Here is a 66158-nt window from a genome sequence, read left to right as displayed (position 1 = left end):
GGGGGGGGGGGGGGGGGGTTCATTGCTGCTAAGGTAGTAGATTATATTGGATTATTGGGTTGTTCCGTCTTGTGGAGACATAAGCGACGAGTATGCGGGAAACCTTGAGTTGGCTTAAGGAGTTGGAGCTGGACAATATGGATGTGGAAATGGATGCGTTCCAAGTTTGCAATGCTATTCGGTTGGTTGATATTTTTCTTCGTTATGTTTAATTATTTATTAAAGAAGATAGTTTGTCGTTTTTTGATTTACGCTTCATATCTGTTAATAGATCCGTGAATCAGACTGTCCATACCTCAGCTAAGAAAACCGTTTTTGTGTCGGATCCCGAGTTTTGGCTTGCCGAGCCCCTTTTGTTTGTGATTCCCTATATTGCTTCTGATTTAATGAATTGATTTTCTATTCTAAAAAAAAAACTCGTGGAATTAACTAAAGTTGGAAGACATTTTTAAGTTTACTGCAACATTTCATTGTCTAGGGTAAATATAGATGCTCATTTCATTGGTGTATAATTTAACTTTTTAACCCATATATGGTCATATACAAAATATCTAATCATGGAAATCAATCCCCAGTCAATCGCCACCATTCGTACCATCAAATCTACACCGTTACCTCTTTCACTGTTCTTTTTCTCTTCCCAAACCTCCCCAAGTCGGCGTTCTTCGCCTCCTCTCCTCTCTCTCTCTCTCTCTCTCTGTCTTCAGACAGACCCGAACCAGCATCGACATATATATTCGGTTAACGCCTATACTTACACCCATAGATTCGTAGGGAGAGAATAGAGGGTGCAGAGAGAAGAAGGAGAATGGACTCAGATCAAGGCAAGCTTTTCATCGGCGGGATTTCTTGGGAGACAAATGAAGATAAACTGAGGGAGTATTTCCAGAGCTACGGTGAGGTTATGCAGACTGTTGTTATGAGAGACAAAATCTCCGGGAAGCCCAGAGGCTTTGGCTTCGTTGTGTTTGCAGATCCGAGTGTTCTTGATACCGTTCTCCAGGATAGGCACACCATTGATGGCCGTACGGTGAGGATGGTTTCGCATTCGGATATATGTTTTTCCTTGATTTTAATTTGGATTTTCGATGTGGATTTTCCTGAATTTGGATTCTAGGGTATTTGAATGTTTGTTTGTTTGTTTGGTAAAATTTGGCCATTGACTTGCTGGTTTTTTAGAATTTTTGTCCTGGTATTTGATGTTCTGGTGGCGTTTCTTAGTTCTCAGTGGGCAATTTTGTGGGTCATGAACTTTTTTTTTGCAGTTAAAGTTTGCCAGTGCATTGAAAAAGAGTTATAGGTATCCAATTCATGGATTTTTGGTGCTCTTGTTACAGGGGTTTAATTGGTTTTGGGGAGTGTGTAGTTGGTAAAGTAAGATTATTGGACCTCTTTGAGTGCAATGCTATTTGTTATCCTTCGAGTTGAATTTATGGTTTTCCTTTGTTTATGTGGTTCTAATTTAGGATGTGTTGTTGGCTTTATGTGCTTGCGTCATTGGGATACTTTGCTAATTGATGTATCTCTAATTTTCTGTTTTTGGACAAGCTATTCATTGTTAGACTATAAGCTTGTTTCTAATTGATAGTGTTGTTTAAGTGCTTCTGCAATTTTAAGCTAATAAAAATTGATTTAGACACTTATTAATTGGTCAAAACTAGTATTGGTGAAAATTACATTAGTACTTTATGGAGGCTAATTCATAAATATTAAAGCTTCCCCCATCTACTGAAAAGAGGGGGGAGTTTATTACACTGTCATATCTGGTGTTTCTTTCATTCATTTGTTCTTTCTGTTGTTTAATTTCTAAGTTTGCTGCATCTTTGAGTTCAATCACTTACATTCCAAGCACTATTACAGATACTAAGAATTATTAAATCATATTGTAAAAGTTGGTTACTGCATTTATTCTTTATTTGGTGGCACTGACACGGGGCAATATAGTGAAAATTGTGGTGGCATTGAGCCATAAAAGTTCATGCATGTAACAGCTAGGTTTGTGTTTTGCATAGTTTGCAAGTGGACGGGCAACTTTCATATATCCGATATGTTTCTTTAGTGTCTGGCCTTGCCTTCTATATTCTGGTCTGGATATTGCTACTTATTTAAAATTAGTATAAGCATATCTACTGAAATACATATTTGCTCCTTGTGTTGCATCTCTGTTTCTTCAGTTGCATTAACTATCTGTTCCTATCATATAGGTTGAGGCCAAAAGGGCCTTATCTAGAGAGGAACAACAGGTCTCAAAAACTGGGAATCCCAATAGTGGCAGAAGTCTTGGAGGTGGTGGTAGTACCAGGACCAAGAAAATATTTGTTGGGGGATTGCCTCCTACTCTGAATGAGGATGGCTTCCGCATTTATTTCGAAACTTATGGTAATGTAACTGATGTTGTAATTATGTATGATCAACAGACCAACCGACCACGTGGGTTTGGTTTTATTTCATTTGATTCTGAGGATGCAGTAGATAGGGTTTTGCATAAGACCTTCCATGATTTGAATGGTAAGCAAGTAGAAGTAAAACGTGCTCTTCCTAAAGATTTTAACCCTGGTTCTGGTGGCCGTTCCGGAGGCGGTGGTGGAAATTATCAGGGGTATGGAGCATCTGGAAACAATCCTAATTCTTATGACAGTCGGATGGATTCCAAGTACATGCCGCCACAAAACACTGGAGGGGGTTATCCCCCCTATGCTTCCTCTGGATATGGTTCGGCTGGTTATGGATATGGACCTTCCAACAATGGGATGGGTTATGGTGGTTATGGAAATTATGCTGGAGCTAATCCTTGTTATGGTGGTGGTAATCCTGGCTATGGTGGTGCTGCTGGTTCTGCATATGGAAATCCAAACCTTCCTGGTAGTGGCTATGGAAGTGGTCCAGCTGATGGACCAAGAAGCTCATGGAGTTCCCAGGGTCCTGCTTATGGAAATATGGGCTATGGAACTTCCCACTGGGGTAATCCTAATGTTGGAGGTGGAGGACCTACAGGTCAGTCTCCAACTGAAGCGGCAGGTTATGGGAACCAAGGTTATGGTTATGGTGGCTATGGTGGAAATGATGGATCTTATGGAAATCCAGCTGCTTATGGGGCTGTAGGACGCTCTGCTGGTGGTCCAAGTAGCAATTCCCCTGCTGCTGGTGGTGGTACAGGAGAGCTGCAAGCTGGTGCTGGTGGTTATGGGGCTTATGGTGATGCCAGTGGAAATTCTGGATATGGAAATGCAGGATGGAGGTCTGATGCATCACAACCTTCTGGGAATTATGGATCAAATGGCAGCCAAGTCAGCTATGGAGGTGGATATGGTGGTGCACCAGGTCGGCAAACTCAACAACAGTGATCACAAACACAATCTCATGCAAGTCATTTATTTTCTGGAAGTCTACTCATCATCGATCTTGTGTTTCATGAGCTGAGAGGGAGGCTGTTTCAATACATCATACCTGCGTAATGGGACTGGTTGGATTGCTTGAATCCCAGTAGTTTGTTATTCTACAATAAGTAGCATTATACAGTAGACGTAACTTATTATTTGCTGTTAAGTGTAGTTTTTATTTTTGCAATTTGGCGTGCTTATTATCTCTTCCTTAGCTAATTTGGTGCATGGCTTCTCTCAGTCTGCACTGATATAGTTTGTGCTGAACTTATGTCTGCTTGATTTCTGCAAGTCCTTTGGTAATGAACTTAGTATTGACAGTACTTGTCGTTTTGCTTTCTTAACAGAATATATGGTGATAGTTCTCTTGTTTACCTCATCTGGTGATAATATGTTAACTTCTCCTTTAAACCTGATTAAATTTGAAAAGAAATGAAAGTCTTTCTACCTGGTACGAGATTGGTGATGCCTAGTTCTTGCTGGTAGAGCCGTAGAAGTGCAGCTATAGCCATCTTTGGATAGATGAGTTCATAATGGGTAGCCCGTAGCCAAATAATTGTAGCGGTAGTTGATTTTTGAGAATGGCATAATCATTTCCTCCTGTATTTGGCCTTGTGTTGTACAGGAGAAGAAGCTCGAGTAAGGAGTGGGATGAGAACTGTGCACTTAAAGCTAAACACTACAAGGCTTGTGCTGGAGAGTGTTTGGTCCCGAGAGTAAACCTACCTTAAAGTGGAGTTGGCTGGGTTGACCCTGCACATTCTTGAAACTGGAACTGGTGATTCAGACCAAGCACAGCTGTTGTTGAGCTCATTCTTCATTGTGGTTTTTGGAATGAAGACTCACAGCCAACAACGGTATGTTTGGGGTATGTGGACTACTTGGCATGAATTATGGGGATTAAGTCCTAAATGTCTCATTAATCCCATTAGGTATTGGAGAACTTCTGCTAAGTTGATGAATTCCCTCTAGGATACCCAAAAAAAAATGCTTGATGATCTATGTATAATGTATTAGTCATGGAGATTAGAAAAATGACATCAACTTAGTGCTAGCACAGCTTAGTTAATTGCAGTTGGAATGTTAATGTTCTTAGTTGGACGAGAACTCTATTGGATCAATTTCCTTTAGGATCAATATATCCAATTTAGCGCAAACACTGATGCTGCCTGGTTGGTTGCATGCTTTGCAATTTCCCTTAGCTTTCTCCTGGAAGGATATGCATTCGTTCAGGGTTTTCAAATGCAGAGAAGTTATAGAATGCTATAACTTCAATTTTTCAGTTTACATTTTTCCATTTTTTTGTTTCATTGGTTTTATTTTGGAAGGGAATGCTGATGTTTGCGGATGCACTTTCTGCCATGACATTGAACATCCTTATTGTGTTTATTCTGTTTTTTGCGTGAAACATAACACAGGTTAGCTGGATGTTTGCAGCATAGTTTTAACTCTCCATTACCTTATTGGGAAAACATTGTTTCATCATTGATAGCAAAATGGTCATGGCAATTTCAGCTAATGTCATGCCCAAGACATCTGTTTTCAACCTACTTAGAATGGTTTTAACTAAAACTTGTTTGTAGGGAATAACCAGCAAGATTCTTATCTTGGGTTGTTGCACAAGTAGGGATGGTGTCCAACTTTTTGAGCTCAAATGGGATACTTTTATATTCATATTATTATATGGTGCTGATTAGCACTGGTGCAGGTTCACTGACTACAACTATGTATACTAGGTGGGTGTTTGGTAAGTAGCTAATAGCTTATTGGATTAGTAGATTTGACTAGTTGATAGCATTAGCTGATTGTAAAAAAGTGTTTAGTAAATTAGTTGTTAGTTGGTAGCCTGATTACATGCAAGATGACTTTTTCAAAAAGTTGATCGAAAAAGTTGCTTTGAGCAACTTTTAAAGCAACTCTTTTAACATTTTGGAGCAATAAACTATTACAAGAAGTTAATTAATCAAACACTTATATTGATTATTTAATTAAGTCAAATAAGTCAAAATTGGTTGATAAGCTAACTATGTAACCAAACATGACCATGTATTGTTGTATTGTGTTTTTTTGTTATAGTGTTAATAATAACTTCTACAATCAGGGTCCAAGGCGATTGGTACTTTAGAGAAATCTTACACGGAGTATTAAAATTATAAATAATGCAAAATTGAAATGCCAGTAAAGTATATCATAACATTGATTACAGAGTATTTTCAATAGAGGTCTACTAGTATATGACATTTGTACCATATTCGACCATTTAATCAGTGCTTTTCATACTTAACAAACAATTGTAAAACAAATGGGGCAAATAATGTATTTATTCTCATCAAGAAATACAAACATGAGAGAATTCTCTCACCAACCAAAAACCAAACTTGGATTTCTTTATTTCTTGCTACCTCACCTCGGAGCATTATCCCTGGGAACAGGGCCCAGGGATAGGGATAATACCATCAACTCGTTGAACAATGAATGTGCTCACTAAGCTGAAGCCAGTCGCTTATAAGGATCACCAAATGCAGTCACATTCCCAGGCCGCGAGAATACTATCTGCAAAATGAAACATAACTTGAGTATGTGTACTTCTCGGAGGGATGTGAATTTGGAACTCGAAAGAAAACAATTTGTTTGTCTTTAGGCTGATGTTCAGAGAAAGGTTGTTAGTTTATCTTTGTTGGGCAGAGGCCGGTGAGCCAAGTCCAGCAATTGATGGCTAAGGGATTGTTGAACGGAGGCCTGTAAATGGCCAAGTTCAGCACAATGTCTTTTGAAAATGTGGCGGTGTATAAGAAAATAAACGTTTGATCCTAACAATTTTGTACTGAATGCTGATACATGATACCTGATAGTTTCCCAGTGTGCAGGTTTGGAATCCAGCTGCGCAATAATCGAAGTAATATTCCCATGTCCGGATGAACTTGTTGTCAAATCCCAGATCAAGTATTTGGCTGAATCACACATCAAAATCTACCTTAGCTTTCTTCCCTTTTTTCTCAACAAAGATGAAAATTTTCATCTGTTCTTACCTCTGTCTTTCCAGGAAGTTTGTTCTCCAGCATCTCAGTGTCTGGTAATAATGAATTCCAATGTCTTCCAAGTGCTCCACACTGATTCAGACAATCCATTAGACTACAAGGTTGTCTCTTAAGAAAAACATTTTTCCAGGTACAAAGTTTGTGTCTGTGTTTCGTTTACCAGAGTCTAGAGGAAGCTGCCATGGCCGATGTTACTCTGCTTAGAGAGGGTAGGCATCCACCTGGGAATATATACTCTTTTATGAAATCTGAGCTCTGCCTATACTCATCATACCTCTCATCTGGTATAGATATAAACTACAGAATAACAGACACTTTACATCATTTGACCACCAAAAAAAAGGTAAAAATGGCAGGAACATAAGTACTGATTGAAACTTTTTAATGTTTTTTTTTTTTTTTTTTTAAATGTTGTTTCAGTACCTGCAGAACAAGAATACCATTTTCTGCTAATACTGATTCACAGCGGCCAAAAAACTCGTTCATAAACTCGTGACCAACCGCTTCCAACATCTCACTGAAAATGGTCAGTATGCTGGTTGGTTATCAGGCATGAAATGATCAAACATGGAAGCGAAAATGAGAGAGTGAAGGGGAAAATGTACCAAGAAATGATTCTGTCATATCTGGAATTGTCGGGCAATTGGCGATAATCACAGAGGAGAAATCTTATGTTGTCTTGAAGGCCAGCTTCTCTAACTTCCGCTTCTGCATATTTCAGTTGCTCTTCTGAGAGGGTAATGCCGGTATATTTACATCCTGTTCTTTTCACAGCTTCTATAGCTAAACTTCCCCACCCGCATCCAATCTCGAGAATGTGATGCTCCTTACTAATTTTTGCCTAAATTCATAGAAACAAAATCAAATTTTGGCACAATAATTTTGTGTTATAATGTTATATACCATGTAGAGGCTTCTTTCCTCACCTTGTCAATCAGAAGGGAGATTTTTCTCATCTGTGCTGTTTTCAAGTCTTCGTCTTCGCTCTAGGAGAACTCATGTTAGTATAAAGACAGAAACTATACATTGCAAGTTGCAACCTCGAAAAACATTTTGACCAGAAGCACAGAATGCTAACCTTAAATACTGCACACGAGTATGTCATTGTTTCATCGAGAAAGAGAGAAAATAGTTCGTTACTCTGCAAAAAACAAACAATTTTCAGATTCTCAATCACTAACCTAAACTGTTGTGGAGAATTTTGTTCAGGGAAAAGATCATTACAAGATCATAGTGGCGAGAGATGTTGCGTCTGGCCTGAGTAAGAGTGTTTTGCCTCGAAACGTGGCGGATGAAATATTTGGCAGATGCAATTGCAGATGTGAAGAGCAGTGGTGTCCACCAGCCCCTAGAGGAAATGAAACAAGAAAGATTTGAAAGTTAAGAAATTTGTTAGGATCAAGACCTGGCTCTGATACCTAACAAACGCTCACCATAACTCTAAAAGCTATAGCAATTAGCGAAAAACGCAACTTTGTTTCCTTATACAGCCACATTCTCGAGAGGCAAGGTACTGGACTTGGCCTTTCACAGGCTTCAGGCCTCCGCCCAACAATCCCCTAGCCACCTGGTGCTGGACTTGGCCCTTCACGGGCCTTCGCCCAACAAAATTCCCGAAGTTGAATGTGAGTAGTGAGGATTTACCTTTTGCTATTAGATCTTGATACAGAAGCATTTAGATCTCTGTTGGCAACAAAAATCTGCAGAATAAATTCATAGTTCCTATAAGTAGCAGAAATATGTTTATTTGTGGAACTTGGGTGCATTTCATACCTTGAAAAGATTCAAAAGACCTTCTTTTTTATCTACAAAAGAGATATCTCCATGAATGTATGCATCTGCTAGGCCAAGATCAGCCTGAGTTGCAACCTGTCGAATAATTTCTAACGAAATTACTAAATTTACTAACTTGACCAAGAAAATCGAAACGTGATACAAATCAAAATTTTACCTTCCAGTAAAACTGAGGACTATGAACTCTAACCAAAACTTTGAGCAAGTTTTTCTTGTCTGTTCCTTCAAAGGTGAAAATCGTGCCTCCTTCTTCCAATAAACTGCTCAACACAGTACCACACAGAAACCCTTAGACTTAGCGGACAAAATGATATGTAGAAAATGGAATGGGAATCAAACATAAACCCGAAGAAAAAGAAGTTACTTTCACTGTCAACTCACATTATATTGCCAGTAACTATAAAACTTCTGAGAAATCTCGTCACCAGAAGACGCGCTCCTGTTTCTGGCCAGGAAGGTACCATGTGGTTCGGGTTGTTCAGAGGACTGCAACGCTTCTTTAACAACCCGTGTGCAGCGATCATACCAGCCTAACGAATCCATTCTTTCACTTAGTAATGAAATAATTAAGAACAGGAAATAATACGAGTCTAAACTATACCTTTAGTCCATCCTCATGGAATCCATATCCTGAAAAATTAGATTATTTAATGTGTTAAATGAGCTGTATATACGAGTTTAAACTTGAAATTTGGTTCCTCGTTACAATGTTTTACCTTGATATGCACCACAGAACCATATTCTGCGCTTCCCTTGAATGTGTTCGAGCTCAGACGAAGCTTTTGATGCAGCAACTGATGGAACTGGATGGCCAGTTGTCCACTTCAGCAAACATTGCTCGGGTGTACGAGGTGGATTAAGCGTGACAAGATAAGGCTGCCCCGTCTCGCCTAGATTCTGTACATATGTTCACAGCTGTGTTTATATAACTGCAGCCTGCAAGGGAGAAAGAATACCAAGGAAATCGAGGCCTCGAGGGTACTAACCTGGAGTGTGTTTAGCCAATATGTAAGACAGACTCGACTATTCACTGTCCCGAGAAAATTCCAGGCGCTCCATGCTGCTGGATTTCGAGGCATAAAACTTTGTTCGCGATGAAGGTAAATATCGCTGCCATAAAGGATTAAACAATGATGTTTTGCATTCTTTTCTTAGGAAACACTGGACAGAAGTTTTCAACTGAATTACCTACCTGTACACATATTGAAAAGCACCTAGTATTCTTAGTTCATCAAATGTTGCCTGTTTTCCCAACATTTTCAGAGTGTCCGGGGCATGTGCTGCCATTATGCATCCATCATATGTTTCTTGAGACATATTCTTTCCACTGATTATCACAACTCCACCTGCAGATCAGACAAAAATTTTCGATGTTTTTTCTACTAGAATCTTGAAATATTACAGCTAGGTAAGTGTTTTACCTTGTTCATCTGTTGAAACAGAATGCACTTCACTACCACACCTTATTTCACACCCTCTCTTCTCCAGCTCTTCCCTAACCTGTTTCCCATTTCCATCAAAATTAGGGATGTCAATCAGGCCAGCCCGTTCGGTTTCAAGCTAGCCCTATCAGGCTTAAAACCTCGGGTTGTCAGGCTTATCTGGCGAGCTCAACTAAAACTTTTGACATTTTAAAATTAACACTCTAAACTTTCAATTTTAATAAACTAGCGCATCTACACTAATAATTATAGCAGATGATACCTTGTTTACATAGCGATGTGACCGCTGCTTTACAGTGAGCCATTGCGGGCGACCAAAGAGCTGGAGAGAAATTCTGTGCACTGGTTAATGAAAAATGGAAATAAAGAAGAATCCATGGTGAGTTAGGAAATGGAGAAGTGATGATTTACCTGCAGAAGATGATGGTTGCGACAGAATGAAAGAATGGAGTAAGCAGAGAAGGCCATTACCCCTTCTGATGAACATGACCATATGGAAGCACACATTGGAACCTGTTTGTTGGACAGGAATTGAAATCATTAAAACCTTAACATCATCAAACAAAAAAAACAACAGTGTTTTAATTAGCAGCAGTCTCACAATGTAAGCCTTCTGAAATAGCTCTGAGTATCCCCGGGATTTAATGAATTCTCCCAGTGTATCATTGCGTTCCATATCAGGATTGTTATCAAACTCCTCAAGGTAACTGCAAATCAAAATTTCGTATCAAAGCCAACCCCATGCAAAAAGTCATGAAATCTCCAATAAAAAGAAACTATATATATGGTCCAAGTGTTACTTGAAAGTCAGACATGTTAAACATATAATATATAAACGTAAATGAGCAGCTCGATCACCTGAGGACATCATTCTTGAACTTTAGTATTTCTCGAATCATTTGCCAAAAGTATGGATTGAGTAGATTCTTCTTCTGAGCAAACAAACCAGAGAAACCGTTTCGGCTGCCCCACTCACAGCCATTGCCATTGTCTAAGCTCACAGAAAACGACATGTCAGAGATCTCCATGTCAACTCCAAGAGATTCAAAGAACTCCATCATGTTTGGGTATGTAACCTGTGCAATACAATGTTTTTGTTTGGGCGTTAAAACAACATATATAAATACGAGGAAAAAGAAACACAACGATACTCAGTTGAAATGTGGAAAGTAATTAATAATATAGGATGATCATCATTCAATCCGCTAGATTTATAGTGCAGTGTGTCATTTTTTTTTTTATTTAATAGAAATTCTAATATAGTTTTAAAAAATATGAATTTTATTAAGCAATGTTAAATTAAATATTACAAAAAAATAGATTGTAAATAATTTGAAAATTGCATACTCTGCGATAAATGCTAACACGGTTATATTCATCCTAGGTAGCACCCAAAAAAAAAATTTATTCTCTTTTTTTGCCAAGTTCACCGGGTCTTTCTCGATCCGTTTAATGGTCCGAGAGGTGAGAAAAAATTCACTTGCCACTTGAGCTACCTCATTAGGTAATATATGAAATGCTGAGGAAATGTGTAAGCACGAAAAATATAATGGTATATTTAAAAATAAATTTTCCTGAACAATGATCTACCTTGCAATGCAGACATTGATTCAAAAATTTTATCTTAATTTTTTACAAATAAAACTAATGTATAAACAAATATTGGTTCCACAAGGAGGTAACTAACTTAGGTTAGCTTCAACAAGGAGGTAACTAACTTAGGTTATCTAAAGCTAACCCGCTCAAACCAAGAAGACTAATATGTCGTTCTTATTGGGAGTCGAACTTGCAACTTTGTAGTTACAAAGCTAACAACATGAACAATTTGGTTGGGGTTGACCTCCACAAAAGCATTACTTTAGTCTTTAGGTACATAAATTTGGTTCATAAAAGTCGGTAAGTACATAAATCCACGTACTATTATATGTACATAAATTAACTACGGCATGTATTGTGTACATAAATTCACAAGTGAAGTAAATAGATTTAGCTAGTGTCATTTTTGTGTACATGCAATATTATTTTTATGTACATGAGTCCACCATGCAAAGTGAACATCGATCATCAATAAAAGTTGCCTTAACATTGTCTCCACACACATTAACATTAATAAGTGTAATGCACAAAAATAAGTACCCAACATTGATGCTTAATGTTTTAAAAATTATTATTATATTAAAATAATTAAAAAAACAAATATATAACTAACAAAAACCACATCATCTATATTAAATTAAATGATGAATTATTAACTTTAATTAGTTTTATGTTTATATTTAGAAGATTTAATTATTATTTTTTTCTTACGTATATATTTTATCTATATGTATTTCTAATAAAATTATTTTTGTCTAGGTAAATATATAAATGACACCACCCCACAACCACCACCGCCACTAACACACCAACACCACCACACCAACACCATTTCCACATATTATTATTATTATTATTGTTGTTGTTGTTGTTGTTGTTATATTACATAATATGTTCATATTAAGGAAAATGAACCAAACAGAAAAAATGCAGTTTCTTAATTTTCAGCAAAATAGAGCTGTCAAAACGGGTCAATCTGGTCCATACGGGCTAGCCCGTCTCAAGTTCAGCGGGTCAGCCCTTTTTTTTTTTTTTTAAATTATATTATCAAAATTAAAATTTTTAAATTTTTGTATAGGTTAGGAATCGAACCCATACACACACACATATATAATTAGATTTTAATTTTTAATATATAATTATAATTTATTTAATTTATATTTAATACTAATATAGTTTACATGTAATATTTTTATTTTGTAATTATAATATTATTAAGTTATAAAGTTTATAAAATATATAGTTTATAACTTTATATAATTTATATACTAAATAAACTTTATATTAATATTTATATAAAGATACAATTAAATGTATTAATTAATACTTTTAATAAATGTAATATAAATAAATTATATATATAATGCTTGTGAATGATCTAAATAAATATATAATTATATAAAGATGTTCAATAAGTGTCATTAGCATAAATGGTTTTACAAGTGATAAGATAAGTGAAATGTCAAGCGATTTGAAGGTAGAGATATGGATTATACGGCAAATTACTGCATGGACCATGGTCCACACAGCTGTGTGGACCAAAAATAAAAAGTACATTATTTTTGTACTGAAGGTACATTGTTTTAGGGTACATTATTTTTGTACTGAAGGTACATTATTTGATATATACTATTAAATAATGTACCTACAGTACAAAAATAATGTACCTTCAATACAAAAATAATGTACTTTTTATTTTTGGTCCACACAGCTGTGTGGACCATGGTCCATGCAATAATGATTGGGATTATACAAGCTGGGTTGGAAATAAATTTTCCAACCCAGTCCGTTTAAAATACGGGTTAAACGAGGCCCTTTTTGACAACTCTACAACAAAACTAAAAAATATAATTTTTAGACATCCAACCAAACGCTAGAATTAAAATATTTTTCAAAAAACGAGTCATTTTCTAGAAATCATTTTTCAAAAAACATTTTCTAAGTTTCCAAACGGATCCTTAGTATTTAATCCTCAACTACCAAAATATTATTTGATAAAATTACCCTTACATTATTAAAATTCTGTTAATATATATTAAATTCTGGCACTTGAGAGTACTTCGGGGAGCTCTTCTGTGATAGGCTCCGAGTTCCTGACTCTACTAGGCAACTACTTAGCTATTCATATAGTTCTTGTTGAAGCCGTTGTGCATGAGTATAAGTCTAAAGACGCGAAGCGGATTCCTTAGTTTAATTTTTAGCCATTTACTATATTTAAAAATTTTACTTTCACAATCATTAATTATACCATAATTACTATCCAAATAATCATCTATACTTTTTAATATAATATAAATTTTACAACTATAAATTTTATGACCTAAAATAATAATAATAATATAATATTTTTAAAATTATTTTAATTTAAACATATTTTAAATATTAAATATTAATATTAGATATTTAACATAGAAAAGATTAATCATAAGATCAATAAAAGCTAATCACAACTGGAATAGAGTATAAAAGGAAGTCTAAACGAGTTTAGATCACTGATTCAGTTGATAATATTTAAAAAAGAGAATAAGGAGGAAATCAAGAAGACATAAGAAAACATCCATAGAAAATGACAAAAGCATCCCATTACTCATGTCTGGAAGGTAGAGTCAGTGGGACTGTGGGACTGCAAAGTGCCATTATTCATTTGGAAATGTCATTTTGTATGTTACGCAGCATTATTATTATTATTATTATTATTATTATTATTTTGCAACAATTATATTATTATTTATTTATATAAATTCTTACCAACAGATCTGTCTCATTAGTCCTGTCTTTATCTCTAAAGTAGGCTGAAACATACATTAACACTAAACTAAGAAAATGGTACTATTTTTTTTTTTTTTGTTTTGTTTTTTGTTTTCTGTTTTTTTTTTTTTTTTTTTTTTTTTTTTTTTTTTTAAAAGGGTTTTTTTTTTTTTANNTTTTTTTTTTTTTTTTTTTTTTTTTTTTTTTTTTTTTTTTTTTTTTTTTTTTTTTGTTTTGTTTTGAAAATGGTACTATTCTTAAAAAGTACAATGCTTTCCCTACTTTTTCTTTTTGCCCATCTCTGGAGGGTTTTGTCTTCTAAATGAGAGGTGGTTTTATTAGGTTAATATGTTTTATTTGAACTATATATATAAATATATATTACAAGATCTTGTATCTTTATTATTGTAATACAAATTTGAATTGAGTCTGGTCGCGTTTGTAAAGTTTGATTCTTACTTAGGGAATGTCTAACGTAACCTATAACTATTTAACATGATAAGAGTCAAGTCTTTAATTTGTAGTTGTAATAAGAGATTGCTTATGAACATTTCCGCGTTATTGGTATAATTTTATAAATCCTTCAATATTATATTTCCTTACAAAAATTCTATATAATATTTACTACATGACATATTATATTGTGTTGGATTTTTATTTTTGTATTTAATTATTAGAGTTAATTTCATTTTTAATCCTAAATTTATAGGTGACACCGCATTTAGTCATTTTTCAGAACATCCATTTTTGTCATAGTAGTATTATGGCATGACCATTTTTTGTCATCCGTCAACAAAATTGTTGAAATATCGTTAAATACAAGAAGCCCATTTTTATCATTTTTATATAAAGTGAGTTAACCCGCTATATTTTTATTTTTAATTTTTTGAAAAAGTTTCATAATTGAAGACCTAAATGTCCTTGTATTTTACAAAATTTAAACGATTTTATTAATGGAGGACCGAAAATGGTCATTCCATATATAATAATAGTAGGACCAAAGAAGAATGGTTTGAAAAAAAAGAACTAAAAGTGAAATGTCAATTATAAATATAGGACTAAAAATGGAATTAAGTCTTAATTATTACATAGGCTCTTTATTAAGTTGGGGTGGGATTGGAAAGTTTACTGGTAGTTTATGAAAATAAACAGTGATTTTTAAAATTTTGTTTATCAATTTCATGTAGATAATGAATATTATGCAATGATTTTAATAAAAAAAATTTTAAAGTTAAACTGAGTTGGAAAGTTAAACTGATTTTAATAAAAATTTTTATTAAGGGAAAATGACACTTTTTCCCCTATGTTATAAGCTTATAGCACTTTTTCCCCCTGTGTTATTAAAGTGGCTGTTTCCCCCCTCAGTTATTTTAAAAGTGATAGTTTTCTCCCTTGTAATGTTAAATTGACATTTTTGCCTTTAAAAATAATTATTTCATTTATTTTTATTCTCCAATCAATTTTTACTAATATATATATGGAAGATCACGGTTCGATACGAACCTAATCGAACACTATAGAAATTGAACTTAAATAGTATAGACGGTTACGGTTACGATTCAGAATCGAAAAAATAAAATAAAATAATTGTTAAATTTTAGACTATTTTTAAATAAGAAATAAAATTATAAAAATAAATAAATAAATACATAAGTTTTGATTGGCGGTTCAAAATCGAAATTGGAACCGAACCGTACCGATTTATCAAAATAAGTGTTTGATCATTTTCACTATATATGACTGTGACTAAGTTCCGGTTCACTGTTCAACAATTATTTAATTTTAAATTTTTCGGTTCTGAATCATAACCAGAACCGTCCATACTATTTCGGTATGATTGTTACAGTGTTTGGTTAGGTTCGAACCGAATCGTGATCATCCATACATATAAATAATAATTTGTTGGAGAAGAAAAATAAATGAAATAATTATTTTTAAGGGTAATAATGTCAATTTAACATTTCAGGGGGAAAAATTGCCACTTTAATAACACAGGGGGGAAAAGTGCTAAATGCACATAATATAGGGGGAAAAAGTGACATTTTCCCTTTTATTAATAATAATTATGGAAAGACTTATGCTTGGTAACAATCATTATGGTCCACATAGCTGTGTGGATCATACTATCCGGGGTTGTTATGCCGTGGACCTGGGTCTACATTCACATACACTATACTCTACATTCACACATACTATACTCTACATTCACAATTTGTAAACTCCACATTCACACATTACAGGATTATATGTTTAGTAACTATATTCTACATTCACATACACTATATTCTACATTCACAATTTGTAAACTCCACATTCACACATTCAAAACTCTATATTCACAGGTCCTATACTCCACATTAACTCCACATTCACACATTACATGGCTACAAGTTGCTAGAACTTCTTAACTCTATTACAGATTCACACATGCATAACTCTACATTCACGATTTCTATACTCCATATTCACAATTTGAAACCTCCACATTCACACATTTCTGGGCAACTCTACATTCACACAATCATAAATCTACATTCACACTTTGAAACCTCTACATTCACACTTTTTGGACAACTCTATATTCAGCAATATGTTTACTAAAAAAAAAAAAGAAAAAAAAAGAAGACAAAAACGACGTAGTTTTAGACCCAGGTCCACCTTGCAATGTGGACCTGGGTCCACAGCATAATTTGCCTACTATCCGATCATACTATCAAATAATGTTACACAAGTAATCTACTTTTAATATAAAAATGTATATTATATTTTTAAAAAATGCTTTAAATTATTTTATATAATCTACATTCAGTACACAAATAATATACTTTTATATTTAAAATATACGAGTACTTTTTGTTTTTGAATACTACTAACTCTATTACAATGCAGTATCTGTTCATAACTACTTTCTCAACCACTGAGACTTGAACCCACCACCTCCCATATAAAGGAAAGGGTTTGATGCCATTAGACCAGAACGTCCTTGGCAACGAGTACTTTGCATAACGACTACTTTTTGTTATGTTTCACACCATAATTTCCCTCTATGGTAAGACAGTGAGTCAGTGATGCATGTGTTTTGGTTGTGATTTGTAATGGCACGTGGTATTTATTGAAATTTACGTTTCTTCTAATCATTTTTTAAAATTAATCCTTCCAATATGTTCAATAAAATATTTCTTAAAAAAAAGATCGTAATCTAGTAATTACTCCATTAGTAAAGTGGAATAACGTAACGTACGTACCCGATTAAAAACCATGAAACCCAGATCCAAATCCACGCCATCCAGCGTCACGGTCTTGGCATGGCCGCCGACATAATCCTCCTTCTCGTAAACCACCACGCCGGCGCCGCCTTTCGCCAATACGTAGGCGGAAACCAGTCCACTAATGCCGGCACCCACCACCGCCACTCTCATTTTTAATAATTCCTTTTTACTGCTCGTATAGACAGTTCAACTGATGATAACAGAACTCAAATTCAATTCAAAAGATCAAAAATCTAATTTCACCAGCAACAGTGTGATTCCTCTAGAATCCTGTTGGACTGAAATGATTCCACTTTTTGTCAAAATAATTCCTTTTTACCTCAAAATCTTCTCCTGCAATATTCACATATATTAAAACAAAAAAATCCCACTTAAATTACTATAAAGAACCATAAAAGGTAATTAAGAAGAAAAAAAAAAACCAGTACAGTACACACAAAATGGCATAAGATTTGTGCTTGTTTTTTGGCAGCCGAAAGAGTCCATGGAGCTAGAGAAAACAGAGAGTTACATATATACCTTACTAGCTTGTTGCAGGAAGAAGAGTTGAAATGGAGCATTAATAATATAATGGTCCCTCATCCTCAATATAAATGCTAATTAATTAAGTTGTGTTGAACACAGTGGAGTGGCCTTTGGGATGGAGGGAGCAGCCATGAAAAGAGGAGTTTGGTACAAACAAAAGAATGGGAATGGCTTTCATCTTCAAACAGTGATTTCTGTAGATAAGGTATTGGATAATAGATGCTGTGAGGTCTGACCAGTAAAAGGAAGAAAAGTTTACTTAAAAAAATTCTGACCGGAACTTAATTTTTTTAAAGTTAAATATTTAATCTTGAGTTGCCAAAATCTTTGTGGTCTAGTGCATCAAACAGGTCGATTTATTTAAGTAACAAACACGTGTCAATATTATTTATAAGGGAAAATATAATAATACTTTTGATGAAAGATGTAATATTTTTACATCAAAATGTAAAATTATTACATTTGTCCTAAAAAAAGTAATGCATTTTCCCTAAGTAACAAATATTTTATTTATAACTCCGTCCCATTTTGTTTGTCTGATTCGGTTAACGAGGCTTGACTGAAGTTATTTTATTTAATTCAATTTTTCATAATATTAAATTTAGTATTAGTATATAAAATTTATATATTTAGAAACTACATTAAAAGTACTATTAAACACAAAAAATCAAATTTAAAAATAATTGAAAATTATTAAAGAAAATAAGTAATGAAGAAAGAGTTGGTTTGACTAATGACTAGTAAACAAGACAGGTAAAATGAGACATAGGAAGTATATGTTTATATTGACCCTATTCGATCTGACCTGTCCCACGGATAAGAATTTGTGAGACGGTCTCACACAAGTGTAACTCTATATTTGAAAGTATAAACTCTATTTTGTCAAAATGTGGACAGAAAATTAATTTTAACAATAAAACTTAAATGGCAGGTGTAGGTAACTACGGGTCAATTTAGGATCAAACTAGCCCTAAATCGATCCCAAAAAAGTAGGGTCCTGGCAATTCCTAAGGCCTTCTCCAATTGTTAAGTTTTTTGCACAAATATTTAAGCTCTACCTAGGAGAGAAGGGGAAGCAAAAAAAAAAAAAAAAGAAGGTCTTATTAACGCGCCCAGACGCGCCCTCTGGGCGCGCAACAGTGCGAGCACATGCAGCAAGCCTACTGCTCATTTTCTGTGCGAGACCCACAATAGTCGACCAAAATTCGATCCTCCTGCAAGATACTCGATCACATTTTCTCTCTCTCCCTCCTCTCACTTTTTTTTTTTTGAATACTACTAACTCTATTACAATGCAGTATCTGTTCATAACTACTTTCTCAACCTATTGAAGCACAAGAATCAGTATTACCTCCACTGAGGCTCGATTACATTTTCTCCCTCCTCTCACTTCCACATCACCATCTTTTTCTTAAAAAAATGTGAAAGAACCCCATAATGGGGATGGCCTAAGCTTGACTTAGGTTTGAACTAAGATAGCCCTATAACAAGGTTGGTTTTAATTTGTCCATTTAAAAGCTCGAGTCTAGGCCGGGGTGATTGACAAGGTAGACCACTAATATAAATGTTCATTTTTAGTATACTAAATGTTCATTTTTAATATATTACAAGTTCATTTTTTGAAAGTTCAATTTTAGTTTATTGTAGGTTCATTTGTAAAAATAACTTCCGGTATAGTAAAAATGAACCTTTAGTATACAAAAAAATGAATATTTATTACTCCGTAGAATTTAGTCAATTTACATTACTATGTGCATAATAGTCCATGTATAGTATAATTTGCCCCTGTCACCACCCTCCCCCGACAATTTATATCATGAACCAAGATCTACATATAGAGCATTATGGACCCTGGATCAAAACGACGAGGTACGAAATTCATACTCGTAAGGTACATGATTTCATAATACAAGACACAAAAAATCATATCACAAACAAAAGACATATACACATGTTATATATTTATTTTTTTTATTTTTTTTTCCTTCAAAATGGTCCCTACAATTGCTCGTTCTCAATTTTGCATTTCGACATTTTAATTGCACCAAATGTAATCCCTCGAGTCAAGACACATAGGTCGAAATGCAAAATTGAGAACGAGCAATTAAATATGTGTTTGACTCTATCTTATATGCTATAAGAAGATGAGAAAAAAAAATGAGAGATGGGGGAAAGATGGCAAAATAAACATTACAACAACTCTATTAATAATAAAATAGTGATTTTCTAGCAGATTATTGTGTCTTTCTTTGTTTTTTTCTTTTCATTGTTTATCTATCACGGATTCAATCAGTTGTGTTGGTCTGCCAATTGACTATCCCGGAGTCACGAAACCATCAGCAGCGTTGCGGACAACCTTACATTTGTGTTCCTCTCAAGTTTCATATTACTATGTGGTTTCTTCCCTTGTTAAAGGATGATGTGTGTCTATAGTTCAAAAAGGGTGACCGAGCGGGTAGAATATGATTTCGTATGTGAAGGTTATTAGTTCAATTTTGTCAACATTCTCTCAGTTGGACATGTCACACAAGATCTTACAAAGTTACAAGTGTAGTTTACTTGTAATTCATGAGTTTTTCATAAAAACAATAGTTATCTTAATGCGCACTTTCAAATAGTGATTGTAGATTTCTCTATTAGATCACCAAACAACAAAATACATACTATCTACACAAATAATTCGAAATTAATGTAACTCAAACTCAAACCTTGACTTATATATATTGTCAAAAGTGTCGAGTCTCTCCTGTACCCCCAAGTTTTGTGTGGCATATATGAATTTACTATTCTGGCAACGTGGTCTAATGCAAACCCATGGCTATACTTGGTTGCTATGCATTTTTGTAAAGGATACATATGCCCATCATATATATATATATATATATTAGACTGAATTAAAATAATCTCACAAGTCAAGACTATTAAGATATTTATATATATATATTTAGTCTTTAAATATTATTTTATCACATTTGATATATGATTTTTGATTTTTTGCTATATTTAATTCTTTTAATCACATTATTAGTAGAAAACTACAATTGAAATGTGTCACTTTCAATTTAAAATTATACAAACTTGAACGCCTCAACACTTTTTGAGAGTAACAAAAAACAACTGAAATATGCCATATTTTTATTTCAAAGTCATACCAATTACCAACTTGAACACTAAAACACTTTTGGAGAGAAATTAAAACTGATGGTTCCAAACTAGAAACATGATGCATTTTGAATGTTTTTCTATTAAAAATTTGATTATAAGCTAGGATTAAATGTGGCAAAAATTAAAAGTTGGATATTAAATATGATGAAAATATTACTTGATGATTAAATATAAAAATAATATAATAATTATAAAATTAATAGTGGAATTGATTCTATCAGTTTTTTAATCTAAATAAAAAAAATCCTTTCTGCAGGGAAGGGACATAGGGAGTAGGGACCAGTGGTCAGTGGACCGCTGTTTGCCGGCTTTGGAAATTATTAATTATATACTCCATACAGTTTGGACATGCTCAAGCTAAGGGAATTGATCATTTCAATTGGATCCTTATTAGATTGTTATTATAGATGGTTATATCTTTATTATAATAATAAATAATGATTATTTACTCATCAAAAAACTATACATGATGCTATAGCATACAAAAAGGGTCACACTTGTGCAAATGTAATACTTATATGTGCAAATGTAATACTTATATGCTCAAATATAACACTAATCAAGAATACAATTTTTGTTACTTATTAGAGAAAAAGTAATACATTTTTCATAATAAGTAATATTGACAAGTGCCCTCACTTATAATAGAAATATAATACTTTTGTGGAAAAATGTAATACTTTTAAATCAAAATGTAAAAGTATTGTATTTTCCCATAAAAGTATTACATTTACCCTTATAAGTAATAAAAATTTTATTCCTGATTAGTATTACATTTGAGCATATGAGCATGGCATTCGTGCATATAAGTGTTACATTTGCATCTGGACCCGACCCGACCCGACACGTCTCATGGTGAGGCGGTCTCACACAAGTTTTTGCCTAAAAAAATGAGTTTATTTCACTTTTAATTTTTTGAGTTTGATTTGTTCTACTTTTAGTTAGTTATTAATTTAAAAAAATATTTGTTTAATAAGTGGAAAATTGGAGCAATTTTTTGAAAAAATACTGTATATATATAGATAAATAGAAAAAACGAAAAATAAAAAACTTTTTTAGTAAACTTAATTTCTATATTTTTTTAAAAAAAAAGTTATCTCCGTTCTTCTCTTTTTCGTTGATTTCGGAGAATCCAAAATTATAATTCTTCAAATACATACAGAAGTGGGAAATTACAAGTGTGGTCAAGTAGCATCCAGTGTCCTGATTAACACTTCCATATGGATGATGTGAGTGGGTTCGAGCTAGAGTCATTAGTATTAAAAAAAAAAAATTACAGGTGAATAGTGTTTGGCCAAGGTCAACGGTCATTTTTGAATTTTTCCCCCTTTGTATTATTTTTCTCACTTTGCATATTTCCCCCCTCTCCCTTTTTTCCCCCAAATCTCTACACTTCGTGAAAATGTGAAACATAATAAAAATTCATCCCATTACTTGTAAATGAATTGTAAATTTAGTGATGTGAAAGTAAGATCTACTTCTGAAAGTAAGAGTGTAACATACTAACATGTATGATTTAGACACATTTTCAGACATGCAATGTATTGTCCAAACAAACACGTTTTGCAAACAAACCCATTTGTGGACCTTGGTCCAAAAGTTTGAATTTTTTTATTTATTAAGGAAGGGGAAATCCAAATACAACTGAGACGGTTAACCAGTATCATACATTTATACATGAATCGTCATGATTGGCAACTAATTTTATCATAATCTAGAAGGCGTAGCACATCTACTGGCAGTTGAAAAAGCATGCAATGTAGAGTCTTTTAATTTATTTATAAGTACATAATCATTTAACTACTAACACAATATGTTAACGGTAAATATACAATCTGAAAGTTATTTTGGACCAAAGTTTATGATGCAAGATGGATTCGTGGACCCTAATCCATGGTATAATTTGCCAACAAACCCATACCAAGAAATTTAAGCAAATTATACCATTGAGCATGGTTTACCTTGTATTGTAGATCATAACCCAAAATGACATTTAAATTATGTATCTGCCGTAAAGAGATTATGTGCTTCTATATAAATTGAGGACACATAATATGTTAATTACAAATGTATAATATGTCAACTGCAGTATGTGTCTGTAATTAACATATTATCATTATTATGTGTTTTCAATTTATTTACAAATATATAATTTATTAATTGAAGATGAATAATATGTTAACTTTAGACATATAATTTTTAGAACATATATAATCTATAATATAAGGTAGATGAATGTTTACAATTTGCATACTGAATGTTCACAATTTAAACATTTGCATACTGAATGTTCACAATTTAAATTGTAAACATTCAATATATAAATTGCGTATTTTAATCTAAATTTACCTTATAAGGTGATCCCGATTCATGACATGCATAACTGTCGTGATCATGAATAGCCTTTGAGCAGCCTGTCGCTACCTCTTTTAATTGATTTTCATATGATGCTTCGTTTTGAAACATCTACCAATATAATTTAAATATTTATAGATTATTGAGTTAGGTAACTTAACAACACGTCTAGTTTACGGATAATGTAGTATTTGACCGTTTGGTTGATGTAAGAAATAGAAATGAAATAAACATTCAATTCTATTATGGTGTATATGTGTACACACATATATATATATATAAAGATCCAATTGCAGTCGTCCACGTGTCCATATTTAACGGATCATATGCAATTTTGAAAAAAGACACGGTGACATTTTCATAAATAATTCGAACTTCGTTGAAAATAACATGGGTTAATATTGATGCGTGCGTGCATATATATTAAACATATATGTGTTGTGTGCAACATAGGAACATGCTTAATATGCACACTTCATAATACCTAATATGTATACGTGCATTTTTAATCAACCCCAATTAATCTCATCCATAGATCTATTTTTTTAGTGGGTGAGATTGATTTTCATATGATATATATTTACATAGAATTAGGTTCAAATGTGAACATGTGTACCATTGTACACCGTTGATCTTGCTTGATTTTGTGGTTTATAATTAATTTTTTTGACTGGGTAAATAATATTCATCATTGCACTACTACACCCCTCCAAACATCTCGACCGTCTGCTCATTCATCAATAGCAGATAGGAGTTCACAATTCCACACCCAAGTAGTGGTTAACACGGTAGTCTATATATATATATATATCTAAAAACTTAATAAGTCTCAATCAAGGTTAAATCATTGATTTATGTCCCTCCTTTTGTATGCTAATAAATGCATACATTGTACTTTAAATGTTGTACACTTCAATGTTATTAGACAAAATTATCCCTACTACATTCTTATTATACAAAACTACCCTTACACCGTTATAACACCGTTACTTTTAACTACATCATTATTATCATACACCTATATCTACCATATCTTTTTCCTATTCTTTAATTATCATTTTATTAAAATCATTACATAATTCATTTAATGGTTGATTATATTTTAATTAAATTTCTATGAATGGTAAATCATATGTGTGTATAATATATATATATATATATATATATATATATATATATTATTGTGTATATATAATTCGAATTATAAATTTTATTCATTTGTATTTATTGGGCATGAATTTTCGCGCATCGCGCGTACAAAATACTAGTATATATATATATATATATATATATATATATATATGGGAAGGGTTTATGTGCGGGGTTGCTACTAAGTAAAAAATGGGTTTTGATATGAGCCATTGATCAAATCTAGATCAATGGCTCAAATCAATGAAAATTTAAAAGAAAAAAAAAAAAAGCTCTTCCATTAATGCTCTCATCTGAGCACCTGGGATGACAGACAAGCTAAAGGAATTCATGAAATTGTTTATAAAATTAATAAAAATTCATTTATTTTATTTTGCTTAAGAAGAAAAAAAAACACCTTAAGAAGGAAAACAAACCACGCACCTTTATTATCAAAATGGCGCACCTTAAGTAGTACACAAAATATACATTTTAAGCACATAAACAAAGCACCTTAAGAACACAAACCACACCTAAAGTTTTTAATCGATGCACCTTATATACACAAACCAAGCACCTTAAGCACACAAACCACGCACCTAAAGATTTAAAGTGGTGCACCATAAGTACACAAACCACGCACCTAAACATATACATCGCACACCTTAAGTAGGAAACTAATGTACCTTACCTTAAGAAGGAAAATCGCGCACCTTAAGAAGGCAATTCACGCCGCACCTTAAGAAGGGAATTCATGCACCTTAAATCTCAACAATTGACTCACCTTAAGCATAAAAACCACGTACCTTAAGAATGAAAATCATGCACATTAAGAAGAAAATTCACGCACATTAAATTTGACCTAAATGCAAAAAGATCAAATTACCATCGTGTGTTCTTTTATTCTCTGTTAATCCTGAACGTTGATTTAGGCAAGATCAATGACTCAAATTTAACTGCATAATCGCACCTGAGACCATCAACTGATATATATATATATATGTGTGTGTGTGTGTGTGTGTGTGTATTGGACCAAATGAGAAGTCTTTAAAAGAAAATAAAGAACTAATCTGAGACTTACATCTAGAAAAATTGAATGGATCGTATCAAATAAAAAACACAATGACATTTTTATAATTATCACTGATTTTACTATGCAATATAATCTAAAACATTATACTCTGTACTCCTAAGAATTTTCTATGAATGCACAATTAATTATTACAAAGTGCACCTGCATTTAGTATTAAAAAATTGCACTTGCGAAATTGCACTTAGAGTTAGATTTTAAAATTTGTGACTAAGCTTTTTTGTTTTATTTGGTTTATGAGTTAACTTATTATTGTTTAGGTTTAGAATTTATGATTTAGATTTAAAATTTAGTGCTTCATTACCTAGTTGTACTCCCATATGGAAGGGGGTGGGTTTGAGTCTCAGTCGATGTGATATTGACTTTCTGTACTTCAGTATGCTTAAGTATGATTTTTTATTTTTACAAATGAATATATATTCTCCCAAGTGAAAATTGTGGTAAGATATGAGTCGTTGATCTAATCTAGATCAATGGCTCAAACTGAAGGAAAATTTTTTATATTAAAAAAAACGCGCTTCCTGGTAATATGGATGCAAATGATCAAGTATCTTGAACTGACGCATCTTAAGCTTCGAACTTAATTATGCACCCTAAGGTATAAAATAATGCACCTTAAGCTTTAAACATACGCATCTTAAATTTTAAACTTAAAAACCTTAAGCTTTAAATTTATACACCTAAAGCTATAAAGTTACCCACCTGGCCTTAAGTTGTAAAATATAATGTACCTTAATCTTTAAACGCATGCGCACATTAAGAGTTAAAACTAATGCACCTTAAACTAGAATGAGACACACTTTAAACTATAAACTTACACAACTTAAGTTTTAGACTTAAGCACATTAAATTTAAACTTAGACATCTAACACTATAAACCTACGCGCCTTAAGTTTTAAACTTACGTACGCATCTTAAACTTTAAACTTATACACCTTAAGTTGTGATCTTACGCAAAATGACCATAATGCCTCTGTGTTTTATTTTTTATTTTTCATTTATTTGTATTGTTCTTCATTCTGGACGATTGATTTTGACAAGGTCGCGACTCTTGATTAATCCGCACATTTCACTTGGGAGAAGTTTCGCACATGATCCCTTGTCTATATATATATATATATATATATATATATATATACTATTTGCAAAGGATTTATATTTAAATATGATAAATAAATCATATTGAATGGGGGAAAAGTGAAAAATGTAAAATGTAAAACAGAAATAATGGAAACTGGACAGAGTGTCGCTATATTTATGTATATACGCCTTAGTAATTAGCTAAGACCGTAACTTCGTATTCTCTTCTCGCTTTCTTCGGAAAACGACGGCCTTTCTTTGCCTTTGAACCATTTTTCTCTACATTCAATTCCATTCTCTCTTTCTCTGAATAATTTCCACCAAAATATAATATGCTCACCGGTTTCTCTCTCCCGCCTCTGCTGCCGGATATCTAACCACGATATCTATCTCACCAACCACCACCACCACCACCGCGTTCTCATCCACCATGTCACCGTCAACCGCCGCCGCGGCACAGCACATGCGCCCCATCAACAACAGCCGCCACCCCAACCAGGGCGCGGAAGAAGACGCCCTCCTGTGGCCGTTCGGGGTGGTGGAAGGGCTGGACAATGGCGATTTCAAGGAGGCGGCGTACGAGATTTTCTTCTCGGCGTGCCGGTCGTCTCCGGGGTTCGCGCGGGGTTACAGCCAGCCGGAGGCGCTAGACGGTGGCGGGGCGGCGCCCGGGTCGCCCATGAAGAGTCCCGGGGCCGGGGTGGGGATGGCGGTGACGAGCAGGGTGAAGAGGTTGTTAGGGTTGAAAATGCTGAAAAAGTCGTCGTCGCGGAGGGCGAGCTCGGGTGGGCCCATCGTCGTCGCCGCCTCCAACACTTCGCCGGCGGCTTCCGGTGGGTCCCCCAAGTCGGCTACGGCTATGCAGGCGCGGGGGAGGAGGCCGATGACGTCCGCCGAGATCATGCGGCGCCAGATGAGGGTGACGGAACAAAGCGATAATAGGCTACGCAAAACTCTCTTGAGGACTCTTGTTGGTCAAGTACGTAACTTTTCATGCATGCATGCATATCATATACGTATAATACAATCAACAGCGTAACCCTACCTTTTTTATTATTTATTATATCTGATTTACTAAGTCTAAGTTGTTAAAGATTTGGGCATTCATAGTATATATTATTAGGCTGTCAATGGCTCATCATATCATCTAGTTGTCAAAGATTTAGGAATTTAATTTGTATTATTAGGCTGTCAATGGTTCATCATATCATATCATCGTTGATGACTATATTTGCAAATTAACAATTTAAGGTTGATGTTCATGGCCGGCACCACCAGAATAGACTAGTTCCAATAAACCGAAATCAAAATCCTAGGACAATCCCAATTCCAGTTTATTAAAATCTAGAACTGAAACAGAACTGGGGTCATATAAAGTTCAACTTGAAATTTTGTGATTACAGATATTTTCCAGTGTTTTTTTGTTATTATAATGTTTTGTGGATTGATGTTACCAGAAAGAAAAGAACAAAAAACTGCTTTGTAAACTTGGGGATATGATATGATGCAGATGAATAGGCGAGCAGAGACAATCATCCTTCCATTAGAGTTACTGCGCCACCTCAAATCATCAGAATTCAACGATCCACAGGAGTACCACGCGTGGCAGAAGCGTCAGCTCAAGATCCTGGAGGCCGGCCTGCTCCGACACCCATCGGTCCCCCTCGAGAAATCCAACCCCCACGCCGCCCGCTTCCGGGAAATCTTCAAGGCGGCGCAGGCCAAGGCGATCGACACCGGCAAGAATTCCGAGCTGATGAAAGGCCTCATCAACTCTGTCGTCTCCTTGGCCTGGAGGAGCCCCGACGGGTCCCCCGTCGACGTTTCCCACTGGGCCGACGGCTACCCCTTCAACGTCCACATCTACATCGCCCTCCTGGGCTGCATTTTCGACTTGAAGGACGAGACCCGCGTCCTGGACGAGGTGGACGAGCTTCTTGAGCTGATGAAGAAGACCTGGTCCACGCTTGGGATAAACAAGGCCGTTCACAATCTCTGCTTCACCTGGGTGCTCTTCGAACAATATTTCATCACGAGTAATGCTACACACCCCTCCACTTTCTACTGCATTTGAGGGACACTTTATTGACTGCTGAATTTGGTCCTCATGGTGGCATTTTTTTATATTGGACCCCTAACCTGGTTCAGAGCTAAAAACTTTATTGACTGCTGAATTTGGTTACAGGCCAGGTGGAGCCTGATCTTCTGGGAGCGTCGCTGGCGATGCTTGGGGAGGTGGCGAATGACGCAAAGAAAGCCGACAAGGATCCTCTGTACGTTAAGATGCTGGCGAATGTTATGACCTCCATGAAACAGTGGTCGGAGAAGAAGTTGCTGGCTTACCATGACAACTTCGACAGGGGATCTATGGGGTTGATGGAAGCCGTTCTCCCTCTAGTTTTCTCAGCCACCAAAATCTTGGAAGAAGACGTCCCCGGATACGCCACCACTGAAAAAATTAGGGCATTTGCAGAGAACTACGCAGGAAATCGGGTGGATAAGTACATCAGATCATCCATCAGAGATGCATTCACAAAGGTCTCTAATTCTCTCTCCTCATCTGGTCAAATCAGACAAAATTGGCTGATAAGCTAATTATATTACTTGTTATATCAATAATTTATTAATTTGGTGTTCCACAGATGTTGGAAGAAAGGAACATAAATGCGAAGACGCTACAGATGCATGAAGCGAGCCAAACGCTGATACAATTAGCTGATGGGACGGAGGAATTGGCGGTGAAGGAGAGGGTGATGTTCAGTCCGGTGCTGAAGAAATGGCACCCGGTGGCGGCGGGAGTAGCTGCGGTGGCGCTGCACGAGTGTTACGGGACGCTGCTAAAGCAGTACTTGGCCGGCGTGACATCGCTCACCAATGAAACAGTTCTGCTACTGCAGAAAGCTGGGAAACTGGAGAAGGTGCTGTTTAAGATGGTGGCTGAGGACACTGAGGAATGCGAGGATGGAGGGAAAGCCATGATCAGAGAGATGGCTTCTTATGAAGTTGATTCCGTAGTCATAACCCTGTTAAGGCAATGGATTCAGGAGAAATTGAAGAAGTCCAGGGAGATTATCCAAAGAGCAAAAGACACTGAGGCAAGTTTATCATATTGTTGACTTCATAATTGCAAAATTACAAGTTCAAATTTCAACTAAAATAACCTATTAATCTTTTTAGTTTGAGACGATCAGATATGAACAACCTTGACTAATTTACCTTCTTTGGATTCTTTGCTAGCTAGAGTTACAAGGCAGGATTTATCCATATGTTCTTGTAGTGGTTGCTGGTTTCCCTCGTTATCTTAAAAAAAAGTTTTATTTTTTTTAGTTTTGCCAAGTCTTTTTAAGGTTCTATGTTTTTGTTTACCTGTTGCAGACATGGAATCCAAAGTCCAAGAACGAACCATATGCGCAGTCTGCAGTGGAGCTAATGAGGCAGGCCAAGGAAGTTGTGGACAGTTTCTTTGAAATCCCTGTTAGCATCTCCGAGGATTTTGTCAGAAACCTTGCAGATGGTTTTGAGCAGATTGTCCGAGAGTACATTACTTTCATCGTATCATGCGGTAAAGATCTCAATCCAATCCAACATATATAATATAATATATAAACATAAATGTGCAATCCAACTATCAGCTTAAAGGCCATTCCAATGTTTTCCAGGATCGAAACAGAGTTACATCCCTGCATTGCCTCCCCTGACAAGGTGCAGCCAAGACTCGAGGTTTTTCAAGATGTGGAAGAGAGCAGCGAGCAGAGTGGGGATAGACAGTGAGAATCAGAAGCTGATAAACGAAGGGAACCATCCACGCCCCTCGACGAGCCGGGGGACGCAACGCCTCTACATCAGGCTTAACACTCTGCACTACATTCTCTCCCACCTAAATTCCCTGGAAAAGTCCCTGGCTCTGAACCCCAGAGTAGTCCCTTCGCCCCGAAGGCTGAGCTGTTCCTACTTTGATCAGGCCCGCTCGACTGTCCAAGTAGCCTGCCAAATCGTGTCAGAAATCGCAGCCTACCGCCTCATCTTCCTCGACTCCAACTCCGTCTTCTATGGCAGCCTGTACCTCCGGGACGTAGAGAACTCGCGCATTCGCCCCGCTCTGAGAATCCTAAAGCAAAACCTCACCCTCTTATGTGCAATTGTGACAGAAAGGGCAACCCCAATGGCCATCAAGGAAGTGATGAAGGCCTGCTTTGAGGCCTTCCTCATGGTCCTCCTAGCTGGGGGGAGCTCGAGGGTGTTCACTAAGGCGGATCACGAGCTCATCGAGGAGGACTTCGACAACCTAAAGCGGCTGTTCTACACGTGCGGGGAAGGATTGATGCCCGAAGATGTGGTGGACAAAGAGGCTCAAGCAGTCGAAGGAGTCGTGGCACTAATGGGGCAATCAACTCAACAATTAGTAGAAAACTTCAGCCTTTTGGCCTGTGAAGCCAGTGGGATAGGGCTAATGGGGCCTGGCCAGAAACTCCCAATGCCCCCAACCACAGGAAGATGGCACAGATCAGACCCCAACACAATCTTGAGAGTATTATGTTATAGGAATGATAAAGTTGCTAACCACTTTCTTAAGAAGAGTTTCCAGTTGGCCAAGAGGAGGGGCTGAGATGAAATCATGGCTAGCTGCAAAAAATTTCAGCAACCCATAAAACCCTTCAGTTCACTGTACAGCATAACACAACAAATAAAGATTCATTGCTTTTTAAGCAAATCTGCAGATTCAGTTTTGTCATCTAATCTTAGGTAACACAACAACATTTCCAAAACTAATGTCTAAGGATACACTTTTTCATTTTTCTTTTTCTTTTTCTGTAAGATTCCAAGTTAATATTTCTCTCAATATCATCATAAATGGTTTAGTTTGAGACAAGTGTACTGATTTTCATCATATTTACTACTAGTAAATCTTGGGTCGTCGTCCAGCCCGCCTTTCCAGTCAATTCCAAAAAAATTACTATTGCCTAATAAGATTAATTAGGAACTATATATATTTATATGAAAGAGTGAAAAAGGATGTGTTTGTACTGAAACAAGAATTATGTATACCAGAATTGAAATATAATATAATGTTCTTAGTTAATTAGTCTATTTCCTGGATGTTTCTTGGCTATTCACTTTGTGTTTTGACCCAACCTCCAATTCTTGTCTCAAGACAACCATGGAGTCAGAGACCTCAACCTTGTACACATAAAACCTAGACACAACTAGGAAGAAAATGAAGTTGAGGGCATTGAGTATTGCGAAGAAGGCGTAGTAGTAGTCGAGGTGGGAGGCGTTGAGGTTGTTGAGGATCCATCCTCGGTGCCCGTTCCTTTTGGTGATGCGCGAGACGTTTGAGAGCAACACACTGCTGAGGAAGTTCCCAACTCCTAAGGTTGTCATGGAATAGGATGTCCCCAAGCTTTTCATGCTCTCTGGTGCCTGGTCATAGAAAAACTCAATCTTGGAGACTTCCATGAATGCATCAGCAGTTCCCATCAGGATAAACTGAGGGAGCAAGATGAAGATGGATAAGGGAACTTGGCCTCCATTTTCGACGACGCCATGGTCTCTAGCCACACTGAGCCTATACTTCTCTGTTAGTGAAGCCACAACCATGATGATGATGTGCAGGGCTGTGCCTATTCCCATTCTTTGGAGAAGGTTTATGCCTCTAGGGTTTTTAGTCCATTTCCTGACGAGGGGGACGAAGAGCCTGTCGTATATAGCAACCGAGACGAGGAGCGATATGGTGACAAAACCGGCTAGACTGGCTGGAGGGATGTTGAAGTTGCCTACTTTTCTGTTCAGAGTGGTGCCTTGCTTCACAAAGAGTGTGTTGATTTGGGCAATCATTGTGCTTGGAATGAATGTGGCTACCAAGATTGGTAGCATTTTTAGCATTTGTTTGGTTTCTTCTATTTCTGTCACTGTGCACAGCATCCATGGACTTGTGGAACCTGTTTTCACCCCAGCCTTGTCCATAAACCTACACATATATATAGTTCATTCATGTATTAGTTAGAGTTTGCCACCAAGTTTAAAATCAAATTATCTCTAACAATGGTGATCACGAGTTGATTCAGCATCGAATCAATCCTGAATTGACCCGGCCTTTGATCCTAAATCAATCGGGCTCGGAAAATCCCAAGCTAGCTTGGCCTAAGACTATCCTATATAGAGGGACATGCACTATGTAGGACAAACTCTAATTGGCCCTTGATTCTAAATCAACCGGGCTAGAGAAATCTCGAGCTGGGCCTAAGACTATCGTAGCACGGTCAAAGCAGGACGGCCTGCCCCACCCCAGGCAGGTATGTACTCATGAATATATGTTGTATATATTAATGTGTACACTACTATGTCCACAATGTATGTATATATATATATATATATATATTTTCAATAGTGATGGGCCCGTGAGTTAACCCCCGGGCTGCCGGCCTTAGTAGGCTAGGCCCGCTTCTCCGCGGGCCATCTTTTTTGTAGCCCTAACCCGCCGCATTGCAAGGTGGATGCGGGTTAGCCTGTGAACTTTGGCCCACTTTGACAGTATTAACTGAGAGGCGGTAGGTTCAAAACCGAACTAGCCCTTGGTCCTGAATGAGCCAGGGTTTGAAAATTTCATACTTGACATACAATTCTCTTGTAAATTCTAATACAAACCTCAAAGATGGTGTAGAATCAATTCTGTATTTCCCATTCTTGGCATACTCATCCAAGTCAAGTTCATACAATTCCTTGGGGTCAGCAGGGACTGGTACACTCCACTTCCTAAGGACAGCAACTATGACCCTAGCCATTCTTGTAAATGGGCTTCCACTGGGTTTCTTGTGCCTATAGTAAGGCGTGCCTGCCAAAAATATGAGTATGGATATCGCCAGGCCAGCGGTTGGGAGTCCATACCCAAGGGCCCAGCCCACATTGTCTTGAATGTACACCAAAACAGTGTTGGCAAAGAGTGTGCCAAGAAATATGCTGAACATCCACCAGTTGAAGAATGAGAGCTTGTGGCCTTTCTCCTTGGGGTCATGCTCGTCGAATTGGTCGGCGCCGATCGTCGATATGTTGGGCTTTGTGCCCCCGGTGCCGACGGCTAAGGTGTAGAGCGCCCCGAAAAACACGGCCAGTTGCAATGTGGTTGCCTTTGGACAGTCGGCCGCGTTCGGGTCAACACAATTTGGAGGCTTTAGGCCATGGACGGATACCGCTAGTGTCAATAGACCCATTCCCTATGATCAATCAGAGCATATCTCGTCAGTAAAGAGTAAAAAATAAATAAATAATTGTGAGTTTTAATTTTCTGGTCACGAAAAAAAGTTAGAGTATGGTGTGTATAGTACTATTTTCCAAAGGTATTCATTAAAGTTCGCTTTTGAATATGGAATATTTGACAAAGTCATCTAAAATTGAACAAAATCAATGTCAATCACTGCACATGAAAATAACACTATGGTCCAGGTATAAACAAAAAGAAAAAAAAAACATTGTGACAACTAAAGAAATAACTTTTAACATAGTTGCCAAATTGATCTCGACATTTGAACTTATTGACACAAAATTTTATTGAGGGACCAATATTGCAACGACTAAGAACCAATATGACAATAAAGTGTAACAGTTAAAAGATAATATTTCCATACACATGATAGCGAACATTGAAATCAACTCGTCACCAATAATTGAGAAATCAATTTTTTTCCCAATAGAAAACAAAATAAACTCCTACTATATATTATGTGATAGGAAAAATCGTACAATATTAAAAAATAAATCGTGTTTATTATCTACGGAGTACTATTTAAATATAAAAGAGATAGTAACATTTGTATAATTAAAAAAATTGTGTTTTTATTTATAACAATATCAGTATGCATGTATCGCAAAGTGTTCGGTAATGCAACATTAGGTCTGGTGTATTTTTTTGTGTGTGGTGTGTTTTATAATGTATTTCACTGTGGTGCGTTTTCAAACACTATGTGGTGCGTTTTCAAACACTATGTGGTGTGTTTATACATATTTAATGGTACAATCTGCACTGGTTACACGGAAACTCTGACCTCATTTAAACCAGTATCTATACACCATATATATAATTTTTAATATATAGCTTTATTTTAAATCAAAATCATGCATGATTTAGGACTAAAAATAATCCACTTGTCCGTTGGCAGTTTCAGTAGAAACAAAATGCCCATAGAAAAAGAAGAAGAAGAGCTTTCTATAGTCAGATCCTAGCTAGCTGCTAGCTGTACAGAAAACATAGTTAAACTACTGGTACTGAATTCTTAAAGATGGGCACATGGTTGGCACTAAACTATTCCTATGATTGCATGTTTTGTTGTGATTAAGATAATGATTAAATTTGTTAATTACGTATGTACTGAATCTCTGCAAATCATAGTGTATACAATATGTCAATATGTATATGTTAATTGCTTATCCGACAACACGACAAGTCAACAACTTTGCTATTGTGTTCAAACTAAGTAACCTGAATTAAAAATTCATTGTTTTATAGAACAAAGCTATGTACTAAAAAAAGAAATCATTAGATACTCAAATAAGGACAAATTTTAATTAATGTCTTAATTTTCAATAATTGATTGTCAAATCAAGAAAAATTTATCATTTTTTAATTTTCTTCCTAAAAGGTTGAATCCTCAACTCAAATGGTTCCTACGCTTCGATCCGACAGAACACCTGGAATGATGTAAATCATGATAATTCAGCGTGAAAAATTTAAGAGACTTACCGAAAGATAAATTGCACAGGCGATTAAGAAAGTCCAATAACGACCGAGAAAGGCGTCGGCCACGTAGGCACCCAAGATTGGGGTCATCCAAATGGTGCCAACCCAATTTGTAACATTGTTGGCTGATTTCACAGTACCTTGATGCAGCTTCTTGGTTAAGTATAGAACCAAGTTTGATGAGATCCCATAATATGCCATACGTTCAAATACTTCGTATACTGTAAAAAAAAAAAAAAAAAAAAAATCATCTCGATTACTCCCGTAACATGTTTGATCACTAAATGTCACATTAAAAAGGAATAAAAAGTACTGTAAATAAAATAAATGTAGCAAGACTCATCATATAATGGTAACATGTACATTTTTATTTGACCACATATTTTCTCAGCTAGTACATTAGAACTTCACACCAAAACTAATCATATTCGTTTTGTGTAAAACTTCAAGAGTAACAAAACACTCCATAAAATTTATGATATATATTTGCGAGATATTCTCAAGATTCAACTCAAGAAGAACTTTGATTTTAAGGTAGCAAAACTCATGTAATGATATCATGCACGTACAATTGGTACCACATTATTGCAAGTTGGTTGGGAAATAATTATGACATAAAGAAGCAGAGAGATATCCAAGATTTGAAATAGAAAAAGGAGGCCCCTACTGGCTACTTCAACCTCTATTTGCTTCTATTCATTAATATATTATATTGATATTTCAATAATAACAAAGGAAAAGATTAAAAAAAATGTGATACCTCGCGATAGAATATAATAATGGGTTCACAACCAACTAATAATTAATATATAAATAGGAAAATTTTGGGCAACCTAACCAGTAGGAGCGATTTACTAGTTTCTTGATTTGATGCAGTCAACTATAAATAACCTAAAATTTAGGGTCATAATGTGGGATTTACCTAATATACACTCAGGTATATATTAGTTATGAGTTTCCCACATCACTCACAAAAAAAGAAATATTATACCAATTAAGTAGTGTGCAAATGTGTCCGTACAGTCCAAACTATATACCTTTCCAAAGTTGTAAGACTTTGCACCGAGTACAAATAACGTGTTAATTTCGGCACCGTAGTGTTTATGATCTCTATATAAATCATATCCAAAATAAGTATAAATTTACAAATGAAAGATATGGACGAAGTACATATTTTGATACGATATCTCTAGTATATCTTATATTTTGTTTGCATTAGGCCAGCATATGAAACTAGGGAGTATTTTCCTTTTATTGTATGATTTAAGATTTTTTGTTTAAAAATAAATAAATATGAGGAGTTAGGGCACATGTAGTTTAGATAGGGGAGAATCTATTCTATCTACTATGTTAGGTCAAAAGTGTGTGAAGAGGATGACCAAACTCAAAGAATGCGCCCGGCAAGGTTGGTGTTGTGGGGGAGGAGATTTATTTGACTGATTTTGACTTGGATTTTGCATAATTGGAGAGAGATATGTGTTAGGGGAGGAACCAAAATATTTTCTTGGGAATTAATAAATTTAAGGAAAAAATTCTCTCTCTCTCTCTATATATATATTCCAAATATCTCTTTAGTATTTTTTTTTCGATTTTGAAAATATTATCCTTCGAACAAATTTGGAAAACTATATTTAATATATTGATTAAATGATATATGAAAATATTTTCATTTTGAGAAAATTATATTTAATATATTGATTAAGTGATATATGAAAATATTTTCATTTTGGAAAGATATCACTTTTTGTCACTGAGTTATAGAGAAATAACACTTTTTATCTTTCGATTGTATGTTGACTATTTTCATCATTCAATTGTCTACAAATTAACTTTTTATCCCTAAATTTTATTTGGGTTATGTTAAATAAATTACTTCACAAATAATTGAATCACGAAAATTGATTATTTTATAATTAAGAAACAAAACAGTACTATTTATTTATAATTTATAGATTAAAAGTATTACTTTGCTAACAGTAAATTGTGTTGTTACATTGGCAGGTATGGGAACAAAACGACAGTGGAGATACGGCCCATGATAGTTGTGTTTGTTTCTTTAGTTGACTTCACCGTAAATGGTATTTATAGTAAACTATATGAATAGTAAATAAGTAGCCAGTCAACAATATTGGCTCATAGTAATATATATATATATATATGCCAAAGACCCTGTGGTCTAGTGGCACCCGGTGTCCTGAAAAACACTCTCACATGAGTGATGGGAGTGGATTTGAGCCTCAGAGAAGGCAACGGATTTGAGCCTCAGAGAAGGCAACTGTATATATATATATATATATATATATATATATATATATATATATATATATATATATATATATACACACACACATATCTGATGTAATTAATCTATGTGCTACTGTTGACTTTTTGTGCTTCAGTAAGATATATATATATATATATATATGAATATCATGCAAGATAGACCTGGTAGTAAGAAAGTAGGGTCTGAGTGCTTGCTTTTTCTCAGCTAAGATCCTCATCCACTGAGGACTCGAACTCAGATAATTGTTGGACACGTACTACACCCACACTCAGACTTTTGACCACCGAACTATGTTGAAAAATATAATGTAAATTTTGATGGAGTGTGTAACTTTAGGAGATAGAGAGAGAGAGAGAGTACCAACAACAAAGGAACAGGCAGTCCAGCCACCTCTCTTGGATCGAAGAACAGGGTTGCCTCTGAGGTCAACTGTTCCATCTTTTGTGTAACCATCATCAACCCCTTTCTCTTCAACACTTGCCATATATATAGATATATATATGACCCAGTAGTCCCCTTTATTGTATATATTTGGGTTTCTTTATGGCAGTATACACAGCCAGTTTCTCACTTTTAAAGTGTTTGCTAATTGCTATGGCACTATGGCAGTAAAGAGTGCACCTTTTTATAGAATCTCAGCTCCCATCTCTCAGCGACTTCAACACAACTTTCTGAGGTTTCATCATTGAATAATATTCCAAAGAGGCATAGTGGGAACATTTTTGTCCAAAAGGTCCCTAGCCTATATCTCAATTCACACTTTTACCCCTTTCAATTGGGATAATTCCAATACACTAATAAATGGCAAATTATATCCTAGTGGACCTGGTCCAAAACGAAGTAGTCTTATATATGATATGAAGCGGCAAATAACACATCATGTTTAATAACATTATCCGATATTATGTTCACACTATTTGTTCGATATGTTCATAAATTTAAATCTTAATCCACATAAATATCAAGATTAGGATTAATATTTGATGCATTGTCAATGTATAGATGCTATACGCGGACGGTGAATGAGTGTCATTAAAAAAAAAGTCAATATTAATCGGGTCCTTTTTTACAAAATATCTAAGACTTGTAGTTTATTAGGAAACTCTTTTATTTCAAATTAACAAGATATATCTACTTTCCTAAACATATTGATTACTTAATTATTATATATATAATTTCCTACACATTTTTAATTATTAGATACATTATTAATTGTTCCCGATTACATACATTATTATTATTTATTTATTAATAATATAATTAAATATTTTACTAAATATAAATTGGATTATATATAATTATATTATAAATTATAATCACATATTATAATCAACTATGTTTAGCAAAATATTTTATTATATTATTAATAAATACATAATTATAATTAAAATCAACTAATAATTAATAAATGACAACTTGTAGTAAAATCTTTAATTATATTATTAATAAATCAACAATCATAACTAAAATTAATTGATAAATGTTACCTTAAAACTTTGTTTAGTAAAATATTTAATTATATTATTATATAATCAACTATGTTTAGTAAAATATTTAATTATATTATATTATTAATAAATACATAAATACTATAGGTTGAAAAAGTAGCTATGAATAGATACTGCATTATAATAGGGTCAGTAGTATTAAAAAAAGATACATAATCACAATTAAAATCAACTGATAATTAATAAATGACGACTTTGTTTAGTAAAATATTTAATTATATTATTAATAAATCAACAATCATAATTAAAATTAATTGATAAATGTTACGTGACAACTTTAGTGAGTAAAATATTTAATTATATTATGAATAAATCAATGATCATTATTAAAATCTATTGATAATTCTATTTAGTAAAATATTTAATTATATTATTAATAAATCAACGATTATAATTAAAATCAATTGATAACTATAAACGACGAGTCTGTTTAGTGAAATATTTAATCATATTATTATATAATCAACTATGTTTAGTAAAATATTTAATTATATTATTAATAAATACATTATCACAATTAAAATCAATTGATAATTAATAAATGTGTTTAGTAAAATCTATAATTATATTATTAATAAATCAACAATCATAATTAAAATTAATTGATAAATGTTACGTGACAACTTTGTTTAGCAAAATATTTAATTATATTATGAATAAATCAATGACCTTTATTAAAATTGATTAGTAATTCTATTTAGTAAAATATTTAATTATATTATTAATAAATCAATGATTATAATTAAAATCAATTGATAACTATAAATGACGAGTCTATTTAGTGAAATATTTAATCATATTATTAATAAATTCACAATTTAAGATCATAATGACTTTACGTGATTAATATATATTAATTGTTTGGTAACAAATAATAATGTATCTAATCGGGAACAATTAATAATGTATCTACCAATTAAAAAAAGTGTAGGAAATTAGATATATAATAATTAAGTAATAAATATGTTTAGGAAAGTAGATATATTTTGTTAATTAAAAATCAAAGAGTTTCCTAATAAAATATAAGTCTTAGATATTTTGCAAAAAAAGACCACTACATGCCATTTGAGAATAAGGCTAATGGCAAAGTAAAAGATAATTAATTAACACTAATTTGTTAATTTTTGGTAAGAAAAGTGGAAAACAAAGCAAAATCAATAGCCAACAATTTTGGCTATTGACCCGGTACATAGCTTGATTCAATGTGCGTGGATTTATGACTTTCCAATTGGGTGTACCCAACAGTCCAACGGTACAGATCGAAGTAAATAAAACGGAAGTGTAAATGTGTAATGCTATTCCCCCACCTACATTTTTTCTCCAAATTTCACGTCCTTGACTTTATAGTATTTGATTGAGTGACTATTTATTTTTAGGACGAAACCCCAATTAGTTGTAAGAAGTAATTTATTCTTGACGTTGATTCATGTAATAAAGGTGTCACGCTTATATGAATCAAGTGAAAGATTGTTAGAAATTATTTATTCCTAACATTAATTTATATAATAAATGTTTTAATTTCATAAGGTACTAACGGTGATGATTATTAGTGATGTATAAAGGTGAAATTACTGTGTGAAATTTCCTCTCTCTCATTCTGTTAAAATACTAGTTTTTCATGCGCATTGCGCGAATAAGATAATGTCAAATGTTTATTTTTAAATAAGTACTTCAAACTATATTAATGCAAGATTATATAGGAGATATTCATGCATATATATGTAATTGAATGTTGAATTTGTTTATTTAAAACGGTAATTCAAAGTATATGAATGCAAGATAATATATGAGATGTTGATTGCAATTGTCACAAAAATAAATGTTTAAAATTTTGTAAAAATTCAAGTTCAAATACTTAGTCTAAAAATGAATGTATAAATAAATACTTCTTTTTGTAATAAAAATTTCCAATTTGGTCCCGATTTAACGGATGTTTAACGACAAAATAAACGGAGGACCAAATTGGTTAAAATTTTCAAAGTCGAGGGACTTAATTGGGCACGAAATTTGCAATAGTCGATGGACCATTTCAGTAATAATTTAATACAAATATAGAGAGATTTAATAGAGAAATTTACGATAGTGAAGAGAGAGATAGAGGCAAACGAAGGTGGGAGGAGACGGTGACGGCGAGGAGGTTGGGAGGAGACGATGAATTGAAGGCAAAGAGGCTGGGAGACGATGTCAAAGGCGAGGAGGCTAGGACGGTGGGACGACGACGAGAGAGAGAGAAAGGCAGAATTGCAGAGGCAGAGGAAGCTGCAGGGCTGGATTTTGGGCTCTACAAGCTGCCCAACAACACATGACATTTTAGAGAGCCAAATATTTAAATTTTCAATCGTTATATCGTGCACCACGATGCACATAGCAATGTGCACCCTGATCCAAAACGACGTCGTTTCGAAGTTAGTGGACGCGGACACGAATGACTCCAGGGAATTCATTATCTATAATACGCATAATCATTATCTAGAGTACACAGAACGTTTGCCTAGAATACACAGAATGTTTGCCCAGAATACACAGAATATTGACACAAAATACACAGAACTCATCCTCCTAACATTCGAATGCACAAACACATCACAACCTGTGTTAATAACATGAATACACAGAATATTGACACAAAATATACAGAACTCATCCTCCTAAACATTCGAATGCACAAACACATCACAACATATGTTACTAACATGAATACACAGAACGGTTGCCTAGAATACACAGAATGATTGGCTGGAATACACAGAACGATTACCTAGAATACACTGAATATTAACATAAATACACAGACCGGCCGAAACAGAAAACGTGATTTCCAAAAAAAAGGGACGATTAATTTACAATGCTCAAAACGACGTCGTTTACGTACGTAGTGCACATTGCTGTGTGCACCGTGGTGCACGGTATAATTTGCCTTAATTTTTACCTAGCTAGTTAAGAAATTAATAAATAAAAAAAGTTTGCAATTAATCTTAAAAGACTCCGCCTTTCAAAAAATAATCTTAAAAGACTCCAATGGAGAAATCTTAGAAAATGTATCCATAGTGTTTCATATTGGAGATCAAGGGTTCAAGGGTTTGAATCTTGCTCTTTGCGCACACCTCTCCCTTTTAAAAAAAAATCCTTTTGCCTTTCTCTTTGCGCACAGTACGTAGCATTTTACCACCTTATTATTATTATTATTAGAAAAAATTACGGTATTGATTTTAAAGATTGCGCTTTTGGTAGGGCATCATTTATTTTCAAGAATGGGGTCACAAAAATCTAAAAACCGACCCTGGAGGGTGGGAGGCGACAGCGACGGTAACTTGGCGAGGAGGCTAGGACGACGACAGAGAGGTAGGGACTCTAGAGAAGGCGTGAATGCGTGATTGAGGTGTAATGAAGTAATGACTAATGAAGTAGGGTTTTGATTTTTTAGTTTTTGATTACTTTATAATTTTATATATAATATAATATTATTCGGGAAATCGGGTATAGGGACGGGGATTGGGGATCAGGTTCTGGTTCGGGGCGGGGGATGGCCTCCCCGTCCCATCCCCATCCCCGTCCTCGGCGTGGATGAGAAAATTCTTCCCATCCACGTCCTTATTCCCTAAAAAAATTCCCCGAACCGCCTATCGGGGCCAGGATCAAATTTTTCCGCAGGGACGGGTTGAATTGCCATCCATAATCATTACCTAGGAGGCTAGGATTGATGCTTTTAATTAATAAATAATTTATTGAACTTTGTAATAAATTGTAATGAACATTATTTCCTTAATTGCAAATCCAGCCAAAAGATATGTCATGATGAACTTCTTGATTTGAGACTTTGAGTCGATTAACTATGAACAATCTAGACTTTTTTACTTCTTTGTAATCTTTTTTTAACTAGAATCACAAGACGAGTTTCATCAAGAATGCATCTTCAAATAGCAATTACGAAATTTCCCGTAAATCAAATAATATTCTCGCTCCAACCTTAAACTTCTGTAAACTATACAGTTATATATTTAGATCAAATTAAAAAAAAAAAAAAAAAAAAAAACCTTTTCTAGGTCACAAATTAAGGAAGAGTAGACAATGTCACAACTTCGATCTGTTTCGTTAATTATCAAACCAGCATTCAACGCTCATTGAATAATTTAATGTACTGTTCAACCCTTCTAGAGGTACTTTGTTTAATTTATAATAATTTCGTAGACTACGGTTTATAAAGGGGTTTTTATTTAGTACTCAATTTTTAATGACAAACTGTCAACTTTTTGGAAGAAGTGCTTAATTGAAAGACGTATGCAATTGCATGTAATATTACGACAAGGAAGTAGAATATTATCCGCTTACAATAATTTTGTATCTACTTATTTGACTTGATATCATTTTGTGTTTATCGGTCACATTTTAATTGATGGATTTTATCAATTTTCATGCACATGCATGTAATCAATTTGGTCTTTTAACTCCAAATCCGTTATAATATGCAGAAAAGGACTATAAAGAGGTAAACCAACCTAGATTGTCCATAACTAATTGGTTCAAATCATGAAGGCTAAGATTTGAACGCATGACCTTCTTGTTATAAGTTTGTATCCTTAGCTATCTTAGTTGGGGTTACCCCTACTATTACCTATCTAACTTATCTTTGACGCCTGGTAATAGAGTGTTGGCTTGAGTTTGGCCCAACAATGAAAGAAGACTTAGATGCGTATACATTGCATTTAACGGGAAGGTCGACACATCTGACCTACTTCACAAGATACATGGAGTTTGCTATAACTACCTAAATTCGTTATATCAACTCAAAATGTGTGAAAAATTATCATTAGACGTGTGTCTATAGCATAATAGAGATCTTGTAATGACTAAAAGTTATTCTAATAAATAAATACAAATGCAATATCTCTCATCAGACTTTTTGCTTAATTTAATATCAAATTGAAAAATATATATGATTCGTTATCTAAACTAAATTAAATTAAATTTATATAATTTATGCTTAACCGTCAAAGCAAAGATTGCGTCCAACTGTCAAAGGATTTGCAAGTCCATTTTATTTGTATTAAGGCCCTCCTCAATAGTAATGGGATTTTAAGAGGATTTTGCAGGTATGATTAGGAGAGAGAAAATGAGAGTGGAGGAAAAAAGAAAAGGAAAAAAGAAAAACAAAACAAAAAAAATAAATTAAAAAGATATATATTTTTACGCGCCCAGTGCACGCGCCCGCCTGGGCATGGTCACTGCGCCTCACATGCGTGAGGCGCAGTGACATTCCCCAAAATGGGGTCCACCAGACCTGCAAAACCTTTGGTTTTGTAGGAGAAAAGTCTTCATTAAATTCAATCCTTCCCATTTATAAAAATGCCATTTTTCAAGACTTTACTATTCCAAAATCCCACCAAAGTCTACTAATGGTAAATGCCTAACAAAGATGATATTCCATATTGGATTGCAGTAATATTTACAAGCTTTAATTTGACATTTTGTCTTTATTCATTGTCACGGGACGAGCTTCAAGGTGTCATTCATCAATTTTCTACTTAAGGGAAGAGAATTATGACTATTCACAAGTCGAGTTTGATCGAGTATATTTAGTATAGGTTGTAACTTATCATCATTTTCTCTTGTGCATGTCTAGTGGGTGTATATATATACTTTACGTATCATTGACTATATAGATACACAATTCTATTTTCTTCAAAATACTTGTCGTCTTTTTTTTTTTTTTTTNTAAAAAAAAAAAAAAAAAAAAAAACCTTTTCTAGGTCACAAATTAAGGAAGAGTAGACAATGTCACAACTTCGATCTGTTTCGTTAATTATCAAACCAGCATTCAACGCTCATTGAATAATTTAATGTACTGTTCAACCCTTCTAGAGGTACTTTGTTTAATTTATAATAATTTCGTAGACTACGGTTTATAAAGGGGTTTTTATTTAGTACTCAATTTTTAATGACAAACTGTCAACTTTTTGGAAGAAGTGCTTAATTGAAAGACGTATGCAATTGCATGTAATATTACGACAAGGAAGTAGAATATTATCCGCTTACAATAATTTTGTATCTACTTATTTGACTTGATATCATTTTGTGTTTATCGGTCACATTTTAATTGATGGATTTTATCAATTTTCATGCACATGCATGTAATCAATTTGGTCTTTTAACTCCAAATCCGTTATAATATGCAGAAAAGGACTATAAAGAGGTAAACCAACCTAGATTGTCCATAACTAATTGGTTCAAATCATGAAGGCTAAGATTTGAACGCATGACCTTCTTGTTATAAGTTTGTATCCTTAGCTATCTTAGTTGGGGTTACCCCTACTATTACCTATCTAACTTATCTTTGACGCCTGGTAATAGAGTGTTGGCTTGAGTTTGGCCCAACAATGAAAGAAGACTTAGATGCGTATACATTGCATTTAACGGGAAGGTCGACACATCTGACCTACTTCACAAGATACATGGAGTTTGCTATAACTACCTAAATTCGTTATATCAACTCAAAATGTGTGAAAAATTATCATTAGACGTGTGTCTATAGCATAATAGAGATCTTGTAATGACTAAAAGTTATTCTAATAAATAAATACAAATGCAATATCTCTCATCAGACTTTTTGCTTAATTTAATATCAAATTGAAAAATATATATGATTCGTTATCTAAACTAAATTAAATTAAATTTATATAATTTATGCTTAACCGTCAAAGCAAAGATTGCGTCCAACTGTCAAAGGATTTGCAAGTCCATTTTATTTGTATTAAGGCCCTCCTCAATAGTAATGGGATTTTAAGAGGATTTTGCAGGTATGATTAGGAGAGAGAAAATGAGAGTGGAGGAAAAAAGAAAAGGAAAAAAGAAAAACAAAACAAAAAAAATAAATTAAAAAGATATATATTTTTACGCGCCCAGTGCACGCGCCCGCCTGGGCATGGTCACTGCGCCTCACATGCGTGAGGCGCAGTGACATTCCCCAAAATGGGGTCCACCAGACCTGCAAAACCTTTGGTTTTGTAGGAGAAAAGTCTTCATTAAATTCAATCCTTCCCATTTATAAAAATGCCATTTTTCAAGACTTTACTATTCCAAAATCCCACCAAAGTCTACTAATGGTAAATGCCTAACAAAGATGATATTCCATATTGGATTGCAGTAATATTTACAAGCTTTAATTTGACATTTTGTCTTTATTCATTGTCACGGGACGAGCTTCAAGGTGTCATTCATCAATTTTCTACTTAAGGGAAGAGAATTATGACTATTCACAAGTCGAGTTTGATCGAGTATATTTAGTATAGGTTGTAACTTATCATCATTTTCTCTTGTGCATGTCTAGTGGGTGTATATATATACTTTACGTATCATTGACTATATAGATACANTTTTTTTTTTTTTTTTTTTTTTTTTTTTTTTTTTTTTTTTTTTTTTTTTTTTTTTTTTTTTTTTTAAAGACTTATGTGATCCTGATTTGCGGGATTAATCCTAAGCTCACATCCTAAATTCCTAATAAGCCCACAGAATCTTGTCCCTAGAGTACTACTCACTACAGAGGTAAATTGTGAGTCACATGCAATCAACCCACCGATTAGATCCTAGCCTTCATGTGCATACAAGGGATTCATCTCAACTAAAACTATAATTATAATTAAAGGATGTATTCGATTTTAACTAAAATGTTATGTTTATGATATGTGTATATGGGTCAATTACTTTTTAACCAGCCATGCAACACAATGTGTCTCTATTTATCCGAGACCATTGACTTTTCACATAACCTTTAATTTAATACTAAACACAAATACATATAATTGAGTTCAAATTAATTTGGACTTCAAGTTATTGTATTCTATGATAAAAATAAAAATGTAATTAAAATTTTTTATCCAAATATAATGCATAAAAATTTAACAAAAAAAAAAATGCAATTCAAAAGTTAATTTAAAAGTGTCATTTTTCGTTCATATTTAAATACAAAATTAGTCACCAAAATTTTGATATCAATTCTTTCTATAATTTTATTTTCAATTACAATTAAGACCAATTTACGAATTCAATGAAAAAAATTATCAAGTATAAAAAAATAATAGATTATATATATATATATATATATAAAATAAATATAGAATCCTAATCATATGAGAACTATGCCCCCAAGTGAGAACGTGAGGACAAATCCAAACCATTGATCTGCAAGATCTGACGGATGAGAAATCAAGTAAAAAATGAGCGAGGTCATTTTCATAAATATTATAAACTTTTAAAATGAGCGGGGTCATTTTCATAAATATTACAAAATTTTGTTTATTTCAACCGTTAGATCTACTAGATCAATAGTTTGGATTTGTCCTTATGTTCTCACCTGGGACATGGTTCTCACCTGATTAAGGATCTATATATATATATATATATACATATATATATATTTTAAATTGAGACCCCAATTTGCGGTCGTCCTGGCCATGGCCAGGACCGACACTGATCAGTACGACATAAGAATAGTAAATGACACTAGGAAGATCATGTGTGACAAACTCGATCAAAAGGGTATTGACAATAATAAAACTTTATTATCTTCGTACAAGAATTATATTTTAAAAGTTCACCCAGGCAGTCACTCAAGTAACTCTTTCGGTGTGTAAATTGATATATTTCTCTTGCATTGACTTGTCTGTAACTGCATACATAAACCAAATCCAACCAAACAATTACCTACATTACGTAATTTAATTAGTCAACTCTCCCGAAGAAGTCTGATCTGGACTGTTTGTTGAATTATTATTATTATTATTATTATTATGTGTCATACGGAGACCGAAGTATTATAATGAATTAATTTGGTTGGAAGTTGGGAAGATGTACGATATAGGCGAGGACAGCAACAATTGAAAGTTCAACGACTCCTGAAAATTGCTCTGTGAGACTGTAAATTCAGACCATTTATTACCAATTCAAATATATATATATATATATATATATATATATATATATATATATATGGTAGGTTCCAGTGAGACAACTTGCATAGGTAAAATCGTGAGATCACATCTTATGCATTCATGTAATACTTTTTAATCGTCTAGATTGATTGACACACACACTTTGTTCGCACACATTTAATCACTGTTCGTATACACTTCAACTTAGAATCTTAATCAATCTAGACCATTAAAAAATTTTGAGATCAAATCTTGTACATCAATCACGTTCGCACACATTTAATCACCCTTTGCACACATTTAATCACCGTCCGCACACACATAATCACCATTCGCACACATTTTATTACCGTTCGTACACACTTCAACTTAACATCTTAAATCAATCTAGACCATTAAATTTAAAATGGATGCACAAGATCTGATCTCACGATCTTACCTAAACAAATGATCTCATATGATACTAACTCTATATATATATATATATATAGGTTTAGGTGCATAGAGCATCTCAGGTGCAAAAATCTAGTCCGTCCATCTGAACATGATCAAAGGTTACAAATTAATGAAAATAGGGAAAAATGCAGTAGTACTTTTGTAATTTTTGTAATGCTTATGCATTTAGGAATGCTTGACAGTGTATTCGTAGATAACTGAAAGTGCATTTAGAAATTAAATGCTTGACGGTGGTGCATTTGAAAATGTTTTGAGTGCACTGAAGACACTACATAATTCCCAACACCTTCATCCCTTGTATCATTATGATTGTGCATTTAAAAATGTTTGACAATATGTTTAAAAATAATTAACAATGCATTTGGAACTGCTTTGAGTGCATGGAAGACGGAAGACACTTCCTAATTCTCATCACCTTTCTCTTTTGTGTCATCACATTATTTTCTAAATGCACCGTCAAACATTTTCAAATGCACAATCATAATTATAAAAAATTAAAAAATGTCACCATATTTTTCTTCTTTTCATTAATTTTCAACCTTAGCTTTAATCTTATTTAGATGGAAGGACTAGACTTGTCACCTCACTCACACTTGGACGCTTGTCTATATATATATATATATATATATATATTAGAGATCATATGAGAGCCTACCTCCTCATGAGTCCATGAGAACCAATCTCATCCATAAAAAAAAATCTATGGATGAGATTAATTGGGAGATTAACAATGGACGTGTGCATATTAGACATTATGATGTGTGCATATTAAGCATGTCCATATGTTGCACACAACACATGCTTAATATGCACATAGATTTAATATAAACATATCATAATGTCTAATATGCACATGCTTGTTTTTAATTCTCCAATTATCTCATCCATAGATCTATTTTTTAATGGATGAAATTGGTTCTCATGACTCATGGGGAGGTTAGTTGTTAAAGATTGCATATTTAAGTGTTCAGATTTTCATAGTGAAATTGATGATAATTACAAAAATTGTCACTTTTTTTTTTTAATTTGATAAGATCTGTTGGGAAATTCTCTCAGTTTGTGGAAATTTTATCAAACCTCACTTGGTTACATTTTAAAAGTATTTTGAACTAGAAGTGAATGGATTTTAAATGTTAAGTACAAAAGGTTAAAGAAATCAAAATCACTAACTAAAAGTTAAAACATTACAATTGTTAATAGACCAAATGTGAAATACACTGATTGAAATAATTTTAATAATGCACTACCCTTACCTAAAAAAGGTCAGGGTAAAAAAGTCAAAAAGAACACACGTGAAATTTAAGGTAGGAATAATAATTGCATTAAGCAAAGAATATGAATAGTCAATAATCATGATGTCAAAACTCAAAAGATTCATTTCCCACTTCTAACAATAGTTCCAATATTCCACCAAAAAAAGTTCATGCTAGAATATACCTTTAATTGGTTTTCTGTCTGTTCCTATTGAGAAACAAGAAAAGTCTTCCATGATTTGATTAGCTGTTATTAAGTCGAGTGTTTTACAACGTATCTTCTCCTGAATTTCGTCGACCTGCAGCAGCCCATGCTTCCTTCTAGATCTTCAGTTCATGGTTGTCAATACCAAATCATAGAGAAAAAGGCCTCAGTGGTTAGCCGAGGGCACTTAGCTAGTGATCTCAAGTTTAAATCTATTTAATTCACAATTATCGTAGATTAAATTCAGATTTACCTCATTCACTGCGACATATAACAAATTAAGTGATCGATAGCATTCATGTTGATAAACAATTTCCTTATGCAAAATTGCGAATACCTCAGTTCAAATCATATGTATGTGGAGAAAATTTCTACTTTTAATACTTGAATTATGGGATAATAGTGGATTCGACCCACTTTTAGTTCTTGAGCTATCAAATGTTTTATTTTTCAGAAATAATCCTAGATGATTAGGTAGGACTGCAAGCTAATAGAATTTCACTACATTTTTCTCTTTTTTCCTCCCATCCAAATCACAATCTAACTCCCCAATTTAGTGGCTAGTTAGAAATGCAAACTACTAACCTTTGTCATATAAACTAGTAACAACACACCACAATACTCGAAAGAATAGTTTTTGATGAATAAATCTTTAGTAATTATCAAATTGGTCCTTGGTCAATTTGACGGAGGATCGAATCGATTACGAAATCAATTTATTTAATATTATTTTAGGATAGTGTGCATGATGGGTAATGTTGGATTTATGGATGACTAGGGTTGGTTTTATGTGTTTTTTAAACTTTTTTTAATTGCTAGGATTTTTGTTTTTTTTAATAGCGTAGTACAAGAAGCACATGGCTCTTCGATGTGCAACTACGTACACTGCTGTGTGCAACAATGTATACCCATACGTGGAACGGTATCTGTTGTGTGCAATACTCTACAATTTCTTGTGCAACAGTTAACGCTGTTGTGTGCAACAAGGTACATATGCAGCAACCCACAATTTTGTGCGCAACAGTGTACAATTATGTGAACAGACTTATTTAGAATAGAAACAAATCCAGAAATATACGTACCCAGAAGCTTGGATGCATTAAAAAAATCATCATATTCTAGCAACGAAGAATAAGGAAAAAGGCAAGCAAATTAATTAAAATCTCACAAAACTTGGGATTAGATAGCAATTAATATTCCTAATTTACCCCTAACCTTTGATTCATCACCCAAAAATGTGCAAAAGAATAGGGAATAAAATTTTTAAAAATCTTTTATTTTAAGTCGCCATTGATATGATCTTCACATTTTAGGGTGTGTTTGGAAACCCGGAAAATGATTTCATTTTCCAGGTTTTTGGTGTTTGGGAAGGCTAAGGAAAACATGGTCAAAGGAAAACAACCCAATGGTCAATGGAAAATGAGGGGGGAAGTCATTTTCCAAGTCCTCTCCTGGGCATTTCTTTCCTCTTCTCCTCTTCTCTTGCTTTTGGCTTCCAACACTCATTTTTTCTTCTCTTGCCATTATCATCTTCCTATCATCAAACCTTTTCTTCCTTTTCTTTTTTTGTTGATTTATTTTCTAAGATCTGAAAATATTTTCCTAATTTATGAGCAAAATGAACTGATTTCTACTGGATTGAAAAACAAATTTCTGAAACCAGTCCACCGGACTGGTTTACGAAACCAGTCACGGACTTGTTTGTCGGCCGTCGAACCAGTCCGTGATTGGTTTCGTAAACCAGTCTGTGGATTGGTTTCGATTGGTTCCCCAATTTTTTTTTTAATTTATTTATTTTTTATTATGTTTTTGAGATATTGTGAATTTTTTGTTACAAATGAATGATTTGTGATATTATTGTGGTGATTATTTTGCATTTTTGAATTGTATAGATGGATAATAATTATGTTCGATATTTATTTATACAATTCTGTTCATTTTCTGACCTATTTTCTAGAAAATGAAACAAACACAAAAAATAAAGTTTTCTGCTGTGCAGCCAAACACAAGAAAGGAAAATGATTTCTGGAAAATGACTCATTTTCCAGAAAACATTTTCCAGAAATCATTTTCCTGCTTTCCAAACACATCCTTAATGGATTGGATTTGTCCACACGGACTCATGAGGAGGGGTAGACTCATATGATCGTTAGTTTATGTGTGCGTGTATTAGACTCATATATATATATATATATATATATATATATATATATATATATATATGTATGTATGTATGTATGTATGTATGTATGTATGTATGTATGTAATTGGTTAGTTCACTTGGTTTTTACTTTAATTTGAAGTACTATATCTTTTTAAAAGTGAAAGTGAAAGTGAAAGAAATTGAACATTTTCAAATGTTCAATAATTATCTTAATTAAACGATTATCAAAATGTTTTCTCTTGATTTTACCTGCTACTAATGTTCACATATTGACGTGATAATACAACTCTTTATATCAATTTTTATTCGTGAACTACTCGAATCTTTCATACGCTAAAATAATTTACTTATTAATCAAATATAAAAAAATATATAATCAATCATGTATTGTCACAAATATAAGGAGGTGAATTTTAAGAGATAAAATTATGAAGAAAAAAAAAATGTAGCATCTCTCAAGGTTTTTTGAAGAAGAAAATACTCAAATTAGGGATGACAACGAAGAGTATTTATACTCTCCGTCCTCGTCTCCCCGTTAAATATAAATGTTTTTCGTCCCCATCACCATGGGGAATTTCTAGGTGTGGGGAACCCTAGAGCCCAATCCACCTCATAGTCAAACTTTAAAGTAGAAAATTTAATATTTAATTAAAAATTCAAATATTAGCTTCTTAATACAATAAGCTATCAAATGCAAATAGTAGTCTAATATTTAAGTATTCAATTCTTCATCAATATATATATAAGCGGATTCCCGTGTTGTTGGCCTTCTTAGGTGCGGCTGTACGGTTGCTTTATGTGCGTTGTTTTTTTTCTTAAGGTGACGCTATTTTAAAATCTTAGGTGCGTGGTCTTAAGTTGCTTTGTTTGTGTGCTTAAGGTGCGTGATTTTTGTACTTAAAGTGTGCTGGACTAAAGCTTTAGGTGCACGTAGTTTGTGTTCTTAAGGTGCTTTGTTTGTGTGCTTAAGGTGTGTGGTTTGTATACTTAAGGTACGTGAGCCTAAAGCTTTAGGTGCATGATTTTCATTCTAAAAGTGCGTTGTTTTTTCTTCTTAAGGTGCGTGATTTGTATGCTTAAGGTGCGTCAGTTGTTGAAACTTAAGGTGCGCCATTTAAAAACTTTAGGTGTGTGTTTTGTATTCTTAATGTGCATTTTTTTGAGTCAACCACACGGGTAGCTATGTCTGCACCTGAACTCTTCCGTGTATATATATATATATATATATATATATATATATATATATATATGTTTAGAATATCTTTCAAAAAGTGGCATGCCTACATTCTTCCACATTAACAACTAGTACCCAATTCATGACTTTTGGACTTCTAATCGTGTTTGGACACCCTTTCTTTCCATTAGACTCTCTTCCTACAAGTGTATTGTAATTATATTACATATGGTTGAATAACACAATAGATTGAATCCATCCATTTACATCAATTGATTACTGAATCACTAATACAACTTAAGATCAAATTAAAGATTCATTCTTATAAGGACTCTGTCATAATAAAGAGTTCTAAACTAGATATTCCTTAAATAAGATAAGTAAATAATACGTACAAGTGGTCCTTCATTAGATTTGCCAAACTTGTATTCCACTCAGACCAAATCTTTGATCTTCAATTCTTTTAGTAAAAATTTTTCTATTCTAAGTTGGACCATCTTGCACCTCAGATCATGAATATCATTTCTCAATCATGCACGTTGCCGACCTCCACATTCAGCAACTTCTGTACATTCAATTCGCATTTTACTTCTACAAAAGTGCTTTGGTTATCATTAGTTCTATGCATAATATATTAGTCTCTCGTAGCATCATTTTGGGTTCATGCATTATGGTTGCTATTTTTCCAATGTTTGTATGTGAGATAGATGGTTAATATTGTTTTGTGAGTACGGTGTTGTGTGTTTTAGTTGTCTTTTTCAAGACACTAAAGTGCTGTTCTATATATGAACTTTTCCCAACTTTATTTTAGCTTCACTATAATTATCAATTCTTTTAGATCATATATATGCTTCCGAATAGTAGTTCCATTTATCACATTCATCATATTCTCAACGTTTCATTAGTCAATATATTAAATATATTGCTCCAAAATAGGTGGACAAAAAAGTGTAGCAGTACCTAAAAGTTACAGGTTCGATTCTAGCTTACATGTCAAAAATTATTGGTTAAGTCTGTCACATATGATTTACTAGAAATTTTTCTTATTTATTGATACATAAAAATATATGGAAGTGACACCAAAATTCGCAAAAGGAAATGGTATGAACTTTTTAGGAAGCAACTCTAGAATTTAAACTTCAACCTAAATATGTTCATGAAAAATTCGTCATTTAATTAATAGTTTAATACATAAATAATCTCTATATAAATATATCTAATCGTACAATGCGAAGTCTTCCTACATATCCAAATATCCGATTGTCTGTGCATATAAAAGCAATCACAATAGTGATTTTATTCAATTTTTTTTAGGAAAACATAACTTAAGTGGAGGAGAGAGAATGTTTAGGAGCATTCTGTAAGCGCATCCTTATCAATGGGGTTATTTCACGGTTTTTATGAGTTTTTGTAAGTGTGATTAGGAAAAAGAAAGTGAGATAGGAGAAAAAAAATAAAACAAATATGAAAAAAAAAAAAAAGTAAAATGCAGATGAGTCAGGCGTGCCTCAGGCGCACTTGACGCGCCCACTGGGCGCATAGTGACTGACAGCCACGCACTCTTGTGTGGCTGGGCAAAAAGCTTTGTGGGGCCCACTTTAGTACTGCGATCCTTTGTTTTGCAGGAGCAATTGTTTCATTCTCTCACCTCGATCACTTCTCTCTTGCCATGTTGGCAATAATTTCTTAATAACCGTGTATTATGCATTGGTGTGGATGGCCTAAGTAACTGGTTTTTTGTGGGTCTCGTGGCATAGAGAAAGTGGAGAAGAGAGCACACTGGTGCATGTTTCTCTACTTGGTTTTTTTTTTCCCATCTTTTTCTTTCTTCTCTCTTAATTAGCACATCAAAAATCACAAAAAAATTACTCTTATTGAAGATGTGGTTCCTATTCCCTTTATTTTAATCATTTGAATAGTAACATCATTTGAACAGTAACATTTGAAAAGCTAGGGACAACATTTTTTAGACAAAAATAAATTGTAGAATTTTGTTTTATTACTTGGTAGGTATTAAACGAGATTTTTTAGAAAAAGTAAGGAAAAGTAAGAGGACGGCCATTATTGAATGGTCTTTTTCTCAGAGTCAAAAAGCAAATTAAAAGTATATATAGCGACTGTTGTTGGGCTTCCTCATCTTTGAAATGTAGGCACTACAGTTGATATATGCTGAAAATCAGTTTGCTTTCACACCTACCTTTTTCTCCCTAAAATTGTGAATGAGAAAATGTCACTTTTGGTAGGACACTTACGTACGTAGTTTTAAGTTTTTCATATCTTAAAAAACTAGCTAGCTTCGTTTTCAAAAAAAAAAAAAAAAAAAACTAGCTTCAAGTTTTTGACCGGTATAGCTGGTGATTTTTACAAACATTTTACTTTTGACAAATATAAAATTTTTACAAGAGAATATAATTAAAAAAAAAAGTTCGAAGTGCGCAAGTGGAATGCACTTCGCGCCCCAAGCGGGCCCGTGTAAAACACGTGCTTGTTGGGGCGCGTTAGTTGGCAGCCACTTTGACCTTTTTGTTGCTTTTCAATTTTTTTTTTAATTATCAGATTGTTGTTTTTCTTTTCTTTTTTTTTTCTCCCCCATCTTTATCTCTTTCTTACGTGGCTTTCTTAAAAATTGTGTAAAAAAGTAATTGCTATGGATGCTATTATTATACATTAATCATATTTGGTCATTGACTATTAAAACTTTTTAATTAGATATAGGGATATGACTATATAATCTGTATTACATTTGGTCTTGCCGTTTAATTTTTCAGTCAAATATTGCCGGAAGTGCTCCTTCCAAAAGGGCTATGTATTTGCTTCTTCCAGAAAGGAGCACTACACTTGCTTCTTTTGGAAAGAGCACTGCATTTACTTATTCTGAAAGGAGCACTTCTAACAATAGTTGGTTGAAAAATTGGATGCCAGGACTAAATGTGCTACAAATTACATAGGCATGCACCTAATTAAAAATTTAAATTATAAAAAACTAAATAGGATTCATGTATAATAGTTAGGAGGGGACCAAAAGTGAAATTTATTCACTGTGAATTAAATATATAACTTATATATAAGACGGTATAATAAATTACAAAATCAAGTATAACACAATTAAATAAACACAAACCAATCTCTTTATAAAGAGAGAAACAATCATCAAAGACTATATACACACAAATTTTAAAGACGATTTGATTTAATGGATATTTTGATGTAATATAAAGTTTTTGAGAAATTCACATAACCTAAAAATATTGAAGAATGTAACTCTTATGAATATTATAAAAAAATGAATTAAAATAAAGTTTAAAATCTCACATTAATGCTAGAAGGGGTCCTCTAGTATCACGTTTTATGTTTTTTTTTTTCTCTTTTTAATACAATTTTAAGATATTTCTTAAACATAGCTAGGTAAAAATTCAAATCCATAATTTTTAAATCATTTTTTAAATATTGTTTCCACTAAATCTAATGCGTGTGTGTATATAGTTAAAGTTACCTAATGCATCTGTTGAAAAGTTTAGTGATATTTTTGTAAATAATTTAAACTTTAAAATGTAACTACTAACACTATAAAGTGTAACTATCAATACTATGGAGTGCAACTAAGCAAAGCTAAAAAGTGCATATATGTTCGTCGCATTTGTACATAAAATGTGTGCACCCTATAATGTTATTAATTGAGCTTTAAAGTTCGAATTATTGACATAAGTACCACTGTATTTTTTTTATTCTCACAAATAATTAAATCTTTTCAGATAGACAACTCTGAGTGGTTCCAAGTTTTCTTTTGTAGCAATGTTCTTATTTGATCCAAATACTGTATATAAGCTACCGGAAGAGTGCAACTTTTATAGTGATTTGGCCACCATTAGGAGCATCATTTGCAACTCTCTTCAGCCACAGTTGCCAGCCAAAGCTTTACCAGATTTAAGAGATTTTATTAACCGTTGCTTGCAGATGGATCTTATGAATCGATGCACAACAACGGATCTTTCGAAGCACAACTTTATTTTTAACCCCAAATCCTCTAGAATCCTAATCTCCGTAATCAGATGAGCTAGTTTCTACCTCCATGCCATCATTTTAATTTTCTCCTTCTTCTTTCTCACAATTCACTATGCAATAATGGCGACAATGCAAGTAATTGAGAGATAACCTGCTAGTTGGGTTTTTTTTTACTATCAAATAATAATAAATAAATGAATTTGCACATTTGCTACTAACTGTAACTTTTGGATTAGTGGCAAGCGTTTGATCATGTGATAAGCGCTAATTTTTAATTATTACTTTTATGTGGACATTTGACACCAAACTCATATGATTTTATGTTAAGTGGAAGTTAAGTATGTGCCTATTTGATCGCTTTGTGTCATTTAGGTGATTTAGATATATTGATGGTAAGATCATGTAAATTGGAGCCCAGTTGGATGTGTTTTTAAGTCATATATTGGCACAAAGGTGTGTTCCAAGAGTAATGAGAGGTTAAAAAAAGTGAAAAAAGTTGGGTGGAAGTATCATGGCATGACCTGGGGAACCCAAAGAAACAAAGGAAAGCAAGAAATATGCATTTAGAGTGAAACTCAAGGGTAATGCTGATAGTAGTCATGGTCGTGATTGTTAGCGTGACGAAATTCTGTTCGATATGTTTTCTCTGTTAGGTGACGTCTCGGTATTTTAGCCATATTTCAGCGTATGAATGTCGAAATCAAGTGATTCAAATGGCATTGGAAAGTTAATTCAAATATCTACAAGTTCTATGAAGAACAAAAAAAAAAATCTAATTCGAACGTTTATTATGTAAAAATTGGCTTAGAAACCATAACTGCTCTACAGAGTAAATGGTCCCGGTTGACCTCCTGACTAGGTGGTCGATCGTGAGATTTGGAATCCGCAGTTTCGGCCCCTGGTCATGGTCACGGTCACTACCATGATTGTGACATTACCATGCTTCCAGAGTGCACGAAAATTGGTTAACTTGGCGCGAAAGTTGGCCCCCTAGTCATGGTTACCTTGTTTCATCTGCCTTGGCGGTTTCCCCTCCTTCTTTGGTTGCTATGAGTTTTGCAAATGATTCTTGGGTTGATGGTGTGGCAACACATGGAGTTCCACAAAATCCTCAAGCATCTGTGCAAAATTGGGTGCCACTAGACCACAAGGTCTTAGCTAATAAACTGTAGGTGCTCATGAATTGATTAATCTTACCAACTTGACAACTTTTAATAATAGACCAAAATATCCTATCAAATATTGTTATGTCAAAAGAAGAATTAGAAAATGAAACTTTTGGAGAAGTGAATAGCCTTACTCAAGCTATTATATAGCCTAAAACATAACCTAATGTATAACGTAACTCAACTAGTCAACTAATCTAAAACAAGTACATAAAATTTGCTTGGTTAGCATCTAAATGGTGCAAAGAGGTATGTATGAATTGTAACTAGTGTACGATGAGGACATGGGACCCCAGTGGGCCTATTTTATTAGGAGATAGGAAAGCTTGAAGCAAAATACTAAAAAATAGAGGTGTTACTAGCAAAGGTTCATACCCACGACCTTTAACATAACAACAGATCAGATACCCCAAACCACCAAACCACCAAACCACTCTATATCTTATATATTAAAAGGCATGATGTTCTATTTACCCGTGTGAAGATCGTTGACATCTAGGTATGGAATACATGTGTATGGTCAATATTGAAGGTTGACCAATGCCATACATTTGACCATCTGAAAGACCTTCTACACTATATAAGGTACCCCTCTCTCCTTTTAAGACATCATCCTTAGTTCACAACCTCCCTCCTAGTCTAGAGGTCTGTGACCCTATTCTTAGCAATAGCATTATTATTTCTAGTACCCTATTTGGGGCTATAGGTTGTATTATTTATTTATTATTTGAACTGTCATTCTGATCCAAGTGTCTCAAACTTTATATGTATCTTCTGGGCCTAGTGCCCTAAGGAATAATACTATTATTTTCCTACCTTCGTTCTGTAGTTTCATATAATGTTTATGGTGGACTTAATCTCGACAAAACCATCACTAGTGTACACGTAGCATTTGACAGGAGCTGGGATCCACGCCCCTCTAGAAGCAAACTAGACTATTACATATAGTCTCGTAAACGCCTTAATTATGCATCCTTTTGTCATTTATAATCCACGGTCCCTCTATAGCTGTGGCATGTGAGCTTTGAATTTCAATTTTGATTGAGAGACTTTTTGGAAAGTATTAAAGTTATATACCTTTTGGCCTGTATTGTAGCTTTCCTTTTGTCATTCAGATGCTCGGAATCATATCTAAATTCTTTTATTCAAAAAATATTATGATTACGAGTTCTTATCTTATATATGTGTATATATGTATATACACCACACATCTAATTAATGATGAAAATGTTAAGCAGGTTATGTCAACCCATCTCAAATTCACATGAGTCGATACTAATTGTGTCATGTCGTATTAGACCACATTAAAATGACATATGTCAGCTGGTCCACTTTAATTTCTAAAAATTTTTAAATTTATAATTTATATTTCAAAAAAATTAATTATAATTTCTTTTATATGTTTGTATTATGATTACGAGTTCTTATCTTATATATGTGTATATATGTATATACACCACACATCTAATTAATGATAGAAATGTTAAGCAGGTCATGTCAACCCGTCTCAAACTCATATGAGTCGTTACTAATTGTGGTATGTCGTATTAGCCCACATTAAAATGACTTATGTCAGCTGGTCCACTTTAATTTCTTAAAATTTTTTTTTATTTATAATTTATATTTTAAAAAATTAATTATAATTTCTTTTATATATATGTATAATTGTTAAATTTTATATTATTTGTACATGTATAAAATTAAATTTATATTTTATATTTAAAAATAATGTTTTTTTTAAATAAAATTACTATTACTAAAAAAAACATTTCCAATTTTTTTTTGGGGGATAGATTGGATGTGACCATTAGAAGAGAGTTGGAATATAACTGCTCGAGAAGCAAAGTTTCTCTTATGTATGCGTTGATTTTTGGGTTCAATAATCAAGTATCTATAATGACTAAAATATTCACATAGATTCCATTTCATAATCAAGTGATAACGCTAAAAGAAAAAAGAAATAAAAAATTATCAGAGTTGACTACTGTAATGATTTGAAATGTATGAATTTAGGATGTTTACATCAAAGACAAATAAAAAAGCGAAGAAGATAATCAAACCACGGGTGTCTATCAATTGGTAGATTCCGTCGTCAACATTGTCAATTGCAACTTTGCTTCCTTATAAGTTTTAACGATTAGATCAGCACGACGTCAACCATGCATTTGCAATGAAAACATAAATGCAACAAATAAGAGCATGCCAATAGTTGTAATTTTTTAAAGAATTTTTACATGTGTGAGTAAGAAAGAAAAGATGGGAGGAAAGGGGAAAAAAACAAAAAAAAATTGAAAAAGTAAAAAAAAAAAAAAAAAAGTAAAGACTTACGCGACTGCAATCACCTGGCTGGGTACGAGATTTGTGCCTCACGCGAAGCAGCGTGGCTTAGCTTTATTTCTTTGTAGGTGGAGCCCACAGATCTGACAAAAACCTTGGTCCTTCAGCGAATTAAAGACCTCACTTACTCTCTTTCCTCCACTGTTCCACATAAGCATTGTTTCCTCAAAAATCACTCCAAAAATCATTAATGAAAATGCCTTAAGGGGCCGTTTGGTTCAGGTCATCTGAGATTACCTAGGTAATCTGAGTCTGGTAATGTTATATTACCTTGTTTGTTTCAAGTTATGAAATTACCTTGTAATGTTATATTACGTCAAAGCTGATGTGGCGGTAATGTTTCAAGGTAATGTGATTACCCCATTTTTTTAGGTAATCTAAGATTACCTTGGATTATTCCAACTTTGCCCTTGTTAACTAATTCTTATATAATAATAATAATAATAATAATAATAATAATAATAACATATATAAAATAAATATATGTTTATATAATCAAATATACATGTGTGTATATTTATATATTTATTTTTGTTAATATTAAGCATCAATATATTCATACATATAAATAAATAAAAATTGTAGCAATAAAGGCACACAAATAAATAAATAAATAAATATATATATATATATATATATATATATATATATATATATATATATATATATATATATATATATATAAGGACATTATAGTAAATTGATCCATATAACCTAAAATATAACCCTTAACCAAACAAAGTAATATTATATTTCACAATCCAAACCAAACACATGAGGTAATCTTACATTCACAAAATCTCACATTACCTTCCTGGAGGTAATCCTATTACCTGGGATAATCCAAGATTCCGTGAACCAAACGCCCCCTAAGAATTGTGAATGAGTTATTTGTAAGAGTAGAAATAGGCTAGGCTCTTATAAAGGGGCTATGACTTAGACGATCTAGTTTCAACTTGTTTTAGTCTAACCTATTTAGTTAAGAGGTTAGGTTTAGGCCTATTTAATTAAATAGGTCTACACTTAAATATTTCAAGCCTAGCTTACAAGTCTATTTTCTCCAATCATTTTCATTGTGGATAAGACGCTCATAATAAGCAAAGGATCCATCATCTTTTCATTTAGAAAGAGGTTATGGATTCAATTTCTACTATGTATAGATTACTTTGTATTTTGTGACAAATAAGATTTTCATAAGCAAAGGATCGTATTCATCATCTTCAAATGTTTAGCTAAATTTAAATGTGAGTAACTATTTCGATACATTATTTTGAATTGTGTCCACCATTTATTTGGGTTAAGCCAAAGTTGATACTTTTAATGTGAGGATTATATGAATTTCGTATATTCATTCACGCACAAAAATGGATGATTGGTTAATATGAAATTGATTTTTTAAAATACACCTATAAAATTAAAAAGAAAAAGAGTTTTGAAAAGGTTCAAAGAAGTCTTTATTCTAAAAATATATAGCTTTTAACTAATAAAAATATAATTATTTAACTCTATATATCTCATTTTAAAGTTGTAAAATATGATGAAAAGTAATAACACCCTTTGAAGGGAATTTTTAAAAATGAAAATTGATTCAAGTATTTGGTACAATTTTTTTTTTTGAAGAGTAACTTTCTTATTAGCACGCAAATTAAATGACTTTCTCTTATGTTTGTGAAAATTAATTTTTTACATAAGTGGTGTTCTTTCAAAAAAAAAAAAAAAAACATAAGTGGTGACGAGGTGGTAATTTTACACTTCTAGAAGAAAGTAGAAAAATAAATATATTTACTCTTTGACATATCATTATTATATTAATTTTTTTATTTGATTAATACATCAATTCTATATGACATTTCTTTTTCTTTTTTATATTGACATCTTTAAAGTGTTTTCTTTTTTAAACTTATATAACTAAAGTCATATTAGGGATGGATTATTATGAGGTAACTTTGAAGAGAAAAATCATATCTTTCATCCAAAATTTACTCTTGGATAATTTTTTTTTTAGTACTACTAACTCTATTTTTGGATATTTAATTGGCTAAGGTGGTGTCACTGACATAATCAGCGGCGGTGGCGGGGATTAGTGGCTAAGGTGGTGGCAAGTATCTATAAGGATATAAAAGTCTCAGTCAATGTGTCTAGAATATAGAGTCCTAATAACAAAAGGTAACGAATCATCATCACTCTGCACTGCACTATCCAGTTTCTTTATAGTCGTTATAGATATCTTACCGATACTCAAATCTTACAAATGGCCGATAATGAGGTTTTTTGGATTGAAGGACATTTAAAAAGAAAAATAAAATCTGACAAGGATATTGGTAGAGGAATAAAAAAATTTCACCAAAATTTTTGATAGGGCAATACAGTTATTTTTATTTATTAATTACCATGAACTGGTGACCCTTACAATTTTTTATTTATTTTGTTGGCAAAAAAAATATTTATTTATTTATTGAATACTATTGACTCTGCTACAAAGTAGTATATGTTCAGCCAACGTCCCCACTGGAGATCAAATCTGTAACCTCTCACTTGGGAGGGTCACTTGGGAGAGCCACAGCTATACCGCTTGACCACAGGATTAATTAAATATAAATAATATACTACCAAATGAGATGGTGAAAAATATTGGTCCAAGTAGCTAGCTAGCATGATCAATCCAAAAAATGTTTCTTGCAAAGAATCTGACTTTTGTTTCTCTTAAACCACATTAGCTCCTCTCTCCTGCAACACAGCCCAAAACCCCCCCAAATAATAATCATGGGCCATTCTCTAAGAGGAGCATGCGATCTACCAACTTTTTCACTGAAAATTATGAAGCAATAAGATTATCATTATCCTGAAATACTATCTCTTTTAAAAGTGGACATTATTTCTACATCATTAAATCGCAATTCAATTACTCCATCTCTACATCATTAAATGTGCATGCAATTCAGTTACTCCATCTCTACATCATTAAATATGCATGCAATTCAGTTATTCCATCTGTTTCATTTTATCTATCTTACTTACTATTCATTGGTCAAATAAATTCTTTCTGGTTTGTATTCATTAGTATTTCCTTATAAATTTTAAATATGATTTTTTGTGTTTAATAGTCTTAATGTAGTTTCTAAATATATACATTTCACATACTAATTCTAAACTTAATATTATAAAAAAATTAAATTGTAAATAACTTCAGTTAAGCTCCGTTAACCGAACCTGATACATAAAATGAGACGGATAGGGTATTATTTACATTACGAGTTCTACTACATGGACTCTCAAATCTTATTTCCTAAATTTTACTCCTTGATGTGGAGGATATTGATAAACTACTTTTTTATGCGAGTTCCAATGCAAGTATCTATATCAAAATTTTGTGCTCGGAGTAAAAGTTGGCAATAGAAAATGAGAGTACACATAGTATTTTTCTTACACTACATCCCTACAAATACAATCTACTTTTAAAAGTAGGTCCAATTTCACATCACTTAAAAACTTATTATCTTTTTTTCAATAGATATATTATTTTCTATTCAAAATTATTAATTTATATCAATATATAAATTACTTTTAAACATTAAAATAGCAAAAATGAAAATTCAGAAACGTAATTTTTTAATATGTTATTTCATTCAAAATTGTTATTCCATAAAAAAAGAAAATAGATTATAAAAACAAAGTACAAATAAATAAAGTAATAATTTATAATTTTTTAAAATTATAAAAATTATATTGCGTAACAAATTTCAATACAATAATTCAACAATAAAAAAATAATTAAATATGAAAATAAATTAGGTCTTTAAATAAGTTAGTTTCATAACAAAATAGAGGAATAAGAGTTAAATAGGTCATTAAACTACACGCAATAATATAATTAGGTCACTAAACCTAAAAAATTACAATTGAGTATCCAAATTAACCATTTCCATTCAATTAGTCCAATTTACTAGTTTTCTCCATTTTTAACAGGTTACCAAAGGGTATCTTCGTCTCCGGCCGTGGAGACAACTAGAGATGAAGGTGCCTTCGTCTCTAATCCTAGAGGCGGAGGTCTTTTTTTTTCTTTTTTTTTTTTAATTTTAATTAGTTTTGTATTTAAAATTATTTTTAAAATATTTTTAAATTTGGTTATTTGTTAGAAACTGAAAAAACTCGTAAATTGGATTAATTGTATGATTAGGGACTCAATTACATATTTTTTGAGCTTAGTGGCCTAATTGTATTATGGTGTGCATTTCGGTAGTACAAAAATGTATGTATGTATGTATATGACATTAAGCAAAAACTTAAAGAAAAAAAAAAGTCAAACGACAGCTTTAATTTTGCTACTATTAGTAAGCTTGCTAGTCACGTGTCACTTATAAAGAAGAAAAATTTACTCTCTTTTTTCTCCACCTCATCTAGCAAATGAGAAACTTGTCAGGATGAGGACAACTTACGGAAGAACTAAATTTGAAAAAATCACTATCTACCACTATTTCACTGAGAATCACTGGTATTTCACTGAGAATCATGTGGTGAAGAATTAAATCTTGAAAAATGACCACCTTATTTTTATTTACTAAAATGTATATATGGTACGGTATTACATAGACGTCTTACACAAATTTTTTTTCCTACTTTTAGTGGATAATGGATCCCTATTCTAAACTGCTACTCAAAATCTACCTGAAGAAAGGTAGAGGATTCTTTGTTTTGGGCTTTAGTAGATTCCATGCTTCTTAACCCATTAAAGCACCTGTCCCATGAAACCAGCTAGCACCCCAGCCTATTCCTATAGGTTTAATTTCATTCCATATTACTCAAGTGCATGCTTAACTTTCCGTTAAGTGGGGTAAAGAAAGCTAGCCAATTCAAGATCATCAATGGCGGTGACGGCGTTTGTGGAAGCAGAGCCACCGGCAAGTCGAACCGGCCTGGCAGCGACTTGTGACCAAACCGGGATTGTCACCCAAATCCAAACTACACACTTTCCTGATGGCAAACAAGTTCAGGTTAATGGTCTGCTCACTACCATCAAGGACATTCTATCTCTATGTGGCTACCACACGGTATGTATGTTCTACCAATTCAAATGGTCCTAAGACTAGGTTTTCGGTTTAGAAACCATGCATGTTGATTCTAAAAATTTGTTATTGTTATTTCCAACCAATTTTCATTGGTAGTCAAAAATGATCCGTGGTTAAAAACTTGGTTAATTGGGTTATCAGCGTTTTTTCTTAATTTAACCGATGGTCCGAGAAAGTGATTGGGAATTGACAATTAACAATTGACCATTGGTTCAAAAACTTGGTCAAGTGGTTGTTAGCATATTGTTTTAAATTTGGACCACTTGTTGTCAAAAAAT

The 66158-nt window shown here is 33.5% G+C and overlaps 5 protein-coding genes across 7 annotated transcripts in view; 3 read left to right on the top strand and 2 right to left on the bottom strand.

Moving 5' to 3' along the window:
- The first annotated feature begins 618 nt into the window (after positions 1-618).
- Positions 619-4537, top strand: LOC116015708 (heterogeneous nuclear ribonucleoprotein 1-like). 2 transcript variants are annotated; one of them, XR_004097685.1, is made up of 3 exons: positions 619-1030; positions 2205-3463; positions 4006-4537. XR_004097685.1 is itself a non-coding variant. In XM_031255882.1 (2 exons), exons 1-2 carry the CDS (start codon positions 809-811, stop codon positions 3342-3344), a joined length of 1362 nt encoding a protein of 453 aa, XP_031111742.1. In that variant the 5' UTR covers positions 619-808; the 3' UTR covers positions 3345-3754. The 2 variants fall into 2 exon arrangements, 1 of the variants encoding a protein (XP_031111742.1); XM_031255882.1 differs by lacking the exon at positions 4006-4537 and having other exon boundaries at positions 2205-3754.
- A 1010-nt stretch (positions 4538-5547) lies between these two features.
- LOC116016899 lies at positions 5548-17975 on the bottom strand. Of its 2 annotated transcripts, XM_031257346.1 has the most exons (25): positions 17787-17975; positions 17587-17600; positions 17244-17457; positions 10513-10730; positions 10256-10361; positions 10066-10167; positions 9917-9976; positions 9634-9712; positions 9405-9558; positions 9199-9322; positions 8929-9109; positions 8814-8842; positions 8594-8742; positions 8370-8472; positions 8192-8287; positions 8063-8118; positions 7643-7766; positions 7497-7559; positions 7345-7404; positions 7024-7259; positions 6842-6935; positions 6579-6715; positions 6410-6490; positions 6226-6331; positions 5952-6119 (listed from the first exon to the last, which is right to left on the bottom strand). In XM_031257346.1, the coding sequence occupies exons 3-25, from the start codon at positions 17415-17417 to the stop codon at positions 6030-6032; spliced, it is 2622 nt and encodes an 873-aa protein (XP_031113206.1). In that variant the 5' UTR covers positions 17418-17457; positions 17587-17600; positions 17787-17975; the 3' UTR covers positions 5952-6029. The 2 variants fall into 2 exon arrangements, with proteins under 2 accessions (XP_031113207.1, XP_031113206.1); XM_031257347.1 differs by lacking the exon at positions 5952-6119 and adding an exon at positions 5548-5933 and having other exon boundaries at positions 17244-17600; positions 17787-17974.
- Positions 17976-26920: 8945 nt separating this feature from the next.
- LOC116016534 (protein unc-13 homolog) lies at positions 26921-31450 on the top strand. Its single transcript, XM_031256843.1, has 6 exons — positions 26921-27589; positions 28121-28646; positions 28796-29148; positions 29253-29705; positions 29986-30172; positions 30270-31450. The coding sequence occupies exons 1-6, from the start codon at positions 27041-27043 to the stop codon at positions 31214-31216; spliced, it is 3015 nt and encodes a 1004-aa protein (XP_031112703.1). The 5' UTR covers positions 26921-27040; the 3' UTR covers positions 31217-31450.
- Positions 31451-31606: 156 nt separating this feature from the next.
- Positions 31607-38258, bottom strand: LOC116016535 (protein NRT1/ PTR FAMILY 5.2-like). Its single transcript, XM_031256844.1, has 4 exons — positions 37986-38258; positions 35345-35562; positions 33256-33821; positions 31607-32578 (listed from the first exon to the last, which is right to left on the bottom strand). The coding sequence occupies exons 1-4, from the start codon at positions 38107-38109 to the stop codon at positions 31696-31698; spliced, it is 1791 nt and encodes a 596-aa protein (XP_031112704.1). The 5' UTR covers positions 38110-38258; the 3' UTR covers positions 31607-31695.
- Positions 38259-65613: 27355 nt separating this feature from the next.
- LOC116017040 (protein SIEVE ELEMENT OCCLUSION B-like) overlaps positions 65614-66158 on the top strand; it is a 3843-nt gene continuing 3298 nt past the window's right edge. Inside the window, exon 1 of the mRNA XM_031257550.1 lies at positions 65614-65862. Coding sequence (XP_031113410.1) covers positions 65677-65862 — 186 coding nt within the window. The 5' untranslated portion in view covers positions 65614-65676. The remainder of the gene's footprint in view (positions 65863-66158) is intronic.

This window comes from Ipomoea triloba, chromosome 4 (genome assembly GCF_003576645.1).
Source record: "Ipomoea triloba cultivar NCNSP0323 chromosome 4, ASM357664v1".
Lineage (NCBI taxonomy): Eukaryota > Viridiplantae > Streptophyta > Magnoliopsida > Solanales > Convolvulaceae > Ipomoea > Ipomoea triloba.
The sequence above is the reverse complement of the archived record's forward strand: the minus strand, read 5'-3'. Positions and strand labels throughout refer to the sequence as shown.

Excerpts from the sequence above, each read along its gene's own strand:
- LOC116015708 (XM_031255882.1), top strand. The coding sequence starts at position 809 with ATGGACTCAGATCAAGGCAAGCTTTTCATCGGCGGGATTTCTTGGGAG. Across the intron at positions 1,031-2,204 it reads ACACCATTGATGGCCGTACG|GTTGAGGCCAAAAGGGCCTT; the intron begins GTGAGGATGGTT and ends CCTATCATATAG.
- LOC116016899 (XM_031257346.1), bottom strand. The coding sequence starts at position 17,417 with ATGAGAGTGGCGGTGGTGGGTGCCGGCATTAGTGGACTGGTTTCCGCC. Across the intron at positions 9,713-9,916 it reads CACATCGCTATGTAAACAAG|GTTAGGGAAGAGCTGGAGAA; the intron begins GTATCATCTGCT and ends AATGGGAAACAG. Across the intron at positions 6,936-7,023 it reads TATGACAGAATCATTTCTTG|TGAGATGTTGGAAGCGGTTG; the intron begins GTACATTTTCCC and ends GACCATTTTCAG.
- LOC116016534 (XM_031256843.1), top strand. The coding sequence starts at position 27,041 with ATGTCACCGTCAACCGCCGCCGCGGCACAGCACATGCGCCCCATCAAC. Across the intron at positions 27,590-28,120 it reads TGAGGACTCTTGTTGGTCAA|ATGAATAGGCGAGCAGAGAC; the intron begins GTACGTAACTTT and ends GATATGATGCAG. Across the intron at positions 29,706-29,985 it reads AAAGAGCAAAAGACACTGAG|ACATGGAATCCAAAGTCCAA; the intron begins GCAAGTTTATCA and ends TACCTGTTGCAG.
- LOC116016535 (XM_031256844.1), bottom strand. The coding sequence starts at position 38,109 with ATGGCAAGTGTTGAAGAGAAAGGGGTTGATGATGGTTACACAAAAGAT. Across the intron at positions 33,822-35,344 it reads CCTGTGCAATTTATCTTTCG|GGAATGGGTCTATTGACACT; the intron begins GTAAGTCTCTTA and ends GATTGATCATAG. Across the intron at positions 32,579-33,255 it reads GATTCTACACCATCTTTGAG|GTTTATGGACAAGGCTGGGG; the intron begins GTTTGTATTAGA and ends ATATATGTGTAG.